At 37.6% G+C, this 60,004-nt stretch overlaps 1 protein-coding gene and 3 non-coding genes across 5 annotated transcripts; 3 read left to right on the top strand and 1 right to left on the bottom strand.

The window, feature by feature from the left end:
• Positions 1 to 7,594: 7,594 nt before the first annotated feature.
• On the top strand, positions 7,595 to 7,701 carry LOC141676161 (small nucleolar RNA R71). Its single transcript, XR_012556766.1, has one exon. It is a non-coding gene; the product is annotated as a small nucleolar RNA R71 (small nucleolar RNA).
• A 22,230-nt stretch (positions 7,702 to 29,931) lies between these two features.
• Positions 29,932 to 30,038, top strand: LOC141676178 (small nucleolar RNA R71). The gene has a single exon (XR_012556782.1). It is a non-coding gene; the product is annotated as a small nucleolar RNA R71 (small nucleolar RNA).
• A 12,096-nt stretch (positions 30,039 to 42,134) lies between these two features.
• Positions 42,135 to 42,241, top strand: LOC141675679 (small nucleolar RNA R71). The gene has a single exon (XR_012556320.1). It is a non-coding gene; the product is annotated as a small nucleolar RNA R71 (small nucleolar RNA).
• Positions 42,242 to 50,288: 8,047 nt separating this feature from the next.
• LOC141672623 (phenylacetaldehyde reductase-like) lies at positions 50,289 to 58,059 on the bottom strand. 2 transcript variants are annotated; one of them, XM_074479273.1, is made up of 6 exons: positions 57,867 to 58,057; positions 54,578 to 54,747; positions 53,906 to 54,097; positions 52,470 to 52,635; positions 51,195 to 51,381; positions 50,289 to 50,677 (listed from the first exon to the last, which is right to left on the bottom strand). In XM_074479273.1, the coding sequence occupies exons 1-6, from the start codon at positions 57,982 to 57,984 to the stop codon at positions 50,533 to 50,535; spliced, it is 978 nt and encodes a 325-aa protein (XP_074335374.1). In that variant the 5' UTR covers positions 57,985 to 58,057; the 3' UTR covers positions 50,289 to 50,532. The 2 variants fall into 2 exon arrangements, with proteins under 2 accessions (XP_074335374.1, XP_074335376.1); XM_074479275.1 differs by having other exon boundaries at positions 50,664 to 50,801; positions 57,867 to 58,059.
• Between the last annotated feature and the right edge of the window lie 1,945 nt (positions 58,060 to 60,004).

The following is a 60,004-nucleotide window of genomic DNA, read 5'->3' as shown; positions in this document are numbered from 1 at the left end:
TGCAACTAAATGAATACAATGATCCCCATAGAATAACTAAACCAATCAACAAGCAACATCTCAACAAATGCAATTATTCGCATAAAGATCAATCAGACCTTATAAATCAACCTACAAACCAGAGACGTACGTGTGTGCAAATGCTTACAGATATACTATCGCAACTAGATCAATAATCGTGACTCACTACTCATCAAGGCAATCGCAAGATTATAAATAAAATAAAAGCTAGACTCAAAATAACTTATAACACTTCAATTCTTATTTTGGAGTTTTATATGGATACACGCTTTTATTCACAACAAAATAATACAAGTATGCTTATTTGACCGTGCAATGAGTGAGGTCCACAAAAGACTTATACAATGGTACCCATGTAGCGAGCATTAGGTTAGCGGATCCAAGACTATAAAAGCCTTAAATCACTAGGCACAAAGTCCTTTAAGAACTTAATAACTCGAGTACTAAAGAGCCCACTCGTGATCAATTATACATAACACCTATTTTTTTTTTCTTTTTCTTTCTTTTTTTCACAAATTTCTGAACGAGTGTGTTTCGCTCCATCTCGTTCAACCCTAGACTACTCATATAAATATAAGCTGGCTACTAGCCATTTGACACCTAGCCACAACAACTAGCAATGAAATCCAATTTTCTCCAATTTTAAAAAAAAACCATGTTATTCTATCATTAAGAGAATATCCTAAATTCTAAATATAAACTAGCGATTAAACCTCGACAAACAAACAAACCATGATCATGATCTAGCACTCAAGCAACCTATAAGACTTAGTGAAATACAACTGTCTCTAGCATGCAAATCAATTTGACAAGTCTTATAACATCACTAAATACGACATCACTAGACTAGCATCAATATCAAAAATTAATCTGAAAAATCATCTAAGGGATCAAGTTATTATGCAAATGCATGAACTATATGAACAAACTATGATAAAAAAAACTACAAAAATAAAATAAATAAAAAACTACATGGCAAAATATACAACTATATGCACTAAACTATCATGAATATGCAAACTATATGCGACTCACACAAAACATATTCCTTAAACTACTACACCCAAACTGAAAATATTCATTATCCTCAATGAAGGTAATAGTAAGGAATCAGGCATACCTACTCGGAATCAGGATCCTCACCCCCAACGGGTGGAGTGTCAGGCGTGTCTGAAGGTGGATACACGAAGTCCTCACCAAATACTTGCCACTGGATGTCAACACTTGTGGCTCTGAATGCAGTCCCTAGTGCCTGGGTGAGATCACGTACAAATTGACTATGGATGTCATGCATCGCATCCATCCTCCTCACTAGACGCCTATACTGCGTCGTGTTCAAACCAACTACAACATTTGCTCCTGCTTCCTCCCGCTCCTACTGCGATGGACTAGCCTCCTTGCCAAACTGAGATTTCCATGCAATCCTGCTCGACTGAGCTACCCCAGCAGCTGGCTTCCCACCAGGCAGATGGTCAAAAGAATAACCAAGTCCCTTCAAATCAGGCTTGCCTCCATCCCCCTCTTGCATCATCGCCAAAGTGGTGTTGTCAATCGGAGCACTCAGAATCTGGAGTTGTTTGTGTGCTGGCCAATGGACACCAACTGCCACACACAGCTTCGTCACAACGGACGCATATGGTAAGAACCCATAGTACTCCCTCGCAAAAATATCAGAATACCCTGGTAGATAACCATCCCAAGGTCCATATAGTCACCCTAAAGAATCCCCCACAGCCGTGCACGCTCCACAGTCATATCATGCACATGAGAAGATGGCATGATATTAGCACAGATAAACGCATTACATGCACGAGCAAACCTGTTCATGCTCGAAGCAGGGAACGTGGAATACTCAGGCGTGCCCCTCTTGAACTTCTAATGAGTCTCGGGCACACAAAGAGTAGCGACTATCAAATCCAAATCAAAATCCTCTGGAGTCTTATCGTTCCAGGTGTCCTGACCGGGCTTCCTCACGGGTTGCTCAATCACCCTCCTTATCGTATCAGCACTGTACTCCACCGTCATCCCCCTAACTAAAGTGAAACCATTCTTTTCTGCCTTTGCATTAACATAGAACTCTCAAACTACACTCATGGGCTAAGCAGCGGGTGCCTCGCAAAAGCAACCCAGCCCATCTCCAAGATCATCTCCAAAAATTTACCATCTTTCCCTGATGGCAGAAAACTTCGCTCATTTGCTATATGCTTCGAGAGAAGCCTCGTATACTCCGCTTCAGCCTCGGTAGTCGAAAATCTCGGCCTCACACCACCTGCGCTCGAAGAATCAGTGGTGATGCTGCTGACTTGAGTTCTTTGTCTCTTGGGTGCCATTAGGATTGAATAAGAGAGAATAAAAGATAAGTGTTTGAGAGAAAATTGTGTTTGAGAATTTGAGAAGTGGGGGAGAAGTTTGTGTATAAGTGTATGTATATATAGGAGGTGAGAAGAGAATTAGATATAGAATAGAAGTGGGAATTGATTATGGGAATAAGGGGAATAATGGGCTTGATTTGGAGAGGGAAATTTGGGATTTGGAAGAGTAAAAATCGGGTGGAAATTGATTTTCTATTAAAAACCCCGATTTTCTCTTCACAAACTGCTGTTTTTTTCTGAATCGGGACCCTAACGCGGGCGCGCTCACCTTCTGCCAAGTCGGCGCGGCCGTGTGCTAGATCAGCGCGGGCGCGCTCAGCTTTTGAAGTTGGCCCTGAAATTTTCTGTTTTTCTGATTTTTTTGTGTTTTTCTCTTTTCTTCTTGCTTCCTCTACCTACTAATGTACAACAAACTTGGGTTGACTCCCAAGAAGCGCTTGCTTTACGTTGTTAGCTTGACGTAGAAATGCGAGATCAAACAGACAACAAAACGGAACTAACCACCTCGCGGGTTGCCGTGTCACCATAGTAATGCTTCAACCTCTGACCATTTACCTTGAATGCTTGGCCCAAATCGTTCTCAAAAATCTCCACCGCTCCATGTGGAAACACAGTTTTAACAACAAATGGCCCTGACCACCTTGACTTCAACTTTCCAGGAAAAGACAGATACGAGAGTTAAACAAAAAAACTTGTTGCCCCGACACAAATAATTTGAGCACTAGACCCCTATCGTGCCACCTCTTGTCTTTCTTCTTATATATTTTGTTGTTTTCATATGCTTGAAGTCGAAACTCGTCGAGTTCATTCAATTGAAGCATCCTCTTCTTTCCAGCTGCATCCAAAGCAAAATTCAACTTCTTCAAAGCCTAATATCCTTTATGCTATAGCTCCACCGGCAAATGACACCCCTTACCATAAACCAATTGAAACGGTGACATTCCAAATGGAGTTTTGTATGTTGTTCTATACGCCCAAACAGCTTCGTTAAGCTTCAAAGGCCAATCTTTTCTCGATGGACACACAACCTTCTCTAAAATGCGCTTGATCTCTCTGTCAGATACCTCAGCTTGACCATTCTTTTGTGGATGATAAGTTGTAGCAATGCGATGATTCATCTTATATCTTTGCATCATAGCAGTGAACTTGCGATTACAAAAATGCGACCCTTCTTCACTGATTATGACTCTTGGAGTTCCAAATCTTGTGAATATCTGATTGTGAAAAAAATTAAGCACTACTTTCGCATCGTTCGTTGGCAACGCCTTAACTTCAATCCATTTCAACACATAAATAACCTCCAACAAGATATACTGATTGTTATAAGAGACAAATGGCCCCATGAAGTTGATTCCCCAAACATCGAAGACTTCAACCTCGAGAAGCACATTAAGAGGCATCTCATCCCTCTTGGACATATTACTCACACGTTGACATCGATCACATTTTAAAATGAACTGATGAGCATCTTTAAACAAAGTCGGCCAAAAGAAACCTGCTTGAAGAATACGAGCTGATGTCTTTTCTCCACCATAATGTCCTCCATAAGCCGTTGAGTGGAAATCTCGCAAGATCCCCCCGTTTCGCTAGAAGGAATACATCTCCTGATGATTTAGTCAGCTCCTTATCGAAAAAGAAACGGCTCATCCCACATATACCACTTCACATCATGCAGAAACTTCTTCCTTTGAGCATATGATAAGTCGGAAGGCATGATATTACTCACAAGGTAGTTTACAATATCTGCAAACCACGGTTCTTCCTCTTGCACTCCAAACAGCTGCTCATCGGGAAAAGACTCATTTATTAATATCTTATCCAGTAAAGTTACAATTGGATCCTCTAAACGCGAGAGATAATCAGCGACTTGATTTTCAGTCCCTTTTCTGTCCTTGATCTCTAATTCAAACTCCTGGAGTAAAAGAACCCATCGAATCAATCTAGGATTTGAGTCCTTCTTCAAGACGAGATATCGAATGGCAGCGTGATTAGTGAAAACTGTCACCTTCGTCCCAAGCAGATAAGATTGAAATTTCTCGAAACCGTAGACAATAGCCAAAAGTTCTTTCTCCGTAGTAGTATAATTAAATTAAGCACTATTTAGGGTCTTATTAGCATAGTTAACCACATGAAATATGTTGTTCTTTCTCTGCCCAAGAACTGCTCCAACTGCGTAGTCACTTGTATCGCACATCATCTCAAAAGGTTCAGTCCAATCGGGTGCAGTTATGACAGGTACCGTGATTAAACTCTTCTTTAAGAACTCAAAAGCAGCCACACACTCATCATCAAACTTAAATGGGACATCCTTCTCTAGAAGATTGCACAAAGGTTTAGAAATTTTTGAGAAGCCCTTGATGAACCGCCTGTAGAAGCCCGCATGACCAAGAAACTGCGAACTCCCTTAACAGAAATTGGTGGGGAAAGATTTTCGATGACCCCCACTTTGGATTTGTCCACCTCAAGATCCTTACTAGAGACCTTGTGCCCAAGAATAATGCCCTGTCGCACCATAAAATGACATTTCTCCCCATTGAGAACCAAATTGGTCTCAACACACCTCTTGAGAACGTCGCCTAGATTCTGCAAGCACTCATCAAATGAATCACCAAATGCAGAGAAATTGTCCATGAACTCCTCCATATTCTGACCAATCATATCAGAGAAGATAGCCATCATGCATCTCTGAAATGTGGCTTGTGCTCCACATAACCCAAAAGAAACTCTTCGAAAGGAAAAAGTACCAAATGGACAACTGAAAGTAGTCTTTTCCTGATCTTCTGAAGCAATGTAAATTTGATTATAACCAGAATAACCATCCCGAAGACAGTAGTACTCATGCCCAGTCAATCTGTCAAGCATCTGATCAATAAACGGTAGAGGGAAGTGATCTTTTCTCGTGGCCTTATCCAACTTCCTGTAATCCATGCAAACTCACCACCCCGAGACTGTTAAAGTTGGAATGAGCTCATTCTTCTCATTAGCAACGACTGTGATACCTCTCTTCTTTGGCACACACTGAACTGGACTCACCCATGAACTGTCAGAAATGGGATAGATGATCCTTGCATCCAGCCACTTAAGAATTTCCTTCTTCGCGACTTCCTTCATGATTGGATTTAGCCTTCTCTGTTGCTCAACAGTAGGCTTGCTACCTTCCTCTAGCAGAATTTTATGCATACAATATGAAGGGCTGATTCTCGTGATATCTGCTATAGTCTAACCAATTGTCGATTTGAATTCTCTAAAAATTCTCAAAAGCTTCTCCTCGTCACTAGCTGAAAGGTCAGATGCAATAATAACAGGCAAATTAGATGCATCACCTAAAAATGCATACCTCAAATGTTCAGGTAAAGGCTTAAGCTCAAGAGTAGGAGCTTCTTCAATAGATGGCTTGAGGCACTTAGGAGCTTTGTTCAACTCCTCCATTCCTAGAGATTCAAAAGGCATATCAATCTTCCCCTTCCAGGGAGAAGCATTCATAAATTGTAACTGCTCATCCCCTATATCATCTTCACTATCGAAATTCACCAACAAGGCCTTTTCTACGGCATCAGACCTTAGAAATTGATTAAGTTTTGAGGTAACCACATAATCAACCAACTCCACTTTTAAGAACTCCTCATTTTCTGTAGGGAAATTAATGGCATTGAACATATTAAAAGTTACATCCTGATCCATCACTCGCATGGTGAGCTCACCTTTCTGCACATCTATCAAGGTTCGGCCAGTAGCCAAGAAAGGTCTTGCAATAATTATGGGAATCTTCTTATCCTCCTCGAAATCAAGAATTACAAAATCATCAGAGAAGATGAGTTTATCCACCTTGACCAAGAAATCCTCGATAATATCTCGCGAATATATAATGGAACGGTCGATCAACTGCAAAGTCATTTAAGTAGGCTTTGGATCAGGCAAGTTCAACTTCTTGAAGATTGACAAGGGTATCATATTGATGCTAGCTCCCAAGTCACATAGACACTTGTCAAATGACACCTTTCCAATGGTGCATGGAATAGTGAAGCTTCCAGGATCTTTAAGCTTCGGAGGCAACTTCTGTTGCAGCACAGCACTGCATCCCTCCGTGAGGGCAATGGTCTCTAAGTCATCAAGCTTCACCTTCCTAGAGAGAATACCTTTCATAAACTTCGTATAACTAGGCATTTGTTCAAGAGCTTCAGTGAAAGATATGTTGATGTGAAGTTTCTTAAACACCTCCAGAAACTTCTCAATTTGCTTGTCCAGCTTTTTCCTCTGCAGTCTCTTAGGAAAAGGAGGTGTAGGATAGATCTGTTTCTCCCCTGTATTACCCCCAGGAGGAGTGTGCTCAACAATAGTCTTCCTTGGTTCCCCTTCTGCTTCCTTCTGCACTTCTTCTTCTTCAGCCTCAACTTCAGCTTCTGGAGTCTTAGCTTTTTCAGGATTCGCAACCTTACCAGACCTCAATGTAATTGCCTTAACATGCTCCTTAGCTTCCTTCTTGCCTGGCACTTCAGTATATCTTGGAAGTGTACCAGGTTGACGATTCATTAATGCATTAGCAATTTTCCCAATCTGATTGTCCAAAGTATTGATAGACACAGCTTGGCTCTTGCACATGAGTCTCAACTCCTCCAATTCAGATTTTTCATTAGCTTGCGGTAGCTGCTGAAGTTGAAGTTGTTTCCTAGGGGCATATTGCTATTGCTGAAAACCAGCAGGGTTATACTGCTTTGATGTGTATGGCTGATAAGATTGTTGCACCGCATTCTGATTATTATTCCAGCTGAAGTTAGGATAATTACGGTTATTTGGATGATAAGTGGCTGGAGCTTGTTGTTGTGATATCTGAAAGTTGATCATAAATTGAGCTGGTTCGTTAGAAATAGCACACTGCTCAGTTTCATATGCCCCCGCACAAAGCTCACAAACACTATTATTTGATTAACTCCAAAATTTGCCAAAGAGTCCACTTTCATCGTCAAAGTTAAAGTTTAGCAGCTATAGCAGTAGTTGTATCCACTTTCAGAATTCCTGCTACCTTGCCTTACAACAGTATTTGCGTAGGATTCTGGTATTCATTAGCTGCCATGAGCTCAATCAACTTATAAGCTTCATTATAGCTTTTGGCCCATAAGGCTCCACCAGATGCTGCATCGAACATAGGTCTAGACTGAGCGCCCAAACCATTGTAGAAATAGTTTAGAATCATCCAATCAGGCATGCCATGGTGTGGGCACTTCATTAGCATCTCCTTATATCGATCCCAAGCCTCACACAGAGATTCTCCAGTTTACTGAGCAAACTGAGTAAGAGCATTCCTGATTGCAGCAGTCTTCGTCATAGGAAAGAATTTAGTGAGAAACTTTTGAGCAAGATCCTCCCATTTAGTGATAGACCCCGGTGGTAGAGAATGTAACCAACACTTTGCTTTATCCCTCAGAGAGAATGGCAAGAGTCGCAGCTTGATAGCATCTTCAGTCACCCCATTGAACTTGAAAGTGTCGCAGATCTCGATAAAATCCCTGATGTACATGTTGGGGTCTTCTGTAGGAGAACCCCCAAACTGAACTGAGGTGTGTATCATCTGAATTGTGCTCGACTTGAGCTCAAAAGTGTTAGTCGAGATGGCTGGTCTGATGATACTCGATTGAATATCATCGATCTTAGGCTGAGAATAGTCCATCAGAGCCTTAGGATTTTCTGCTTGATCTCCCATCACTACTAGAGCTGGTTCCTCGACTTTCTCTTCTTCTTCTACTTTCTCTTCATCCTCAAAAACTTCTATTCGAATCACTACAACTTCTTCCTAGGCTTGATCCAGATTTCTCTTACGAACCCCCGAACGCGTATGCATACACACTCGCTAAATACCTGAAACATGATAAAAAAAGAGTAGGTAAGTAACAATGCCCAAGTCAATGAACTTTAACGATCACTTATGACAAACACATAAACTAAAAGTTAACACCGTATCCCCGGCAGCGGCGCCAAAAACATGTTAGTCGCTAAACACGCGCTAATAATTCACGAAAGTATATGTTAGTCGCTAAACACGCACTAAAATTCGCAAGTAGTATAGAATCTTTTCTAGTTTGTTCCCATAGAGACTGGCTTAGTTAACTAATTAATTCATGCACTTAAGCAATAATGTATGGTTATTATTCAATGCTAAGACGATAACAATTTGAGGTTGATTATAACTAAGAATTAAACTAACAATTATAAATAAGAGAATAAGATTGACTAAATTAATATATATGATAAACATGGGATTCTAACTTCATTAGATACTTCATTCAATAGCTTTATTGTTCTTAACCTTAGCATGCAACGGTGATGACAGTAATCAGATAACACGAAACTGATAAACGCCAACTTTCGTTGCATGAATACCAAACTACCAGACATCCACAAAAGAGATAGAAGCTGAATAGACACCAATTATATTGAGACCCTATATGTCTATAGAATTTATCAACATAACGGTTTAAGCACAAGTTATCTCTCTTGATTACATAGGACAAGTAAGATGGTTAAAATTACCTACGAATCATGCATAAAAAATACATGAACCTATGCTAGCATGGCAAGTTCTAATCTCTATATTCACTTTCGCTTCATTAAGAATTAACACACTGTCTTATAAGTTCACGATGCTCATAAGATGAACACGGACAACCAATACTAGGTTATCATACAATCACCACATACTAAGGCATCGAAACAAATTAACTAAAGAAATCCATAAATAAATCCGCTAGAACCCCACGATAACGATTAACCCATAATCGGACTCATCATCAACGTGGGTTCCGATGAAAGCATGGTATAATAAACATAGTCTTTATAACGAATAAATAAAACCAAGTATGAAACAAGAGTAAGGTTCGCAAATAAGAAAACTAGCATCCAAGTTACAACTTAGAACAAAGATTCACAAGTAAAACAAGATCTTCTTCGTCTTCATTGAATCGTGCTAACACGGTCTTCTTACAGCTCTCCTTGATAAGTCTCTAGATTGATATATTATTAAAAATGACCTAAAGTTATTTATATAGCAGCCCTAAACAGCAGAGAAGTATAGAAAACAGTCTTCTATTCTTGAAACCCGACCTGGCGCGGCCGCGAGCTTGATCAGCGCGGGCGCGCTGGCTCTCTGAAGTTCGGGTGCGGCCCCACGCTTGATCAGCGCGGGCACGCTGGGCTTCTGGCAAAACTTGACTTCTTTCTTTTTCTTACAGATTTGAGCTGGCTTTCCACGAGCTTGTATTCGAACATCACCTTGACACCAAATTAGCACCAAAACAATGCTAATTCACCTGACTACCTAGATAATGCCTGAAATGCAAAAATACTAAAAAACACGTCAAAACACTTAACAACTTGAGTACAAACGCATCAATTCAAAGCTTATTAGAGCATTATAAAGTGTCAAAATTCCACTCAACATACCCCCAAACTTTAATCGATGCTTCTCCTCAAGCATAAACAGACTCAAAGAACAAGAATTAAAATATGCATGAATGTAACTAAATGAATGCAGCGATCCCCTTAGAATAACTAAACCAATCAACAAGCAACACCTCAGCAAATGCAGTTATTCGCATAAAGATCAATCAAATCTCACAAATCAATCTACAAACAAGAGACGTGCGTGTGTGCAACTGCTTACAGATATACTATTGCAACTAGATCAACAATAATGACTCACTACTTATCAAAGCAATTGCAAGCTTATAAATAGAATAAAAGATAAAATCAAAATAACTTATAACACTTCAATTCTTATATCGGAGTTAACATGGATTCATGCTTTTATTCTCAACAAAACAACACAAGTATGCTTATTTGATCGTGCAATGAGTGGGGTCCACAAAAGACTTATACAATAGTACCCATGTAGCGTACGTTAGGTTAGCGGATCCCAGACTATAAAAGCCTTAGGTCACTAGGCACAAAGTCCCCTAAGAACTTAATAACTCGAGTACTAAAGAGCCCACTCGTGATCAATTATACATAACACTTTTTTTTTCTTTCTCTTTTTTTCCCTTTTCTTTTTCTTTTTTTTCAAATTTTTTAACGAGTGTGTTTCACTCCATCTCACTCAACCCTAGACTACTCATATAAATATGAGCCGGTTACTAGCCATTTGACACCTAGCCACAACAACTAGCAATAAAATCCAATTTCCCCAATTTTTAAATATCCATGTCTTTTATTATTAAGAGTAAATATAAACAAGCGATTAAACCTCGATAAACCAACAAACCACGATCATGATCTAGCACTCTAGCAACCTATAAGACTTAGTGAAATACAATTATCTCTAGCATGCAAATCAATTCGATAAGACTTAACATCACTAAACACGACATCACTACACTAACATCAATATCACAAGTTAATCAGGAAAATCATCTAAGGGATCATGTATAATACAAATGCATGAAACTAAATGAACAAAATATCATAAAAACTACAAAAAAAATTACATGGCAAAATATACAAACTATATGTACTAAACTATCATGAATATGCAACTATATGTGACTCACAGAAAACATATTCCTTCAACTACTACCCCCAAATTTAAAATATTCACTGTCCTCAGTGAAGGTAATAGTAAGGAATTCAGGCATACCTACTGCGAATCAGAATCATCACCCTCAACGGGTGGAGTGTCAGGCATGTCAGGAGGCGGATACACGGAGTCCTCACCAAATACTGGCCACTGGATGTCAACACCGGTGGCTCTAAAAGCTTTCCCAAGTGCCTGGGTGAGATCATGCGCAAACCGACTATGAATGTCGTGCATCGCATCCATCATCCTCGCTAGACACCTATACTGCGTCGAACTTAAACCAGCTCCAACCTCTGCTTCTGCTGCCTCCTGCTGCTGCTGCTGCGACGAGCCAGCCTACTCTCTTAACTGTGCTCTCCAAGCTGCTCTACGGGCATACTGAGAACCTCCCGCAGTAGCCTGATCCATGGGTACGCATCCTGGTAGATAATCATATGAATACCCAAGCCCCTTAGGATTGGGCTTCCCTCCATACCACTCCTGCATACTCAACAGTGTAGAACTGTCGATAGGAGCACTGGGAAGCTGCAGCTGCTCATGTGCGGGCCAATAAACACCAACTGCCACACACAACTTCGTCACAACGGACGCATACAGAATAGCACCTGTAGTACCTTCTCTCAAGAATCTCAAAATCTCCTGATAAATCACCATCCCCAAATCAATGTAATCACCCTGAAGAATACCCCATAGCAGACGAGCACGCTCCACGGTAATCTCATGCACATGCGAATATGGCATGATGTTAGCACAAATAAACGAGTTCCAAGCCCGTGCAAACCTGTTCATGCACGACACAGGGAACATGGAGTAATCAGTAGTGCCCCTCTTGAACTTCCAGTGAGTCTCAGGAACACACAAAGTCGCAACGATCAGATCCAAGTTGAAGTCCTCGGGAGTCTTATCATTCCAAGTGTCTAGATCGGGCTTCCTTGCGGGCTACTCAATCACCCTCCTAATCTCATCAGCACTCTACTTTATAGTCATCCCCCTAACCACCGTAAAGCCATTCTTCTCTGCCTTAGCGTTAGCATAGAACTCCCGCACAACACTCATGTGCATAGCAGCAGGAGCCTCACAAAAAGGAACCCATCCCATCTCGAGAATCATCCCCAACAACTTACCATCCTTCCCCGGTGGCAGAAAACCTCGCTCCTTAGCAATAGGCTTCGAGAGAAGCCTCGTGTACTCCTCTTCAGCCTCAGGAGTAAAAAACCTTGGCCTCACACCACCCGCAGATGAAGAATCGGTGGTGCTGGTGCCTACTTGCGTTCTTTGCCTCTTTGGTGCCATTGGGATTGAATAAGAGAAAATAAAAACTAAGTGTTTGAGAGAGATTTGTGTTTGAAAATTTTTGAAGTGGTGGAGAAGTTTATGTATAAGTGTGTGTATTTATAGGTGGAGGGTTGAGAATTAGATATGGAATAGAAGTGGGAATTGATTATGGGAATCGTGGGAATAATGGTTTTGATTGGGAGAGGGAATTATGGGATGTGGAAGAGTAAAAATCGGGTGAGAACTGATTTTGGAGTAAAAGTCCCAATTTTTCTCTTTATTGTGTAGTAAAAATATATTTCGAACAGGACCCGACGTGGCCGCGAACTTGGATAGCGTGGGTGCGCTCACCTTCTGGAAAAACGGTGCGGCCACGATCTAGGTCAGCGTGGGCGCACTTGGCTACTGAAAAACAGTGCGGCCGCGCGCCGTAACAGCGCGGGCGCGCTCAGCTACTGAAGTGGCCCTTAATTTTTTCTTTTTCTGATTTTTTTGTATTTTTCTCCTTTCTTCTTACTTCCTCAACCTACTAATGTACAAAAAACTTGGGTTGCCTCCCAAGAAGCGCTTCTTTTACGTCGCTTATAACGACTCGTGTATTTTTGAATTATTTAATAGGTAATTGTGGAAGTATTAATTAAATAAAATATGTATATTAGTTTTGACCGCTATGTGTTATTTGATTATTATACATATTTGTGATTTATGGTGTACCGGGTTGTCCGCGTGATTAATTATGGAGTCGTACTGAATTATTTTCAATTTCAAAAGTGGATTTAATACAAATTTAATTGCATAAATATTTGGAATGTCTTTAAAATTATTTTTATGTTTCCATAATTACAATATTTATTTTTGGGATTTTATAAAATTTAGAAATCAATATTTCATCAATTATTTAACCCTGTGTGATTTTCTGATTATATTTACTTGCAAAATCTGTATTTAATTTCAGAATTCTTCAAAAATTATGAAACTCATACATATTTAAGTTTGAAATATTTCGAGAATTTTAAAATTATTTTGGAAATTTTCGGGATTAATTTTACCGTCATGTCGATTCGTTTAATTGCTAAAAGCGGGTATAACTGCATTTCAGAAATTATTTTAAAATTACGAAATTTATGTTTTCATGAACGTTGGGATATTTATAATTTTTAAGATTATTTTGGAATCGTTTCGGTTAATAATTATTCGCACCTTATACCGTTAAATAAATTAAAACGGTATGAAACAGGGTTATTCAGATAAGTATTATACGTGTCCTGCAACTAAATGGACACGTATTTATTTTCTTTCCTCCAGTGTTATGTGTGCAAGGCAGGAGAGTTAGATAATTATTTTCCATAAACAAAGTTATCTATCTCTCCTCTCCTCCATATCTCTCGATCTCTCTCGAACTCTCTTCCTGGTCTCTCCCTCTCTAATATGTTTCGCTTGATTCTCTGTAGCCTTCCTTGTTCCTGGTAATTGTCGCCATTTTCCCTCTTTTTCCGGTCATCTGATTCCTCCAATAAGTCGTCGCCTCCGCCTCATTTTCCAGCGGCCGCCTTGATTTCGGCCGCAGCTCTGTTCTGCCTTGATTTGTTATACTTGTGTGTGTGGTATATATTTGGGTGTGTGTGATTATCATATATATACACCTCTGTTATGAGGCTGTTGTTCCATTTCGTTTGGTTGCCGCCGGAAAAAGCACCGGTGAGGTGACCCTTGTTCGTTTTGTTTGGGCAGCGCGTGTGCGTGTGTCACCTTGTGTTGTTTGCCGAATTGTTTATGCGTATTGTTGGAAATAATTAATTAATTTTATTGATATCTACAGGAATTATTGATTACAATTCGTGAAATAAATATTTTTGTGAAAATTTTTATTAATCAATCGGTGAAACTCGTGATGGGCATCCGAATCGGGTACCTCCGAGATTCGTCGCGGTCAGCGATGATACTCGAGGAGCTGACGGTGGACTATGATATTTATTCTGAGTCCTAAAATTTAAAATACTAATTTAATTCGTAAAGTTATTCTCCACAATGAAAAATATTAATCGGGTATATAAAGATTTTATTGAGATTTTGTTGCATAAGTGATGGTGGTTGTTGGTTAATTGATTGGATTGATTGATTGTTGAATTGACGTCGATGATGTTTCGACGGGTAGTCCGATAAACAAAGGGGACGCTGTCCGATTTCCGGGAAATCGAACTATGGAAATGCGAGAGCGTATCCGATAATTATCGGGACGTTGAGTTAATATATATACTTATACGTTATACGAACTTGATTGTATGTTGCGATGAATGTTCTGTCCAAAACTCAGTAACCCTAATTTGTAAAATGATGAGTATACGTATTTTCTGAAAACAAACACTCAACCGATTTCGAGAATGAGAAACCCTAATTGTTGTTTGTGTTATTATAACCTGAATAATTACAAGTTGGAATATGCTATCGTATGGGTAGGTTATAGCGAGGATATGTCAAGCATAACCAGGTGTTTAACATAGAGTATTTCGACCTTGTAGGTTCTAGTCGGGAAACCGAAAGTGGACGATGGACTAAAGATGACCTAGTAGTCAGTCGACGAGCCCAGTAGAGTTTTAACAGAAAAACCTGAGTATCGAAGTTGAATCCAATGTGATCTAATGGTTAGACGTTAAAGCCTGAGCGGCAGAGTCGGCTCGGAGTTGATCAGTAATAGTTGTAAAGCCCTGTAAGTCAAGTATTTCTAAACCTTTTTCAAGATATAATGTAAATGTTTCTAAATTCTCTCGTGAAATATTGTTAAGTATTCAAAATAGCTTTGTTTTATACTGTAAGTACTTTGAATCATACAACCTTGAACTCGAATCACCTCATTTGATTCTTGAGTCATAAGCCTTAAATTTTTCGTAAACCATTCTTTGTTGATTTTCAGATACCAAATCACATAAGTATGACACTACTCCCCAAATGTATAACTATCAAACACCAAATACTGGAACAAAATTGTTTGAAAATGCAGAAACTTTTATACCCCAACCATTCTTTATAACATCAAAGAACTATACCCTGAAAAATCATTACTGGTCCAGTACCTGATCCTTTTACAAACTGAAAACCGTTTCTTATACATACCCTGATATACCCCTGTGATACTCATGAATTGCATTACGCTTTTATACCAATGCTTTATCGTTGTTGATTATGATCTTGCTTATTGAATTACATTGTTTACTACACTAAACTATTTTAGAATTGGATAGTTTTCTTATGTGGACCAGATTCGTGGTCAGACCAGATTCATGGTCGAATTAGGCTAATGCGTGCCTTGGATCCAGTTCGTAGAGCAGAGTTGTGTGCTTCGCTCGGGGTTAGTGCGTGTCTGATCAGCAGCCTAACCTTGGTTTTTAAAACTTAAAATGAATATCCAATTCTAATGATTAGTTAAAAAGAAAATTGATTCCTCTGAATCATCTGATTTGATCATTGTTTAACCTCAATTATCGTTATTATGACTTGCTGAGCTAGTTAGCTCACTCTTGCGAATCTTTTTATATATTTTACAGTTGAAAAAGATATGGATGATAGTGAAGTTCCTCAGTCCAAAGTACGGGCTAAGGTTCCAGTGTGAGTTGGATCGAGCTAGCAGGAGCTTCATTCGGTAAAGAGATAGTAAGATTGTAAGAATAATTTTATTATCAGTTGTAAGTTAAATTAGTTGGGATTTGGTACATTATAATAAAAGTTAAGGTTGTGGCTTGTTTTCATACTTTAACCTGTTGCGATCCGTGGTTATGTAAAGTAGGGTCATTGCAAAGAATATTTCATATACAGGTTTGAGTATTGTGTATGTGTTATGGACCCCAAACTTCTGACTCGGGTTTGGAGGGCGCCACAGGTTGGTATTAGAGCTACAGGTTATAAGTCACTGAAACAAGCCTAGATTGTCGGGATTGGGTAAAGGGTTAGGATTAGGAATAGGAAATAGAAAGATAAGACGTTGTGAGGTTGAGTGCGATTGTATAGTAGGTCTCCGGTATAGCTCGTGTTGCGATTCGGGATTCTTAACTTGCGACGTGATTTCCTGACAATGGCGATTACAGATCCTGATTTCCCTGTATCATCTGATCGTTTGGAGCTTTCTGTTCGAGGATCGTCATCTTCTCTTAAATTTGATTTACACCTTGTTCCTCCATCAGTATTAGCGGTACTATCTTCTGTTATGATAGTTGCACCTCTTTAAGCTATTCTACGCTATTCTACCACCTTTTGATACGAGACTACCTATTTAAGAACCTCCCTCTGTTTAATTTTGTTTTACTGGACATTCGGCTGTGAGTGTATCTCTTTAGTTTACCCTACATCCTGTTCTATACCCTCGGTTTAAAAATTGTCCTATAAAGTAACAGTACCTACGAGGATGGATTTGGGAGTTACAGTAAATGGTGAGTACTTGAGACATAAATAAAGGTGAGAAGAAGTTTAGAGAGAAGATTTAAGTGTTTCAGAGGATAGCTGTTACCAGGTTAAAAAAAAGCCATTAGTGACTAAGCCACCCGTGATTAGTTGTGGGATGAATTAGATGAATTTTGAAAGAGTTAGAAAGAAAAGTATAAATCTGGATTTTTTGTGGAAGTAAATGATGGTGCTATGATAAATGCGATATGTAAAGTAGTGATATGATGTGATACGAGCAAACTTTGTTCTATGAAATAGACTTGTTGACTATTGGATAGTCTGTTCCACTTAACGATTGCAAAGTTGATAACGGGAGTATTACCAATATGGAAGCCTTGATGTAAAGCTACGAATAAAATAGCAATGACAATTGAAGTTTTCGTCGATTAAGGAAGGCAAATGGACACGATAAAGGAGAAAAGGTAGATTGAAGTGAAGGACCTTTATATGATTGTTTCTTTAATTTGGTACCTTGTTATAGGTTGGAAGGACAACAACCAACTCATACAGTAAGGACAACCAGAATTGTGATTTTCAAAATTCTTAAACAAGTTTTCGAAAAAGATTTTTCTCCTTACAAAATTTCTAAAAGCCTTTTTGAATAAAATAAGTTTTAAACACTGGTTGTCAAGTTACTACTTGAGTTTCTTGTTTGTTAAAAGACCCGGATTACCTGGAAGGATATTTATTTTAGACTTGGTATTGTTGATTCAGAGAATAAAGTGATCCGCGATTATGAAGAAGTTGATTATTCCTAACGGTAAGGTGCAGATATTGTTTGACAAGGTTAATAACAGAATCAGCGTACATAGTAACTATTAATCCAATTACTAGGACTATCAGAGTTCGAAGAATTCATTGATTTAACAGATGCCGGGGCATGACCGAAGAAGATTGGAAAGATTTCCAGACCTTTCCAAAAGAAAAAGATTATTAATAAAAGGATCGTTATGTGCAATAATTCATGGTTATTCTAAATTAAAAAGAGAAAACTCGAGGTTATCTGTTAGGGACGCTATTATGATTGAATTGTTAAAGTATTATACGTGTATGTGCGATATTAAAGATGCAAGACGTGATAAGTAAGAATCTACCATAATGCTTAATTTGCGAAGGCATTTCAACGTACTTTCTAAAATTGTTATATGACACAATGGAGATATGATCCAACAAGCTCGAAAAATGAATACAAGTGAAATATGGATGGTGACCAATGGTATCATTCTTGTCTTCAATATTACAGCGTTTATCCTCTTTTTGAATCCTAAATATGTATGAACTTCTTTCCTTGAAATTTTTTTATACTGATAAGAAAAAGGAGGATGTTGCATTCATTTTCAAATTTAATTGTTCCCCTCAAGTTTTGCTCTCTGATTGAGACAAACAGTGTTATGATGAGACGCTTTGTCAGGAATGACAAAGAGTCGGGTGGGACGCCACCTAATTTTTGTGATGAATGCCATATGGTACGAAAGACTGGCCATCTTAAGTACCAATGTGGTTGTCTCATTCATATTCAAATACTTCCTTCTTCTTTCTTTTCAACTCTAATTTTTGTTGAATTCTGAATCCTTTAGGTTGTTTCGTTGTACTGTCATTCTTTACAAGAGTTTTCAAATAGAAATCAACGTATTATGAACCAAGCGGACAAAGTTCCATCTACCTCTCACGCATGGAAAGCAAACAAGGTCATATGGAGAGAATTACAAATCACTAACCCAGTCAGGAATACACTACAGATCAAAGGAATCTACTCCAATAAGGAATGCGTCTTCAAGAACGAGAATATGCGATTTTCCTGTGAAATATGTTATTCAGAATACAGACGTGATAACATGGATGATTATGGTGAATACTTTATGCGTTAAAGTATTGAAAGATGTGGGAGCAACTTAATTATTTATCCCTCAAGATTTTGTGATAAGATGAATTACCCTGTTAAATTGATAAGATTATTACTAAAAGATTAGCAAATTAAGGACGTGTAATTGTTAAATAAATGAGTACCAATGGTGGAATTAAGATTTCTGGCAATAAGTTATGAGGATTAGACATCATTTAAGATACGAGAAATTGACATTATTCTAAGGAATGGATTAATAATTTAAGCATGATGCCCAGACGAATCGTCGTGATGAAAAGATAGTCCTGAAGACGTCAAATGAGAATATGACGAGATATAAAGGAAGAAGGAGGGTAAAGAATTTGTTAATGATGATTACGGTGATCAAGATGTGAGCATTGCGGTGATTATGAGATAAATAAAAGTTAGAAGCAAACAAAATTTGAAGATTTTATAGCAATTAAGGAGTTTTAAGATATGTTTCCAGATGAGTTATTAACATTTCCTCCAGATAGAGAAATGAAGCTCGCGAGTGACGTAGTACCTGAGACGAAGCCAGTGACCGGGGCCTTACACAAAATGGCACTAGTTAGAATGAGGAAGTTAGCAAAGCAGATGCAAGAAATGCTAGAAGAAGAAGCGATTAAACCCAGTGTATCCCATGTGGTGCACCGGTACTATTTGTCAATAAGAAAATGGAAGTATGAGATTATGCATCGACTAAAGAAAGCTCAACAAGTTTACTATTAAGAGTAAGTATCCGTTACCTCGAACTACTGATTTGTTGATCAAACAGAAGAAGCAAAGTATTTTCTAAAATTGATTTAAGATTTGGGCGTTACTAATTGGAGATTGAACCTATGGACGGAATCTTTAAGGAATATCTGGATGAGTTGTAATTGTGTTACTTAAAGTCAACGGAGGACCATGCGAAGCATTTAATGACAATTGGGGAGTCGGAGAAGAAAGAAGTTGTATGTAAAGTTTACAAGGTGAAAGTTTTGATGGTAGAAAGCATAAATAATTAGTGAGAAGGAGACCAAAGGAGATCCAGTAGAAATTAAAGTTACTATGAATAAAGGGAGGCTAAAAGCACCAATAAAAGTAAGAAGTTTTACCCTGAACCTGTTATTATTGAAAATTTGTGCAGGATTTCTTGAAAGTTGAATACCTTTGGCAAAGCTAACCAGGAAAAGCGAGAAGTTTATATGAAATGGAGAAGGGTGAAGAAAGTTTTGCGGAGTTAAATGAAAGAATGGTTACAACACCTGCTTTATCACTTTGAAGGTATCAAGAAGATTTGGTAGTCTATGGTGATGCTTCTCATAAGGAAGTAGGATGTGTGTTGATGCCGCACAATAAAGTTATTGTATAAGCACCCAGACAACCGAAACCTTATGAGTAGAAGTATCCTCCTCATAATTCGGGACTAGCAGTAATAATATTCGCTTTGAAAGATTGGGAAACATTATATGTATGGAGAAAGGTGTAAGATCTATACGGACCATAAGAGGTTGAAGTATGTATTCACGAGGAAAAGCAAATATAGAGGCAAACGATCAGCAAAAAGGAGAAAATGAACGTAGAAACTGTACCAGAAGAATTTTCTATGGAATTTTAGAAATTGGAATTGGGAGTCAGAGTTTATAATCCAAAAAGGAGCAAGGATGGATAGTAAGACCTTTAAGTCAAAGTTGTTAAGGGAAAGATAAGGAGATGTCAAGAGAAGATAATGGATCACGATGTTAGCAGTTAGTAAGAGGAAATTTATGCACCCAGGAGAACGATCACTATATCCCCAGGTTTTCTTCTAGCACTTGGATACTACAAGTAGAAGGATTAAGAAATGAGATCCCACGGAGAATTCACAGTGTAAAGTATTTAATCTTGATGCGAAGATATATGGAAATTTAAAGAAAAATAGTGATAACCAGGTATAAGAAGGGAATTTCAAAATAGATTGGGAAGTGTTGGACATGTCAAAGAATTAAGGCGAAGTATCGGAGGCCTAGTGAATAAAGCAGACCAAGGAATGGTTTTATAAGAAGCGAATCGTAAAATGTATCAGTGATGTTGCTGGAGAAAAGGAATGAAATTATGAGATTATGTACTGATCAGCAGGAGTTTAATAAAACAACGAATAAGAATAAGTGACCCCTATAAAGATTGATTACCTATGAGACCTAATCTAAGAAGTGTGTTATATCTCGAGGATTAACTTAAGATCCGACCTGAGAACATATCAGAGATTACGATTAAAGTGAGTTATGAGAATTGCAAGCTCCGGTGATATTATGTGAAATAACAAGTGTATCAGTTGTCTATAAGGAATTAAGGAACATGTTGTATAAGGAGTACTCAGATAAGTGAATTGTATTTATTGATAACATCTTCAGCTATTCAGGGAACTATACGTTGAGTTTTCAAGTATGAAATTTTGACCAAGGTTAACAAAAGATTCTAAATTAATCCATTAACAACTACCTAAGTAAAACCGTATGGTAATAGATGCCTTATGCCGACAGAAAGGATTGGATGTAATCAAACCCACCGAGGAGTTAATAAACGAATTGGAAAGAGTGGAATATAAAGTTCAAATACCTAAAGGTGATAATAAGTGAATATATGAGATTACTTTTCAGCCTTAACTGATGGAAAAGAGTAAGAAATGTATAAATATTTGGAAACCAAGTTGAAAATGAGCACCGCCTACCATCCTTAAACAAAGAGTCAGAGCGAGGAAGCGATTCAGGAAATATAAGGTATGTTGAGAGATTGAATTTCAAGAAAAACTGAAATGATCATTTATCATCGATGCCAGCTTTGGAATACCACTTTACCAAGTTTCATATGAACGCAAGTGTAGGTCCCCATTTTTTTTAAGATAAAGTGGGAAAAAGAAAGTTGTCAAATTCTAAGTTAATTCGGCACACCAAGAGCGTAGTGATATTGATTGAAGCAGCTCGGAGTAGACAAAGGAAGAAGGAGAAATTGTATCGAGAAAGAATATGAGTATAGAAGTAGGACCGGTAGTGTTAGTACAAGTTTCATCTTGTAAGAGACTGAATAAGTCTGAGTAGAAGGGACAGGTTCTAAAATTAGTAAACCATTCGAGGTATTGATAAATATAGATAGAGTTGTTTATGAGTTGATGTTACCATTACAACAGTATATACCTATAATGCAGTCTGTGTGTAAAGGTCAAGGCGATAAGTATCTGTTTCGAATCAAGTGATTGACTAGGAGCCAATGGGCTCTTGTCCAAATTATTCTGTATATAGTGATCGATCCAAATTTTTGATCGTTAAAGGCGAGTTCTTGGAAATAAGTGTATATCTATAGTGAATATGTTTGAAATCCTCAAGTAGAAGAGTCTACTTGGGAACTAGAGTCAGATATGCTTGACAAATATCCTCACTTGTTTAGTTAAACCAGATTCTGAGGACAGAATCTTTTTAAGGGGGGGAGGATATAACAACTCGTGTATTTTTGAATTATTTAGTATATAATTGTGGAAGTATTAATTAAATAAAATATGTGTATTAGTTTTGACCGCTATGTGTTATTTGATTATTATGTATATATGTGATTTATGGTGTACCGGGTTGTTCGCGTGATTAATTATGGAGTCGTACTGAATTATTTTCAATTTCAAAAGTGGATTTAGTACAAATTTAATTGCATAAATATTTGGAATGTCTTTAAAATTATTTTTATGGTTCCATAATTACAATAGTTATTTTTGGGATTTTATAAAATTTAGAAATCAATATTTCATCAATTATTTAACCCTGTGTGATTTTCTGATTATATTTACTTGTAAAATATGTATTTACTTCCTTAATTCTTCAAAAATTATGAAACTCATACTTATTTAAGTTTGAAATATTTCGAGAATTTTAAAATTATTTTGGAAATTTTCGGGATTAATTTCACCGTCGTGTCGATTCGTTTAATTGCTAAAAGCGGGTATAAACTGCATTTCAGAAATTATTTTAAAATTATGAAATTTATGTTTTCGTGAACTTCGGGATATTTATAATATTTTAAGATTGTTTTGGAATCGTTTCGGTTAATAATTATTCGCACCTTATACCGTTAAATAAATTAAAACGGTATGGAAACAGGGTTATTCAGATTAGTATTATACGTGTCCTGCAACAAAATGGACACGTATTTATTTTCTTTCCTCCAGTGTTATGTGTGCAAGGAAGGAGAGTCAGATAATTATTTTCCATAAACAAAGTTCACTATCTCTCCTCTCCTCCATATCTCTCGATCTCTCTCGAACTCTCTTCCTGGTCTCTCCCTCTCTAATATGTTTCGCTTGATTCTCTGTAGCCTTCCTTGTTCCTGGTAATTATCGCCGTTTTCCCTCTTTTTCCGGCCGTCTGATTCCTACAATAAGTCGTCGCCTCCGCCTCATTTTCCGGCGGCCGCCTTGATTTCGGCCGCAGCTCTATTCTGCCTTGATTTGTTATACTTCCGTGTGTGGTATATGTTTGGGTGTGTGTGATTATCGTATATATACAGCTCTGTTATGAGGCTATTGTTCCATTTCGTTTGGTTGCCGCCGGAAAAAGCTCCGGTGAGGTGACCCTGGTTCATTTTGTTTGGGCAGCGGGTGTGTGTGTGTCACTTTGTACTGTTTGCCGAATTGTTTATGCGTATTGTTGGAAATAATTAATTAATTTTATTGATATCTGCAGGAATTATTGAGTACAATTCGTGAAATAAATATTTTTGTGAAAATTGTTATTAATCAATCGGTGAAACTCGTGATGGGCATCCGAATCGGGTACCTCCGAGATTCGCCGCCGTCAGCGATGATACTCGAGGAGCTGACGGTGGACTGTGATGTTTATTCTGAGTCCTAAAATTTAAAATACTAATTTAATTCGTAAAGTTATTCTCCACAACGAAAAATATTTATCGCGTATATAAAGATTTTATCTAGATTTGGTTGTATAAGTGATGGTGGTTGTTGGTTAATTGATTGGATTGATTGATTGTTAAATTGACGTCGATGATGTTTCGAAGGGTAGTCCGATAAACAAAGGGGACGCTGTCCGATTTCCGGGAAATCAAACTATGGAAATGCGAGAGCGTATCCGATAATTATCGGGACGTTGAGTGAATATATATACTTATACGTTATACGAACTTGATTCTATGTTGCGATGAATGTTCTGTCCAAAACTCAGTAACCCTAATTTCGTAAAATAATGAGTATACGTATTTTCTGAAAACAAACACTCAACCGATTTTGAGAACATGAAACCCTAATTGTTGTTTGTGTTATTATAACCTGAATAATTACAAGTCAGAATATGTTATCGTATGGGTAAGTTATAGCGAGTATATGTCAAGCATAACCAGGTGTTTAACATAGAGTATTTCGACCTTGTAGGTTCTAGTCGGGAAATCGAAAGTGGACGATGGACTAAAGATGACCTAGTAGTTAGTCGACGAGCCCAGTAGAGTTTTAACAGAGAAACCTGAGTATCGAAGTTGAATCCAATGTGATCTAGTGGTTAGACGTTAAAGCCTGAGCGGCAAAGTCGGCTCGGAGTTGATCAATAATAGTTGTAAAGCCCTGTAAGGCAAGTATTTCTAAACCTTTTTCAAGATATAATGCAAATGTTTCTAAATTCTCTTTTGAAATATTGTTAAGTATTCAAAATAGCTTTTTTGTATACTATAAGTACTTTGAATCATACAACCTTGAACCCGAATCACCTCATTTGATTCTTGAGACATAAGCCTTAAATTTTTCGTAAACCATCCTTTGTTGATATTCAGATACCAAATCACACAAGTATGACACTACTCCCCAAATGTATAACTATCAAACACCAAACACTGGAACAAAATTGTTTGAAAATGCAGAAACTTTTATACCCCAACCATTCTTTATAACATCAAAGAACTATACCCTGAAATATTATTACTGGTCTAATACTTGATCCTTTTACAAACTGAAAACCGTTTCTTATACATACCCTGATATACCCCTGTGATACTCATGAATTGCATTACGCTTTTATACCAATGCTTTATCGCTGTTGATTATGATCTTGCTTATTAAATTACATTGTTTATTACACTAAATTGTTTTAGAATTGGATAGTTTTCTTTATGTGGACCAGATTCGTGGTCTGACCAGATTTATGGTCGAATTAGGCCAATGTGTGCCTTGGATCCAGTTCGTAGAGCAGAGTTGTGTGCTTCGCTCGGGGTTAGTGCGTGACTGATCAGCAGCCTAACCTTGGTTTTTAAAACTTAAAATGAATATCCAACTCTAATGATTAGTTAAAAAGAAACTTGATTCCTCTGAATCATCTCATTTGATCATTGTTTAATCTCAGTTATCGTTATTATGACTTGCTGAGCTAGTTAGCTCACTCTTGCGAATCTTTTTATATATTTTACAGTTGAAAAGGATATGGATGATAGTGAAGTTCCTCAGTCCAAAGTGCGGGCTAAGGTTCCAGTGTGAGTTGGATCGAGCTAGCAGGAGCTTCATTCGGTAAAGAGATAGTAAGATTGTAAGAATAATTTTATTATCAGTTGTAAGTTAAATTAGTTGGGATTTGGTACATTGTAATAAAAGTTAAGGTTGTGGCTTGTTTTCATACTTTAACCTGTTGCGATCCGTGGTTATGTAAAGTAGGGTCATTGTAAAGAATATTTCACATACTGGTTTGAGTATTGTGTATGTGTTGTGGACCCCAAACTTCTGACCCGGGTTTGGAGGGCGCCACATTGCTAGCTCGACGTAGAACCTTGAGCTCAAATGGACAATAGAACGGCACTAACCACGTCACGGGTTAGCGTGTCACCATAATAATGCTTCAACATCTGACCATTTACCTTGAATGCTTGGCCCGGATCATTCTCAAAAATTTCCACCGCTTCATGTGGAAACACATTTTTGATTAGGAAGGGCCCTGACCATCTTGACTTCAACTTTCCAGGAAAAAAATGAAGACGAGAGTTGAACACAAGAACTTGTTGCCCCGGCATAAATGATTTGAGCACTAGACCCCGATCATGCCACCTCTTGACTTTCTCCTTGTACATTTTGTTATTCTCATAAGCTTGAAGTCGAAACTCGTCGAGTTCATTCAATTAAAGTATCCTCTTCTTTCCAGCCGCATCCATGTCAAGATTCAGTTTCTTCAAAGCCCAATATGCCTTATGCTCGAGCTCCACAGGAAAATGACACCCCTTACCATAAACCAACTGAAATAGCAACATTCCCAATGGAGTCTTATATGTTGTTCTATATGCCCAAACAGCTTCATCAAGCTTCAAAGATCAATCTTTCCTCGATGGACACACAACTTTCTCTAAAATGCACTTAATCTCTCTGTTAGACACCTAAGATTAACTATTTGTCTGAGGATGATAAGCCATGGCAATGCGATGATTTACATTATACCTTTGCATCATAGGAGTGAACTTGCGATTGCAAAAATGCGACCCCTCATCACTGATTATGACTCTTGGAGTTCCAAACCTTGTGAATATCTGCTTGTGAAGAAAATTAAGCACCACTTTCGCATCTTTCATTGGAAACGCCTTAACTTCAACCCATTTTGACACATAATCAACCGCCAACAGGATATACTGATTGTTACAAGATGAGACAAATGGCCCCATGAAATCAATTCCCCAAACATCGAAGACCTCAACCTCTAGAAGCACATTAAGAGGCATCTCATCCCTCCTAGACATATTACCCACACGTTGACACCGATCACATTTTAAAACGAACTGGTGAGCATCTTTAAACAAGGTCGGACAAAAGAAACCCGCTTGAAGAATACGAGCTGTTGTCTTTTCTCCACCATAATGTCCTCCATAAGCCAATGAGTGGCAATCTCGCAAGATTCCCCCCCCCCCCGTTTCTCTGTAAGTAATACATCTTCTGATGATTTGGTCAGCTCCTTGACGAAAAAGAAATGGCTCATCCCACATATACCACTTTACTTCATGTAGAAACTTCTTCCTTTGAGCATAAGATAAGTCGGGAGGCATGATATTACTCATAAGGTAGTTCACAATGTTTGCGAACAACGGTTCTTCTTCTTGCACCCCAAATAGTTGTTCATCGGGAAAAGACTCATTTATCAATGTCTTATCCAATGAAGTATCATTAGGATTTTCTAAACGCGAGAGATAATCAGTGACTTGATTTTCAGTCCCCTTTCTGTCCTTGATCTCTAGTTCAAATTCTTGAAGCAAAATAACCCATCTAATCAATCTGTGAAAACTGTCACCTTAGTCCCAAGTAGATAAAATTGAAATTTCTCCAAACCATAGTCAATAGCCAAAAGTTATTTCTCCGTAGTAGTATAATTCAGTTGAGCACCATTTAGGGTCTTACTAGCATAGTAGACCACATGAAATATGTTGTTCTTCCTCTTCCCGAGAACTGCTCCAACTGCATAGTCACTTGCATCGCACATCATCTCAAAAGGTTTGTTCCCATCAGGTGCAGTTATGACCCGTACCGAGATTAAACTCTTCTTCAATGTCTCAAAAGCTGCAAGGCACTCGTCATCAAACTTGAAAGGGACATCTTTCTCTAGCAAACTGCACAATGGCTTTGAAATCTTAGAGAAGTCTTTGATGAAATGCCTGTAGAAACCCGCATGACCAAGAAAACTGCAAATTCCCTTGGCCTTGTCCACCTCAAGACCCTTATTAGAAACCTTGTGCCTGAGAATAATGCCCTATCGCACCATAAAGTGACATTTCTCCCTATTGAGAACCATATTGGTCTCAACACACCTCTTGAGAACGTGTCCAAGATTTTGCAAGCATTCATCAAAAGAATCGCCAAATACAGAGAAGTTTTCCATGAACACCTCCACATTCTGGCCAATCATATCGGAAAAGATGGTCATCATGCATCTCTAAAATATGGCTAGTGCACCACACAAACCAAAAGAAACTCGTCGAAAGGTGAAAATACCAAATGGACAAGTGAAGGTAGTTTTCTCCTGATCTTCAAGAGCGATACATATCTGATTGTAACCCGAATAACCATCTAGAAGACAGTAGTACTCATGACCATCCAATTTGTCAAGCATCTGATCAATAAAGGGTAAAGGGAAATGATCATTTCTAGTGGCTTTGTTCAGCTTCCTGTAATCCATGCAAACTCTCCACCCCGTGACTATTCGTGTAGGAATAAGCTCATTCTTCTCATTTTCTACCACAGTAATACCATATTTCTTTTGCACACATTGAACTGGGCTCACCATGAACTGTCATAAATAGGGTAGATGATCCCTGCATCTAGCCACTTAAGAATTTCCTTCTTCACTACTTCCTTCATGATTGGATTAAGTCGTCTTTGTTGCTCGACCGTAGGCTTGCTACCTTCCTCTAGCAGAATTTTATGCATGCAGTAAGAAGGGTTGATTCCCTTGATGTCTACTATAGTTCAGCCAATTATCGATATGAACTCTCTAAGAATCCTCAGAAGCTTTTCCTCGTCACTACCTGAAAGGTCAGATACAATAATAACAGGCAGAGTAGATGCATCACCTAAAAACACATACCTCAAATGCTCAGGTAAAGGCTTAAGCTCAAGAGTGGGAGCTTCCTCAATAGATGGCTTGAGGCGTTTAGGAGATTTGTTCAATTCCTCCATTCCAAGAGATTCAAAAGGCATATCAATCTTCCTCTTCCAGGGAGAAGCATTCAAATATTGCAATTGTTCTTCACCTTCGTCATCTTCAATATCTGAATTTCCCAATAAGGCTTTTTCTAAGGCATCGGACCTTAGCAATTGATCAAGTTCTGAAGTAACCACAAAATCAACTAACTCCACCTTTAGGCACTCCTCATTTTCAATAGGAAATTTCATAGCATTGAACACATTAAAAGTTACATCCTGATCCAACACTCGCATTGTGAGCTCACCCTTCTGCACATCTATCAAGGTTCGGCCAGTCGCCAAGAAGGGTCTTCCCAAGATTATGAGAATCTTCTTATCCTCCTCGAAATCAAGAATTACAAAATCAGCAGGGAAGATGAGTTTATCAACCTTGACCAAGACATCCTCCACAATACCTATGTAATAGAATGATCGGCCAACTGCAAGGTCATATAAGTCAGTTTTGGATCAGGTAAGTCTAACTGCTTGAAGATTGACAAAGACATCAGATTGATGCTAGCTCCCAAGTCACATAAGCATCTGTCAAATGATACTTTTCCAATAGTACACGAAATAGTGAAGCTTCCTGGATCTTTAAGCTTCAGAGGCAACTTCTGTTGCAGCACATCACTGCATTCCTCCGTGAGAGCGACAGTCTCTAAATTATCTAGCTTCACCTTCCGAGAGAAAATACCTTTCATAAACTTTGCATAACTAGGCATCTGCTCAAGAGCCTCAGCGAAAGGTATGTTGATATGAAGTTTCTTGAACACCTCTAGAAACTTCTCAAATTTCTTGTCCAGCTTTTTCTTTTGCAGCCGCTTAGGAAAAGGCGGTAGAGGATAGATCTGTTTCTCCCATGTATTACCCTCAGGAAGAGTGTGCTCAACAGTAGTCATCCTTGGTTCCACTTCTACTTCCTGCTGATCTACTTCTTTCTCAGCCCTAGCTTCGTCAGTCAACACTTGAGTTTGTTCGGGATTTGTAACCTTTCCAGACCTCAAAGTGATTGTTTTACCTGCTCCTTAGCTTCCCTCTTTCCTGGAACTTCAGTGTCGCTAGGTAGTGTACCAGGCTGATGATTTAGCAAGGCATTGGCAATTTGCCCAATTTGATTTTCCAAGGTCTTGATAGAAACAGCTTGACTTTTGCACATAAGCTTCAACTCCTCTAGTTCAGATTTTTCATTAGCTTGTTGAAGCTTGAGTTGTTGTCTTGGTGCATATTGCGGTTGCTGAAAACCAGGGGGTTATACTGCTTAGCTGGATACTGTTGATAAGGCTATTGAACTGCATTCTGAGTATTGCTCCAACTGAAATTAGGATGATTGCGGTTGTTGGGATGATAAGTGGCTGGCACAGGTTGCTGCGAACGCTGAAAAATGCTCACGAACTTAGCGGATTCACTAGAGATTGTGCACTAATCAGTCTCATGGACACCAGCACAAAGCTCACAGACACTAGCAATTTGATTAACTCCATAATTAGCCAAAGTGTCCACCTTCATCGTCAAAGCCTTAAGTTGGGCAGCTATAGCAGTTGCTACATCCAACTCCAGAATTCCTTCTACCTTTCCCTGAGTCGGTCTCTGGGAAGAATTCTAGTACTCATTAGCAGCCATCAGTTCAATAAGTTCATAAGCTTCATCGTAGCTCTTAGCCCACAAGGCTCCTCCTGATTCCGCATCGAGCATGGGTCTAGATGTAGCACCCAATCCATTATAGAAACAGTTGATAATCATCCAATCAGGCATGCCATTGTGTGGGCACTTCCTTAGCATCTCCTTATATCGATCCCAAGCCTCACACAGAGATTCTCCAGTTTGCTGAGCAAACTGAGTAAGAGCATTCCTGATTGCAGCAGTCTTTGCCATAGGGAAGAATTTAGTGAGAAACTTTTGAGCAATATCTTCCCAAGTGGTGATAGACCCTGCTGATAGAGAATGTAACCAGCACTTAGCTTTGTCCCTCAGAGAGAACGGGAAGAGTCGTAGCTTGATAGCATCTTTAGTCACATCATTGAACTTGAAAGTGTCGCAGATCTCGATGAATTCCCGATGTGCATGTTGGGGTCTTTAGTAGGAGAACCCCCAAACTGAACTGAGTTATGTACCATCTGAATCGTGCTTGACTTGATCTCAAAAGTGTTAGCCCTGATGGCTGGCCTGATGATGCTTGACTGAATATCACTGATCTTAGGCTGAGAATAGTCCATCAAATCCTTAGGATTTTCTGCTTGATCACCCATCTCTACTAAAGCTAGTTCCTCGACTTTCTCTTCTTCTACCTTCTTTCCTTCTAAAAAAACTTCCTTTCGAACTACCACAACTTCTTCCTCGGCTTTATCCGGTGTTTTCTTACAAGTATGTGAACACGTATGCATACACCCTCGCTAGAGTACCTGAAATAATGCAAGGAAACGAAAAAGTAACAATGTTTGAGTCAATAAACTTTAACGACCACTGATGGAAAGCACATAAACTATAAATTAACACTGCAGTCCCCAGCAGCGGCGCCAAAAACTTGTTAGTCGTTAAACACGCGCTAATAATACACGCAAGTATACGTGTTCGCAAGTAGCATAGAATCTTTTCTAGTTCGTTCCCATAGAGACTGGCTTGGTTAACTAATTAATTCGCGCACTTAAGCAACAATATATGATTATTATTCAACGCTAAGATGATAACAATTTGAGGTTGATTATAACTAAGAATTAAACTAACAATTATAACTAAGAGAATAAGATTGACTGAATTAATATATATGACAAACATGGGATTCTAACTTCATTAGATACTTCATTCAATAGCCTTATTATTCTTAACCTTAACATGTAATGGTGATGACACTGATCAGATAACACGAAACTGATAAACGCCAACTTTCGTTGCACGAATACCATACTACCAGACATCCATAAAAGAGATAGAAGCTAAATAGACACCAATTACATTGAGACCCTATATGCCTATAGAATTTGACAACATAATGGTTTAAGGACAAGTTATCTATCTTGATTACATAGGGCAAGTAAGATGGTTAAAATTACCTACGAATCGTGCATAACAAATACATGAACCTATGCTAGCATGGCAAGTTCTAAATCTCTATATTCACTTTCGCTTCATTAAGAATTAACACACTATCTTATAAGTTCACGACACTCATAAGACGAATACGCACAACCAATACTAGGTTATCATACAATCACCACATACTAAGGCATCGAAACAAATTAACTAAAGAAATCCATAAATAAATCCGCTAGAACCCCACGATAACGATTAGCCCATAATCGGACTCATCATCAATGTGGGTCCGATGAAAGGATGGTATAATAAATGTAGTCTTTATAACGAATAAATATAACCAAGTACGAAACAAGAGTAAGATTCGCAAATAAGAAAACTAGCATTCAAGTTACAACTTAGAACAAAGATTCACAAGTAAAACAAGATCTTCTTCGTCTTTGTTGAATCGTGCTAACATGGTCTTCTTACAGCTCTCCTTGATAAGTCTCTGGCTTGATATACTATTAAAAATGACCTAAAGTTATTTATATAGCATCCCTAATCAGCAGAGAAGTCCAGAAATCAGTCTTCTATTCAAAACAAGATTCTTGAAACCCGACCTGGCGCGGCCTCGCGCTTGATCAGCACGGGCGTGTTGGCTCTCTGAAATTCGGGCACAGCCGCGTGCTTGATCAGTGCGGGCGTGCTGGGCTTCTACCAAAACTTGGCTTCTTTCTTTTTCTAGCAAATTTGAGTCGGCTTTATATGAGCCTGTATTCCAACATCACCTTGACACCAAATTAGCACCAAAACAATGCTAATTCACCTGACTACCTAGATAATGCCTGAAATGTAGAAACACTAAAAATATGTCAAAACACTTAACAACTTGAGTACAAACGCATCAATTCAAAGCTTATTAGAGCATTAAAAAGTGTCATAAATGTCACTCAACAGTATACGCGTTCGCAAGTAGTATAAGATATAAATCAGAATCCTTCCCACAGGGACTGGTTTAGGTTAACTTGTGATTTATGCACTTATGCAACAATGATATGGCTATTATTCAATGCTAAGACGAATAACAATTTGGGTTTTGATTATACTATGATTAACTATTGAGAATTATACTAGAGAACTTTAACTAAAGAGAGTAAAGAGAGTTTAATAATATATGACACAAACATGGGATTCTAACTTCATTAAGTTCTTCATTCAATAGCCTTTTTGTTCTTAACCTTAGAATATAATGGTGATGACACTAATCAGATAACACGAAACTGATAAACGCCAACTTTCATTGTACGAATACCATACTACCAGACATCCACAAAAGAGTTAGAAGCTGAATAGACACCAATTATATTGAGACCCTATATGCCTATAGAATTTGACAACATAATGGTTTAAGGACAAGTTATCTATCTTGATTACATAGGGCAAGTAAGATGGTTAAAATTACCTACGAATCGTGCATAAAAAATACATGAACCTATGCTAGCATGGCAAGTTCTAAATCTCTATATTCACTTTCGCTTCATTAAGAATTAACACACTATCTTATGCTACATGAACCTATGCTAGCATGTCTATAGAATTTGACAACATAACGGTTTAATGCACATATTATCTATTGCGATTACATAGCGCAACTAAGATGGTTAAAATTACCTACGAATCATGCATAATAATAACACATGAACTTATGCTAGCATGGCAAGTTCTAAATCCTTAAATTCACTTCCACTTCATTAAGAATTAACATGCTATCTTATAAGTTTACGACACTCATAAGACGAATAAGCACAACCAATACTAGGTTATCATACAATCACCACACACTAAGGCATTAATACAAATCCGCTAAAACCCCATGATGACGATTAGCCCATATTCAGACTCATCATCAACGTGGGTTCCGATGAAAACATGGTATAATAAACGTAGTCTTTTGTTAGGGCGAAAACACGCGCTAATAACACACGCAAGTATACGCGTTCGCAAGTAATATAGAATACTTCCTAGTTCGTTCCCACAGAGACTCAAACTAATTATGTTCAATTAAACCCACTCGCCAGTGTATGATTACTTCTCAATGTTAAGACAATAACACTTAGATTTGATTAACTAGTTATTAACTACAATTAACTACGAGAATTAAACACTTAATTAACACTTGAACTAACAATATTAAAACACTCATGAGATCACAACTTCATTACTACTTCCTTCAATAGCTATTGTAATTACCCTTAGCATGCAACATTGATGATATTAATCGAATAACACGAAACTGAGAAAAGCCAATTTTCATTGTACTAATACCATTCTACCAAGCATCCACAATTAAGATAGAAGTTGAATAGGCATCAATTATGTTGAATCCCTATATGTCTACATAAATTGACAACACAACGATTTAAGCACAAGTTATTCCTTTTGATTACACAGAGCAAGTAAAACGGTTAGAGTTACCCACTAATCATGCATACTCTTACATGAACCTATGTTAGCATGGCAAGTTCTAAATCTCAAGATCCACCATCGCTTCGCAAGAGATTAACACCTTATCTTATATGTTCGCGACGCACATAAGACGAATACACACAACCAATACTAGATATCATACAATCATCACACACTAAGGTATTAAACAACTAACTAAAGAATTCCATAGTAAATCCGTTACGACCCCATGATCATGATTAGCCCATGATAGCACTCATCGTCATTATGGGTTCATATGAAAACATGATAATAACACACGAGAATAATAACTAAAACTACTTATATTAAACCAGAGTACGTCACAAGAATAAAATAGGTTCAAAGTAAAGAAACTAGCATCCAACATTACAACGAAATAAAGAATCACAAGAAAATATGCTTCCTCTTCATTACGGTGTGCTAAAACGGTCTTCTTCCTTATCTCCTTGTTCTTCGATTAATACTACGATCCAACCTTTGTGAAACGTCTCTGAAATCTACTTATATAGGAGTCCCATAAAGCCCAGCTAACTCAGAAGTTGGAAGTCAAACAGAAATAGGAGTCTAAAATATTAATTCTGAAAATCCGTCCCTGCGCGGCCGCTCAGCATTCCTGAGCGGGCGCTCAGCTTCCTGAGCGGTCGCTCAGCAGAGCTGAGCGGGCGCTCAGCCCCCTTCTGGAAACTGGTCCATTTTTCTTCCGTTTCTTCGCTGCAATCTGCTCCTATCTTCCCACTTGCAATGCTAAACACATGCCAAGGCTTATTATTGATGAATTCTCTCCCGAAATGCAATTAATACCCTGAAATGCATAAACACTAGAAAAACGCATCAAATACACAAAATACTTGATTTTAAGACACCAATTCAAGCTATTATAAGACGTTCTAAGTGTTATAAAGTGCCACTTATCACACCCCCAAACTTAAATCGATGTTTGTCCTCAAGCGTCACAGACTCAAAAACAAAACGAAAACATGCATGAATGCAATCTATATGAAATGCAGCGATCCCCCTTACTACGACCAAACCAACCAACTTACGACATCTCAACAAATGCAATTAGGCGAATAAAGATCAATCAAATCATGCAAACTAACATACAGCCAGAAATGTGGTGTGTGCAGATGCTTAACAGATATGCTTCGAAACTAGATCAATTAACATAACTCAACTATCCTTAAGGCAATCGCATGATTAAACGAAGAATAAAAATTCTAGGCACAAAGTGACTTATAACACTTCAAGAATCCTGAAGCTTATTACGGAATCATGCTTTTTATTTATAACAACAAATGCTTATTTGACCGTGCAATGAGTGAGGTCCACAAAAGACTTATGCAATGGCATCCATGTAGCGAGCGTTAGGTTAGCGGATCCCAGACTATAAAAGCCTTATGTCACTAGGCACAAAGTCCACTAAGAACTTAATAACTCGAATACCAAAGAGCTCACTCGTGATTAATTATGCATTAACTCTTTATTTTTATTTTTTTTCTTTTCTTCTTTTCTATTTTTTTCTCTTTTTTTTCAAACTTTCTGAGCAAGTGCGTTTCGCTCCATCTTGCTCAATCCTAGACTACTCGCATAAAAATACGAGCCGGCTACTAGCCATTTGACGCCTAGCCACAATTAGCAATTCTTTTCATGCCTTATATCATTAAGAACCTATTATAAAATTCTAAGCATAATCAATAGATTAACCTCGAAAACCATCAAACCATAACAACAATCTAGTCCTTAAGCATTCTCTAAGACTTAGTGAAATTACAAGTGTTTCTAGCATGCATATCAACCTACACATCACTTTAACGCTATCACTACACTCGCATCAACATCACAAATTAATTGGTAAATCAGCGCAAAAGGGATCATGGTATATGCATGAGCTACATGACATGATAAATAAATAAAGCTATAAATAATAAAAAAAACTATATGGCAAAAAATATGCAATTATATGAACTAAACTATCATGAATATGCAACTATATGACACACACACAAAATATTCCTTAACTACCACCCCCAAACTTAAAATCTTCACTGTCCCCAGTGAAGGTAGTAGAAAGGAACACAGGGTATACCTACTCGGAGAGATCATCATCATCATCACCCTCAGAGGGTGGTGTATTAGGAGGCGGATATGCAGAGTCCTCACCAAAAACTGGCCACTGGATGTCAGCTCCAAGGCCTCGAAAAGCAGTCCCAAGTGCAAGGGTGAGCTCCTGAGCAAACCTGCTCTGTGTCTCGTACATAGCGTCCATCCTCCTCGACAGCCTCATATACTGGGCATCAGCCATCCCAGCACCCTCCTGAGCTCTAGAAGAACCAGCCTCATCTCGCCTTGGCCTCGCCATGGTAGCTCCTCGTGCTGGACGCCCTCCTGGAAGACGATAACCCGGCCCATGCTCCTCGGGCTCACCACCGGTCCACTCCTGCATCGCATGCAGAGTCCCGGAGTCAATAGGAGCGGCTGGCAACTGCAACTGCTCATGAGACGGCCACTGAACTCCCACTGCTTGGCAAAGCTTTGTAACCGTGGATGCGTAAGGGATGTTCATGTGCTTAGCTCCCCTCAAAAACTTCAGAATTCCTTGGTAGATGAACTCACTAAGGTCCACATAGTGCTCCTCATTCAAAATTCCCCATAACAACTGTGCTCTCTCAACTGTGACCTCATGTGTATGTGAAGTAGGCAGAATATTAGCACAAATAAAAGCATTCCATGCACGGGCATACCTGTTCATCGCAATCGCCGTAAAATGGGGATACTTGTTAGTCCCAGTCTTAAAGGTCCAAACTGTGCCCAACCTACAGAGAGTAGCATAAATCAAGTCCAAGTCAAAATCCTCAGCAGTCTTCTCATTCCAATTCTCCTCCGTGGGCTTCCTCTGTCGCTGCCCAATCACACGACGAATCGCCACAGGGTGATAATGCACCGTCATCCCCCGAACCACAAAATACCCATTCTTCTCAGCCTTCGCGTTCGCATAGAACTCGCGAACCACGCTTATCAGAACTGCTTCATGAGACTCACAAAAAGCAATCCAACCCTTCTCAGTAATCATAGGCAACAACTCACCATCCCTCCATGATGGTAAGAACCCCCTCTCCTTTAAAATCGGCTTACCTAGAAGCCTAGTATACTCCTTCTCAGCAGCCCTATCATTCAAACGAGGCCTCGCAGCAGTACCCCTCGAAGAATCAGCAGTAGGGACAGTGCTGCTGCTATCGATAGTCCTGGATCTCTTGGGTGCCATCAAAAATGAGTAAAAGTGTTTAAGATTTGTGTTTTTGGATTTGGGAGAGAGTTTAAAATTTGAAAGTGTATGGGGAGTATATGGAATAGGTGTATGTATATATAGGGTAGGGATTAGGGTAAAATTTGACTAGGAGTGGGTTTGAGGGTTAAAAACATGGGATAATAGGGAAATAGGTCGTGGGTAATGGGTTGTATTTTATTTTTTTATTTTTTAAATTTTTTTGGATGTTTATTGGACTTAAAAAAATTTCTCCCAGTCGGCCCCTGAGCGGTCACTCAGCAGAGCTGAGCGGGCGCTCAGGGGTCTTCTGAAATTTTTTTTTCCTTGCCCTGTTTTTCTGATTTTTTTGTGGTTTTGGATAGGTTACTAACTTCTAAGGGTTCCTGTAACAATAAATCATGGGTTGCCTCCCAAGAAGTGCTTCTTTTTCGTCATTAGCTTGACGTAGCATACCTTATTCAAGTTGACAATAAAACGGCACTAACCACTTCCCGGTTTGCCGTGTCCCCATAGTAGTGCTTCAAACGCTGACCATTAACCTTGAATGCTTGGTCCAGATCATTCTCAAAAATCTCCACCGCTCCATGTGGAAACACAGTTTTGACAATAAAAGGTCCAGACCACCTTGATTTTAACTTCCCAGGAAAAAGTCGGAGACGGGAGTTGAATAAAAGAAGTTGATGCCCTGACACAAATAACTTAGGATGAAGCTTCTTGATGTGCCACCTTTTCACTTTTTCCTTGTACATTTTGTTGTTCTCGTATGCTTGTAGTCGAAATTCATCAAGTTCATTAAGCTGAAGCATTCGCTTCTTTCCAGCTGCATCTAGATCCAGGTTCAACTTCTTCAACGCCCAATAGACCTTATGCTCAAGCTCCACGGGTAAATGACATCCCTTACCATACACAAGTTGAAACGGGGACATCCCAAGTGGAATCTTATATGTTGTTCTATTAGCCCAAACAGCTTCATCGAGCTTTAAAGACCAATCCTTCCTTGACGGACAAACAACCTTCTCTAAAATGCGCTTGATTTCTCTGTTAGACACTTTCGCTTGACCATTCGTTTGTGGATGATAGGCAGTAGCAACACGATGATTCACATTGTAGCGCTGCATCATAGAAGTAAACTTACGGTTGCAGAAATGCGACCCTTCATCACTTATGATTACTCGTGGCGTTCCAAACCTTGTGAAAATCTGCTTATGAAGAAAATTCAACACCGCCTTTGCATCATTCGTCGGTAGAGCTTTGACTTCTACCTATTTTGAAACATAATCGACTGCCAGCAAGATGTATTGATTATTACAGGACGAGACAAAAGGCCCCATGAAATCGATTCCCCAATCATCAAAGACCTCGACTTCAAGCATCACATTTAATGACATCTCATCCTTTCTCATAAGATTTCCCACTCTTTGGCAACGATCACACCTTAAAACGAACTGATGAGCATCCTTAAACAAAGTAGGCTAGAAAAAACCTGCTTGCAGAATACGAGCTGCCGTCTTCTCACCACCATAATGTGCACCACAAACTGTGGAGTGGCAGTCTCATAATATCCCCTCCGTCTCACAGAATGGGATACATCTCCTGATGATCTGGTCAGCTCCCTTCCTAAACAAATACGGTTCATCCCACATATACCACTTCACCTCATACAGAAACTTCTTCTTTTGAGCTGTGGTCAAATTAGGAGGCATTATATTGCTGACAAGATAATTCACAATATCTGCGAACCCTGGCTCTTCCTCCTGAACTGTGAACAACTGCTCATCCGGAAAAGATTCGTTGATCAATGTTTTATCATGTGAAGTAGACTCGGGATTCTCCAATCTAGAGAGATGGCCAGCTACTTGTTTCTCAGTACCTTTCCGATCCTTGATCTCTAACTCAAATTCCTATAGCAAGAGCACCCAACGAATGAGTCTCGGCTTCGAATCCTTCTTGGAAACCAAATAGCGAATGGCCGCATGATCAGTGAACACTGTCACCTTTGTCCCAAGCAAATAAGATCGAAATTTTTCAAAACCAAAGACTATAGCCAAGAGCTCCTTCTCAGTAGTGGTGTAGTTCATTTGGGCCCCATATAAGGTCTTGCTGGCATAGTAGACCACATGAAAGAGATTATTCTTGTGCTGCCCAAGAACTGCACCCATCGTATAATCACTTGCATCACACATCATGTCAAAAGGCTTTGTCCAATCAGGTGCTGTAATAACCGGTGCGGTTATCAAACTCTTCTTGAGAGTCTCGAATGCCGTCAAACAGTCATCATCAAATTTAAAAGGCACATCCTTCTCAAGAAAATTGCACAACGGCTTAGATATCTTCGAAAAGTCCTTGATGAAACGCCGATAAAAACCCGCATGACCAAGAAAACTACGGATTCCTTTCACAGAAATAGGTGGTGGAAGATTTTCAATGACTCCCACCTTGGCTTTGTCCACCTCAAGACCCTTGCTAGAGACCTTATGCCCAAGAATAATGCCTTCACGCACCATGAAATGACATTTTTCCCAATTGAGCACCAAATTAGTTTCCACACACCTTTTGAGCACCGCCCGAAGATTATTCAAACATTCATCACATGAATGTCCAAAGACGGAGAAGTCGTCCATGAACACCTCGACATTATTCCCAATCATGTCAGAGAATATAGCCATCATACATCTCTGAAAAGTGGCCGGTGTGCCACATAAGCCAAATGAAACTCTGTGAAAAGCAAACGTGCCAAATGGACAAGTGAAGGTAGTCTTTTCTTGATCCTTTGGTGCAATACAAATCTGATTATACCCTGAATAGCCATCCAGAAGACAATAATACTCATGATCGGCCAACATGTCAAGCATCTGATCAATAAATGGAAGAGGGAAGTGATCCTCCTCGTGGCCTTGTTCAGCTTTCTGTAGTCCATGCATACTCTCCATCCTGTGACTGTTCGAGTGGGGATGAGCTCGTTCTTCTCATTTGCTACTACAGTGATACCTCATTTCTTAGGTACACATTGCACGGGGCTCACCCAAGAACTGTCAGAAATAGGGTAAATGAGTCCTACATCCAGCCACTTCAGAATTTCATTCTTCACCACTTCTTTCATGATAGGATTAAGTCTGCGTTGTTGCTCAACAATCGGCTTACTACCCTCTTCTAGCAGAATCTTATGCATGCAGTATGAAGGGCTGATCCCTTTGATGTCTGCTATAGTCCATCCGATAGCCGATTTGAATTCTCTCAAGATCCTTAAGAGCTTGTCCTCCTCACTACCTGAAAGGTCAGATGCAATAATAACAGGTAAAGTAGATGCATCACCTAAAAAAGCATACCTCAAGTGTTCAGGCAATGGTTTAAGCTCCAAGTTAGGCGCTTCCTCAATAGATGGTTTGAGCTTTCCTTCAGCATTTTTGAGGTCAGAAGTACCAAGAGATTCAAATGGCATGTCTAGCTTTCGCCTCCAGGGAGAAGCATTTAGATATTGTAGTTGCTTATTGCCATCCTCATCATCACTTTCAAAATCCCCCACTAAATCTTTCTCTAATGCATCAGATATTAGCATATGATCAAGTTATGACGTAACCGCAGAATCAATCAAATCCACTTTTAAGCACTCCTCATCTTCTGTAGGGAATTTCATTGCCTTGAATACATTGAATGTCACATCCTGATCCTGCACCCTCATAGTAAGTTCACCTTTCGGCACATCTATCCAGGTACGGCCTGTAGCCCAAGAAGGGTCTCCCCAAGATTATGGGAATCTTCTTATCTTCCTCAAAATCCAGAATAACAAAGTCTGCAGGAAAGAAGAGCTTATCCACCTTTACTAGCACATCCTCCACTATGCCTCGTGGGTATGTAATAGAACGATCGGCCAATTATAGAGACATGTAGGTGGGCTTTGGATCAGGCAAATTCAACTTTTTAAAGATCGACAACGGCATCAGATTGATGCTTGCTCCCAAATCGCACAGGCACTTGTCAAAAGACAACTTGCCAATGGTGCAAGGAATGATGAAGCTACCTGGATCTTTAAGCTTTGGAGGTAACTTTTGTTGCAGCACAACACTGCATTCTTCCGTTAGAGCAACGGTCTCAAGGTCATCCAGTTTTACCTTTCTTGAAAGAATACTCTTCATAAATTTCGCATAACTAGGCATTGGCTCCAGAGCCTCACGAAAGGTATATTGATGTGAAGTTTCTTGAACACCTCCAGAAACTTACCGAACTGCTTATCTAGATTTTGTTGTTACAATCTCTTATGGAAAGGTGGTGGAGGATAGAGCTATTTCTCCCCTGTATTACCCTCAGGCAGAGTGTGTTCAACAGTAGTTTTCCTTGGTTCCGCCGCTTTCTCCTTTTGCTTAGCTTCTTCATCACCAGCTTCAGCTTCTCCTTCTTTTAATTTTTCAGTATCAACAACTTTTCCAGACCTTAAGGTAATAGCCTTGACTTTCTCTTTAGCTTCCTTCCTGCCTGGCACTTCAGTATCATTGGGAAGTGTGCCAGGTTGATGATTGAGCACTGCATTGGCTATTTGACCGATTTGATTTTCCAAGGTCTTGATAAAAACCGCCTGGCTTTTGCACAACAGCTTAAGTTCCTCAAAATCAGCACTAGAGGGTGGAGATGCACCTCCTTGTTGAGGATATGATTGCCTTTGAGCATAATGTTGTGGTTGCTGGAATCCAGGTGGATTGAACTGTTTACTTACGCCTTGCTGATATGGTTGCTGAATAGCATTCTGATTATTACTCCAGCTAAAATTTGGATGATTTCTGTTGTTAGGATGATAAGTAGCTGGCACAGGCTGCTGTTATCACTGATAATTATTGACATACTGAATAGATTCGTTAACAAGAGAACACTGATCCGTAGCATGAGAACCTGCACAAAGCTCACAGACCATAGCTATCTGATTGACCCCATAGGTGGCTAGAGAGTTGACCTTCATAGACAGCGCTTGGAGCTGTGCTACAATAGCTGTAGCTGCATCAACTTCCAGAATACCTGCTACCTTCCCAGGCATCATCCTTTGAGTTGGGTTTTGATGCTCATTTACAGCCATAGTCTCAATAAGATTATAAGCCGCAATATAGCTTTTGGCCCACAAGGCGCCTCCAGCTGCTGCATCGAGCATGGGCCGAGATTGGGCCCCCAAACCATTATAGAAACCAGTGATCACCATCCAATCAGGCATTCCATGATGTGGACACTTTCTCAACATCTCCTTGTAGCGCTCCCAAGCTTCGCACATAGATTCTGTAGGTTGGTGCGCAAACTAAGTAAGAGCACTCCTCATAGCCGCAGTCTTCGCCATTGGATAAAACTTAACCAGAAACTTTTGCGCAAGATCTTGCCAAGTAGTGATAGACCCAGCTGGTTCAGAATGTAACCAGTCCTTAGCTTTATCCCTCAGAGAGAATGGGAAAAGCCTCAGCTTGATAGCCTCTTCAGGAACACCATTATATTTGAAAGTACTGCAGATCTCGACAAAATTCCTTATGTGCATGTTGGGGTCTTCAGTCGCAGCACCTCCAAAAGAAAGAGAATTCTGCACCATCTGAATAGTGCCCGGCTTGATTTCAAAGTTATTGGCCTCAATAGCCGGATGCATGATGCTAGACTAAATGTCATCAATTTTGGGCCGAGAAAAGTCCATAAGAGCTGGATCTGCCGGAACTAAACGATCACCCATGGTTACTGGCTCTTTCTGCTCACTTCCTGAATTGGAATCTTCAAAATCTATCTTCTCCGGAATATCAAGAACTTCGTCTATCTCCTCAGCCATATCTAAAGTCCTCTTACGAGTACGAGAACGAGTTTGCATAAACGTTCACTAAAGTACCTGAAACACAACCGGAAACAATAAGTAACACGTCTTAATCACTGAGTCCTAATGACCAATGATGGTAAGTACATAAACTAAACAAATACGCCGAGTCCCCGATACCAGCGCCAAAAACTTGTTAGGGCGAAAACACGCGCTAATAACACACGCAAGTATACGCGTTCGCAAGTAATATAGAATACTTTCTAGTTCGTTCCCACAGAGACTCAGACTAATTCTGTTCAATTAAACTCACTCACCAGTGTATGATTACTTCTCAATGTTAAGACAATAACACTTAGATTTGATTAACTAGTTATTAACTACAATTAACTACGAGAATTAAACACTTAATTAACACTTGAATTAACAATATTAAAACACTCATGAGATCACAACTTCATTACTACTTCTTTCAATAGCTATTGTTATTACCCTTAGCATACAACAGTGATGATATTAATCGAATAACACGAAACTGATAAAAGCCAATTTTCATTATACTAATACCATTCTACTAAGCATCCACAATTAAGATAGAAGTTGAATAGGCATCAATTATGTTGAGTCCCTATATGTCTACAGAAATTGACAACATAACGATTTAAGCACAAGTTATTCCTTTTGATTACATAGAGCAAGTAAAACGGTTAGAGTTACCCACTAATCATGCATACTCTTACATGAACCTATGCTAGCATGGCAAATTCTAAATCTCAAGATCCACCGTCGCTTCACAAAAGATTAACACCCTATCTTATATGTTCGCGACGCACATAAGACGAATACGCACAACCAATGCTAGATATCATACAATCATCACACACTAAGGTATTAAACAACTAACTAAAGAATTTCATAGTAAATCCGTTACGACCCCATGATCACGATTAGCCCATGATAGCACTCATCGTCATTATGGGTTCATATGAAAACATGATAATAACACACAAGAATAATAACTAAAACTACTTATATTAAACCAGAGTACGTCACAAGAGTAAAATAGGTTTAAAGGAAAGAAAACTAGCGTCCAACGTTACAACAAAATAAACAATCACAAGAAAATATGCTTCCTCTTCGTTGCGGTGTGCTAAAACGGTCTTCTTCCTTATCTCCTTGCTCTTCGATTAATACTACGATCCAACCTTTGTGAAACGTCTCTGAAATCTACTTATATAGGAGTCCCATAAAGCCCAGCTAACTCAGAAGTTGGAAGTCAAACAGAAATAGGAGTCTAAAATATTAATTCTGAAAATCCGTCCCTGCGCGGCCGCTCAGCATTCCTGAGCGGGCGCTCAGCTTCCTGAGCGGTCGCTCAGCAGAGCTGAGCGGGCGCTCAGCCCCCTTTTGGAAACTGATCCATTTTTCTTCCGTTTCTTCGCTGCAATCTGCTCCTATCTTCCTACTTGCAATGCTAAACACATGCCAAGGCTTATTATTGATGAATTCTCTCCCGAAATGCAATTAATACCCTGAAATGCACAAACACTAGAAAAACGCATCAAATACACAAAATACTTGATTTCAAGACACCAATTCAAGCTATTATAAGACGTTCTAAGTGGTATAAAGTGCCACTTATCATCTTTATAAACAAATAATAAACAAACTACGTAATCCGGAGTATTAGGTTCAACAAAACAAGAAACGAGCATCTAAGATTATAACTTAGAACAAAGATTCACAAGAATAAACTAGATCTTCTTCGCCTTCGTTGAATTGTGCTAGAGGTCTTCTTGTCTTCTCTTCAAGCTCCGTTACGTTTCTCTCTCTGAAAAATATCTTTTATTTAGGTATATATAGCAGCCCATGCAAAGTAGAAGTCCTCCAATTAGAAGCCGAGTAGAATCAGGATTTTAACATCCCGACCCGGCACGGCTGCGTGCTTGATCAGCGCGGGCGTGCTGTGTCTCTGAAGTTTGGGCGCGGGCGCGCGCTATGACAGCGCGGGCGCGCTGGCCTCATGGATAAAATTCTGCTTTCTTTTTTTTCTTGCTGCAATGAGTTGGTTTCCCGAGCTTTATTCCTTGGACACCATCCTAAAACCATATTAGCATCAAATCAATGTTATTCTCCTGAATCCCAGATTAATGCCTGAAATGCAAAAACACTAGAAAATACATTAAAACACCAATAACTTGAGTACAAATACACCAATTTAAAGCTTAATAGAGCGTTATAAAGTGTCATAAATGTCACTCAACACATGCTCACATACAATGAAAATGTTGAAAAATAGAAAGAGAAGATTGTGAACGATGAAGAACAAGATGGTAATGTAGATGCATGGCTGTCTGAGAACTTTGTATTGGAGATGGATCAAGTCTTGGTTAGGTTTAGGGATGAATATGTCACTATTCTTGGAAGCAATGCCTAGGTCTTGACTCCACAGGATGTCTATGATGCAGTAACTGAGGTCTACAAATCTCAACTCAGGGCCTTTTATCTATTTGGTAAAGCTCTAGAACTCAAGTTGACTGGTCATGAAGACAAGATAAGGAAGCTGGTGAAGGAGAAAATGGATGAGATCATACCATCTCAAGTACAGATCACCTCCAATTCAAGCATTTTGCTGATCAAATGACTAGGATGGATCTGAATAATATTGAAAAAGAAGTCAAAAATCTTAAACAATCCTTCATTGCCCTTCATGAAGTTGTTCAAAAGCAAACCACCAAAATAAATGACTCAAAGGTCAAACTGGAACAGCTTTACCAGAGCAGATTTGAGCCCTCTGCCTTGCTTATGGATGGCATCAAACAAGCTGTAGAAGCAACCTTTGGCTCCACAAGCTCTTATCAGCCTGGCTCAACCTCTACAAATCTGCAAATCCAATCTCTTCAAAAACAAGTCTCAGACTTGAAGACCTCTAATGCTTCTCTCAGTACACAAGTCCAAGCCTTGACTTCTCTGGTCAAGAGTCAACAATCAGACATCCAGACCCTGGTGAAATCTCACAAGCATCTTTAAATGCAGAATTATGTTGCTTTGGGGGCCATCATGGGGAAGCTCAACATATCACTGTTCTCTTTACCTGAACAAGTAAGGCCAGAAATTTCAACTCCCCTCCTCATGCATGTCACCAAGACTAAGGGGGAGATTGAGGTTAGGATTCAGCAATCTAGGGATGTTAATGGCAAAACCTGAATAGCCTACTCAGGTTGGTCACAACTCAAGTGCTCAAATAGATGTCGGAAAGGAAAGACTTCAAAGGCCTTCCGAAAGACCCAATCAAGATCAGGAATTTAATGACCTTCTTGCAGCACTGAGAGTGTCTCTTCAAAACAACTATATGGCCTTCAAGAAAGCTTTGAGCAAAAAAATAAATTTTATAAGGGCAATGGTGGTAAAAGTTGATATTTTTCTAGAGAAAAGGATTGTCATGAACATCAATGATGGTGGTGTGGACAGGTGTCTCCAAGTGACTCTTCCATATCTTCAAACTTTAAGAGCATCTGAACTGGATGTAATGATTGACAGAGTGAATCCAGTTATTCAAGAAGACACTCAGCTTCTCCAAGAGCTCAAAAAGGCACATATAGCAGCTTATCCAAAAGCCTATCTATATCCACACAAAGGAGTAGTTTATGTCTGTCCAACAACCAGTCAAGCAAGACATCTCATTGTTCCAAAACATTGTGTCAAATCAAACATGAGGCTGATCATGACCTTGTAGTCTGATCTAAATCACAAAAGGAACAAGAAGCGGTAGGATGTGGAGATGTTAAAAATCTTGGACAGATATCTTGTAAATCCTGATACCATGTTGCCAAATATTCAATACAATTTAAGGAAAGATGAGAATGATGATGAGCAGAAGGATGACAAACAAAAGCCTTCTGGCTCAAATCCAAGTCAAGCCTCTAAAACAACTGGTAGCAAGGACAAGAGTCAATGAGAGAAGAAGGAGGATGAAAAGAAGGATGATGAGAAGAAGAGAGGAAGTGAGAGAAGAAGCAAGAAGAGACATGATGGCTCAGAACCACAACAAACCCTAAAAATCCAAACAAAACTAGCTCAACCTTTAGCTCAACATTCAAAGTCACCAATCTCAAACATCAAACCACCTCAAACCTCTAAGCCCAAATTTCTATACAGACAAACTGCTAACTCTTTTCTAAAAATTCCAATCACCACAAGCCAAACATCTCTCAAGAAAATCACAGACCTACCTTCTGTCAAACCATCACACAGAACTCATTTCAAGTCTGTTGGGAGAAAACCTAAGAAAGCTAAGCCTACTAAAAAAGTTGAAGTTACTGAAAGGGCCATCTGGAATTGTTTCAAGCAGAATGATTTTCTACCCTTGAACTGGTGTTGTTCAGATGAAGACTATTTTCAACAACTGGCTGAGGAAATAGTTAGAGTCTGGGTTGTCACTCTAAAGGAAGTGAGAATCTACTTTCAAGATGGGACATTCACTTTTCTTGGCAGTAATTTGATGGACACTCTCTCTCCAACAGAAATCAAAAGAGTGATAAGTTAATTGAAGGACAAGGATATTGCAACAAGAGCATGGAGATCTGTTCTAGCTGAATGATTGATTGCAAGGGAGGAAAGAAGAGCAAGGAGTAAAGCAGAATATGAGGAGAAAAAGAGGAGATATGATGAGGAGATTGACATGTATATCAAAAGATCAGAAGAACTCAAAGCAAGAGGGATGAGCATAATCTCCAAAGATGGAAGATTTCTAAATGTAAAAGCTGGCTCATTTTCAAGATTCAGAATTGAAATGTTAGATGGTTATCCAAAGCAAGACAGACTCAATTTGATCGAAGCTCTAACAGGGACTCCAATCATAGAGGAACTTAAAATTCTTGTATATTTAAAAAACCTCATGAGAAAAGAATCAGAAGTTCCAATCTTTGTCTGATGCTTGTAAATATTCAAACTCATAATCATCTAATATACAATTGTTGTAATTGTGTCATTTTTATATTAGTCTTATTTTCCATTATAACTTGGGGTTAGTCTTGTTAACTGGCATGAATTTGTGTTAAGCAATCTTCTCACAAATTGGGGGAGATTGTTGTGCAAGACATGCATGTAGTTTAACTAGACTAAGTCAAATTGACAAACCTAAGTAAGTTGTATTGTAATCTTAGTTTGCATTTTGTATTGTAACATTTAAAATCTATAAAAATGATCAAGAGCAGACTGGAGTCTTTTTCTGTAAACAGTATCAAGCCCACGAATTCTATCTGGAAGAAGATCAAGAAGATCATGCCTCGGAAGAATTATGAAGAAGATTGGTTGAATAAATCTGTTTTGAGAAAAATGTTCTAAGTCAAGATCTCTACAATTCACAGATTTAGTGTTATAGAGAAGTCATTTGAGAACTCCAGAATGACTTATAGAGAACTCAAGAAAGCTACTAGAGAACTCAGAGATATCGACAAGCTAAATTGAAGACATGAAGATTGGAGATATCGACAAGTCATTTCTTCACTAGATAACTCAGAGTTATCGATAAGTCAAAATTCATTAAGAGAACTCTGAGTTATCGATAAGTCAAATTTCAATAGAGAACTCAGAGATATCGACAAGCCAAAATTCACTAGAGAACTATGAGTTATCAACAAGTCAAATTTGACTAGAGAACTCTGAGTTATCGACAAGTCAATAAGTCACTAGAGAACTCAGAGATATCGATTAGCCAAAGTGAAGACATGAAGTGGAGAGATCTCGACAAGCCAAATTCTCTTATAGAGAACTCAGAGACCTCTACAAGTCAAATCAACAATAGAGTGATTAGAGATCTCAATAAGCCAATATACTTATCGAGATGTCAAGTTCTCTATATGATTAGCTGGAGATCTCGAGGTAAAATCTCAAAGTACAAATTGCAGACTAGTTCAATATCAGAGATTAACAATCAAGAAACAATCCAACCAGTTGGATTGACAAGTCTACAAAAAGAAGTTTGAAGAATGCGCAAGATCAAGGGTAATATTTAACTGACAAAGGAATATCAAAGTTAACACAGTATGCAAAGATATGTTAAGCCAGAAATGGAAGATATACTTTTCCTAAAATGGAAATGATAAGTGAGAGTTTACTAAAGTGAATAGCATCTCTTATTATATACTGTGTAACGAGTAGTTAACTATGATATAAAGTTAACACTGGTCCTTTGTTAGTTGTAACAATTTAGATAAGAAAATCTTGTATTCTTTCAAGAAAGCAGCTAAGCTCTTTAGCCTGAAAATTTTATAGCAAAACATTCTTAATTTTTATATAAAATTAAGTTAGTTTTGAAAGATCTGTGTTCACTTTTATTGCTTGTTTAATTTTAGTACTAACACATTTCATGCAAGATTTAATTACTTTGTTCAAAATCATAAATACTTCAAGAAAAACATAAAAACACAAAAACACATTCACCCCTATGTGTGTAATTCATTACCTAACACATGTGTGGTTGATTGCTATAATATTTTTGAGTCTCCTCCGAGTATTTTGTTAGAGACGTTGTACTCTGACTATTTAATTTAATAATATCATCTCTTGTTTTTCAAAAAAAAATAATTTTGATACATGAATATAAAATTAGAAAAAGAAAATTAAAAACAAGAATAATTAACTCGGGATATAACTACATAATATACTATATATCCCGGCTAAAATAAAATTATACTATTAATTCGTCTAAAAAGACAAAACTACGTATAATTAATTGAGTTTAATTTCGTCGGTATAATGGTCTCGGGTTGAACAACCAAAAAAATTATACGATCGGAACGAGTTAAAAAAAATAAAATAAAAAAATAATAACAAAGTTAAAAATTTAAATAAACTAATTTCATATGTTAAGAACTTCATCAAATTTAATTGAGAAAATTATATAATATTAAAAATTTTAGAATGGAAGGCAGGGAGACAAAAAATGAAATGAGAAAGTAGAAAATACCTCCTCACTAACATTCAATTTATGTCATATAACTATAAGTAATAGATATGGCCGTTCCATAACTATTGCCAAACAGATCGACTAACTCTGGATTCTCTTTTAAGTGGAATATAGACCAGTTTAAATTATTGCCAAACGGGTCGACTAATTCCCGATTCTCTTTTAAACCAAATGTAGACATGAAAACAAACCAAACATGCACATACTCTTAACACTCATATTATTTGCTCATGGTCGGGAGTGAAACCAAACACAGAGCATGCAGTGGCTACTGTTCTTAAGAAGAAATCTGTGTGATGCAGAAGCATTTAAAACAGTGATGCTGGAGCTGGTAGCCCTCCCACGGAATGAATACAATCTTGCGGGGTTCTTTTATCTCTGCATTCTAGAGTTTAGTTCTTCGTGATTCGATTTTGTGGAATATATGTTGCTTTAAGTGGTGTTTCTAGTGGATCAGGGCTTAACATTTCTCAGCAGTGAGGTAGCCATAACCATTGCCTGATTCAATAAACCATGCTTCTGAGATGGGACTTGCTTCTTTCTGAATCCTGTCTGCTACTAAGTAACGATCTACAAGTTTTGACGGTCAGTGTTCTCTACCCAGAAAAAAAATAATAATAACACATACTATTACCACCATAGAATTCAGTCAACAATATTGCCACCTCTGCTCTTTCCGTGTCTTAGAAAGAGTAAACAAAATTAGATAATGTGCTACAAATCTTTATAAAACAACACAATCTAATGTCACAGTAATCCTCCAGGACGGTTCAAATTTGCTAATTTGTGCGACCTAATTATGTTTACAGCATAAAGATCATTTATTTTTCTACTAGTTTGTAACATTTTAAGTTTAAAAGATAAGAAAGTTCTTTTCCTTCAAGCTTTCCACCATATCCTTGAGACTCACTTCAAGAGGTAGAAAATCAATGCCTAAACTTTTAGCTCTTTCCTTGGAGACATGGTAGGGTGGCTCAACAGGCTTTTCTTTTTTGCACCTAAAACTCGGAAGCAATATTATAGAATAAATGAGATACTCCACTGAATTATCCGATCAGTTACAGCAAGTATCATATGCATTTAGCAAAGAGTAGGTATCTTGTTGACCACATATAACTCCATCTGAAAAATTGAAAGTTATACTTATCTGAATGCTATCTGTAATTTGTAAACTAAATACCAAGTTTCAAGCAGCTTTGTTATATTTTTGTGATTTGCATATTAAGACTAATATTCTGAACACTTTTGTCAAAGATGCACCAACCCTTCTTTTGCTTAAAATAATTTATTCATCATCTAACAGTAATAGTGACTAACTTTCGATGATTAATCACTCAGATTATAAACAGAAAAAGGATAAAAATCTGAGCTACAATGAAGAGAAAAAAATTTGAATGATATAAAATGTGCAACCTATTGGCTTTTATTAATGTCAGTACGCACCAGAATTATGTCTAGAAAGGGGATGGTCATTCTAATATGTAAGTGCAATGAAAAGTAAACTACTAAACTTACGTTTCAGGAATACTTATAGCGGGATAAAGCTTGTGTAATATCTCAAAAGCCTCTGAAGAGTATGTCACCTTCCCAACCAAGCAATATCTTCCACAAGCGGAAGGATTCTCAAATGCTTGTATATGACCAAAGGCAACATCTCTGACATCAACAAATCTATAAATTCCGTCAGGGAACATTTCTCGTCCTGTGACATACAAAACATTTCAACCATCAGCATGATTTGTAAATATGGGAAAATTAATTAAAACTTCCATACTTCTTATAACTTAATGCTGCAAATAAGATGAAAGTCATTTTGTTTGTGATGCATACATTGTAAATTATACATCTCTCATCTAGATGGATGAACTGACAAAAGCAAACATAACATATATACATATATAGCATATGCATGTATTACTTGAAGCCAACAGAGTGACCAGAAACAATAAAAATACTTTAAATTGGCTGAAATAGCAAGAGGCCGAGCTTTTAAGGTTTCTAGGTGCTTTCTCCTCTATTTAGTTCTAGCCTTACTGCAGGATTTTAAGTCTTAAAACTAGTGCTTAACACTTCATTTTCTTATGCCACATATCCATCTAACCATGTTAAAAATAAAGCAATTGATAAGGTTTATGATAACCTAAATTGACTAAATTTCACACATGACTCTTAAACATTTGAAATACTTCGCTGAAAATTGACAGGGACTGACGAGTTGGACACATGTACTTTGACAAGTCTGCTTTGCAATGTTTTCACAATATCCACAATGCATAACTTTATACATAAATCCTTTTCCTTTGTCAAAGTGACTAAACGTCAGACTCAAGCAGTTTGGTACGAAGTGAAAATTTCATGTACCAGAGCCTTACGGTCGGAACTTGACAATAGAAGTTGAATAACTTTGCAACAAAGTGCATACTATTAACAACACAGTGGTTTTTTTAGAACTCAAAAAGGTAGAATTTCTATTTGCTCTGTGTGTCTGTTAGGGGGGGGGGGGTTGAGAACTGACTTGCAGGGGAGTATATGAGAAGATTACAATAGTTCGGCATCAAGGAAACTTTTATACAAATTTTCACCTCGGATACATGTATATTATGACACTAATTTGACCCTGATTTTCTCTTCTCAGTCGTATGTAGCACGCATGAATCAATAAATAGCAGACACTTGGACCTATATTGTCAGTAAATGCGCTTCCTTACATACCTAGTTTCTAGACAAGTCTAGGTCGAACAGTTAAAAGTTAATTAGAGCTTTAGTAATATTGCAGAAGGTTTATCTTACCTTTTTTAATGAAGTTTAGCATCCCTGCTGAGGTAATATTTAAAACTGGCTGTAAGAGAGGACCTAAGACGAACCCTGGATGCAGCGTCACCAACTCAATTTCATGCTCTTCTGCAAACTTCAAAGCTGCTTCCTCAGCCAATGTTTTCGAAAGGTGATAATAAAGCTGAGAAAGAACAAAACTTCCATCAATATCTTACTGTTTAGAAGCTTAAAGCTACTCTTTCCACATTATATATTCTAAGAAAATGAAATGAAACTACTCCAAACATGATCTTGAGAGAGAACCTCAAGGTGCAGACATTCTCATTTTTGAATAATTAAACTCCAGGTCTCATTAATGACAAAATAATGTTTCAAATGATTCATACCAAGTCTATGGTCTTAATTCAGTTCCTAGGATTATAGGAAACAATGCTTAAGATGAAAAGAAATGTAAAAATTAGAATAAACTCGCTTCCAGTTAAACAGGAGCTTCATTATGTGACTAGAAAAACACAATTCAGACCAGAAAGAAGAATTCAAATGGTTCATGCTCAACGCTAATCTTGTATAAAATGAAATATCACCAAGCGCAATCCTATATTGAGAAAATTATAGATGTACCATGTAAGGTTGTACTGTAATGGACCGAGAAAGTAGAGTAGACACACCACTGGGATTGCAAAGGAAGATACAATCATAGAAGCATTAGTGCAGCCAACTCTCTTTTCTTTTTTTTAAAAGGAACCAAGTATAATCAATTTTCGAAGACAGGCAAAACTGCTTTTGAACGAAAAGTGGTTGATGAATGCTTAAATGCAAATACAATAAACAAAATTATTAAATAAATGCTATCTGGAACACAAATAGTTTTGGTCTGTTATATAATACTCGTAAAAATGCATAAGATTGACAATTATTAGTCTAATTATAGATTCAGGGTAACATAGTACATCCAAAATCATGTTACCTTTGCTTCAAAATACTGGAACCTTTTATTGTAAATATATGTACGTCTTCCCTTGTGACATGTAATTTGCATTTTAATAATAATTGCCATTATCAACTTTTTACAGTACTAATAGTTAAGTTTATGATTTCACAAGCGCAGTGCATGCTAATATATTGTTCCTTACATAATTCAATTATGCGGTAACATAACCTTAATCCTAAATCCTCACTATAAAAAAAGAGTAGGCATAACAAGCTAGTACAACTGTACAGGTTTAGATATCTTTTCAAGTACGATATTTTTATACTGACTCCTCCATATCTAATAGTCATGACTTCAACTGGAGGATAACAAGGTTAACCATGGATCCGAGCCTATTGGTTACAGACTAAGAAAAAAAATTATGCATAACAGAGTTCAATATAAGCTATAGTCAATGTAAAGACCAAGGAAATGAAACATATTTAACAGTAAAAAATTTCATTAAATAATATACACTTGCCTTTTGTTCCTCACAAAGTGCAGGAGAAGAAAACCATGTTTCATCCATTACAACATCAGGTTTTAAAGGCTTTCCAGTGACCATAACTGAAGCCATGGAAGATGTTATTACCACCCTTTTAATAGATGGAATTTTTGTGCATGACTGAAGAACATTAAGTGTTCCCTTCACAGCAGGCTCGATCAGGTCTGCCTGAATATAAGTAAAAGGAATAAGAATATTTATTTTACAGAGAAAATATGGAGGCCAAATGTACATTTGTAATTACTTCACATTGGTACATTTATGAGCTAACACATTCCATTTCAGAACATCTATTAGAAAAAAAAGAATCATAACTGTAGGTGATGCTCACAAGTTGGTAGTAATCATTCACATTGACAAAGAACAAGAAAATTACACTGCAATAGATCTATTGAACATGTAAATGAGAATGATGGAGGAAAATAGGACCACAACTTCTTATGACCGTGAAAATTCACTCTTTCTGTTAGAAACACCAACAGATCTATTTTGGTCCAAGAATTTGGTATTAATTTTTGAAGCTATGCTGTACTGCAATATATACTATTCTAGTCTTACTGCCATCATCTTCAATGTGACTATGTGGGTAATCTGTCCAGACCAGTTGTTCTTACAAGTACGAGGAAACGCAAAGGATAGAAGCAGAACCTGTGGATTCGAGGATGAAAGGGTAACAGGTGATGCTGTATGAAAGACACAACAACATCCGTTTACCGCAGGATTAAAAGATCTCTCTTCGAGTAAATTTGCTTCAAACAAGTGAAGTCTTTCCTTTGCTCCATCAAGTGCAAGTAGGTGTTCTGTCTTCTGTGGATCATCTGAAATAAAAATTCATCAATTCAGTGTATATATATAGTTTACTTTGCCATGAAAAGGCTGCAAAGCCCCTTTCCTCACAAAGTCAGGTGCAAAATTTAGTCTGTAATGCAAAAATGAGCTGCAAATGCTACTTGCAACTTACAATTCATGAGTGTGATACATGGCGTTCTATATCACTTTATTCTTTTCATTCGGGCATATAAACGTATGAGTAAAAATTCTTGAAGTCTTAAAACTAATATCTATATGATGTCTTTGACTTTGAAGTCTACACAAGCTAACTGTCAAACTGTTCAACAGAACTTCAATTTGTAATTATTTGAAAATTTGTGACAAAATCAGCAAGTCGGTGGTGTCAGAAGCTTTAGAAATGTGAGAAAGACCGGAAAGAATGCTGACTCTATACAAAGAATTGAAATGAGCATAAGCTGACTTGGACAACAAGATTTTAAGATAACCCGGAAAAGTAACTTATTGTCCAATTCTAAGAAGGTGATCATCCTTTTGCGACAGGTTAACCAAAGAAGGATGATCACCTTCTTAGAAAGATGATCATATTGATGATTACCTTCTTAAAATTGTACAATAATTACTTTTCTTTACAATACGTTTCTATAGCCATTTCTAAGGGACACTTTAGCATTTCTTCGGCAACCTCTTGCCGGAGAATTTGCTGCGCGGAAATGATTACTAGTTGGTAAGTGCATAGTGCATCCTGAACAAGTAAAACTTTAAGGTTAAAGTTTAAGGTTAAAGTTACTTTTAGCATTTCTCACAAGGTGTGAAGCTGATTTCGGCAATAACTACAGATTTTACTGTTTCCTTAAAGCATCTTTTCTGGCTTATGAAAAAGGCAGCTTTCCTGGGCAAGGAGATTTTATTGCTCAGGTAAACAATGCCAAAAGTAGAACCTCTTTAATTGATACTCCCCAAATTGATAAAAAGTCTTGTCCAAATCTGGACAGACATTAAAATTCAATAAAGTGATATTTGTTTTAATTAAATGTACATTTTTTAATATATATTACGAATATATATCATGTTCTTAATTGGTCAGTATGATCTGTTATTTGTATTTAATGCAAAGTGCTCATAAAATTAAATTTCTTGATTGATTTTAAAAGGTAATTTCTTGGCGTGAAAGTGTTTATGTACATAAATGTAAATAGATTATATAAAATTCCAAAAAACTATGTATATTGTGTACATTACCGGCTAGAAATCCTTATTAAAAATTTGAAGTTATTAAAAATAATAAAGACCTTTTTAAATATTTGAAGTAAAGAAGTAATAAACCTTGATATCCTCTCTAAACTCGTCATTTTCTCTTGGTTCCATGAATTGGTCATGCCTTGACAATGTACGTTTCTAGTTTTTGAATATGTTGGTGATTTTCTAGGGTTTGTAGGGTAGATAACAGTGAACAAGTAAGAATACAAAGAAATAGAGGCTAGAATAGCATATATTAGCACAGAAAAAAGCAGAGAATGATAGATTTTTAGAGAGAGAATTAGTTATGGAAAGAGAAAGAATAACAGAATTCTAGACAGAGTAAGAAATTTGATGGAAAAGAAATTCCATTTTTTGAATATTTGATCATTCATGCCCAAATTACACAGCTGCTGGTCTATTTATACTAAAAACTACTAAGACTTAGTCAAAAAGACTATTATACCCTGCCATACTACTTGGTAAAACTACTTGCTACTAGTAATACTACTGTGATACTAATAGTATTGGATTTCTCCCGGACATGAAAAAATTAAGAGGTTATTACACAAGAGAATTTTAGATTTTTTCGATTGAATATAATTTAAAATTAAATTGTAACCAATCAAATAAACCATATCATAGTTTGCATGAATTTCTATTACTAGCATTTACATATGTTAAAAAATAATACATTTGATAACTTTATATATTTTACGACCATTTTTACAATTACAACATATTAGAGTAGCCAACGACCATATTAGAACATGAAGAACAATGCAACACAAATTGTTAGACATGAATATCCAGCATATATAGGTAACATAATATTTATAAAAATGTGTGTTTATCCGAAAATATCACCTTTATGCCAAAGTTGGGACCAGGATTTTAACAGTACATATATCTTTAAAAAAAAAAAATTATCACGATTGATTGAGGGGTTATTAAATTTTAATATTGGTCGGAAGGGATTTTTAATACAAATCTTCTGCTGAAAGTCAAATCTTTATATCCTTTACTACTTATTACTCTTGCTGTTGCTTAAACAATCCCAATATAACATAAGATAGGAAAGGATCACAAATGGATGAAAAAAAAAGTGAATTCTCTATAGTAAATGGCTTAAGTAAATCAAAAGGCCAAAACCTGACTAGAGAAAAAAAGGCCAAAACCTGCTTAGCAAAAAAGGGAAAAAAGGGGCAAAAAACTGGTGGAAATTGAAAATTTAGATAGGTAGAAACACAACACAATAGAAGACTTTATCTCTAAAGACTTTATCTCTAATAGAATAACAGTCAGTAATTTCGGATCTGATTTCAGAAAGCTTGGTTAATTAAAGCAGAACATGTTTTCCTCATACTAGCAATCACATTCACAACTAGCCGATGTACTTGACAAAACCGTGCTAGACACCAAACAAGAACAATTTCTAAATAAGAGCCCACGAGCAAACACAAACTACAGTTAAACCTCGATAATTAATATGCTCAGAACCGGAAAATTTTATTCATTTAACAGACATTATTCATTTATTGAGGTTAAAAATATATTGTGTCTGTTAGGTTGGGATCAGAAAAAAAAATTGATTTGACAAGATTATTCGTTTATTGAATATTCATTTATCGAGTTTCTACTTATTATAAATCCCAGTTAAACAATGATCACACAAAGTTGCACAACATGGGAAATCACTAACTATCATCACAAATCGTTGAACAATTTACAACAAGTTTTTTTACTTTAAATGCCTACACATATCAGTAACTGGGTATCTAAATTCGAACTTGAACTTAAGAAAACACGGTAAATTAAGTAAAATAAAACACCCATTGTGTGTAAGTCAACATATCAAGAAACACAAGAAATAGAAATATATAAAGAAAAAGGGAGCAAGAATACAAACTGAGAGATCGAACAGTGGCGTTGACAGTGTAATCACGTTCAAGTAACATCTTGACGAGCCATGAAGCTATGTATCCAGATGCTCCTGTTACGCATACTACCTTTCCTCTTCCACTCATCCTTTATTCTATCGCACTTGCCTCTTTTTTTCCTGTTCGAAAACATAAACTAAGCAAGTGACATGTAATTGCACAACCCCGTTTAAAACCAAAATTCTCACACTTTTTGTAAGGATCTATTTTTAATTCGGTTCGGTTTCCGGATAAAATTGAAATCATAATTATATATTTTCGATTTCTAAACTCAAAAAAAGCAATTATTGATTCGAATTCGGTTTTGATTAAAAAAAAATCTCGATTTAATTATAATCGATTCAATTTCGGTTACAAAATCGATTAAATAAAAAAATAAAAATCAATCTATAAACAAATAAATTGATGTGCGCTCCATAAATAATAATAATAAAATAATAACTACTGCTAGGGGAGAGAGGGCCGGTTCGGCTCAGTTTTTTATAAAATCGGAGCCGCAATCATATATCACCGGTTTCTAAAATCGAAAATCGCAACCGCCAGTGTTCAGATTCTGTTTAGGTTTAAAAAGTTCTGATTCGGTTATAATGGATTCGGTTATAATTGGTTCGGTTTCAATTATATAACTGACAAATAAAAAATAAAAAACAATATAAAAACGGGAAAAATTGATGCGCGCAATTCTTAGATAACAATTAAAATTTTAATACAACAGTGGAGTTAAATACAAATAACAGAAGTACATTTTTTATTTCAACTTCTAACAGAGGGATCAAAGTTTATCTTTCCGGACATAATAAAAATATTCTACAAAAAAACTAGTTGTGCAAATTCACTACATAATGATAAATTGGCAGCCGGATCAGGAAGCAATAGTCCAACTGGTCCTTTGCCCAAAATCATCAAATTTTACACCAGCCTGTTTAGCAAAGAAAATATCAAAATCAGTGGACACTCTAATTTGAACTTGCAAATTATTCAAAGGAAACCATAACTTTCAAAAGAAACTATATCTAAATTTGTAATACTCTGTCTCTCACTCTATAACTCGTTTAGTTAGTTGTGAAAATATAATTTATGAGTCGTGTCTGTTAGAATGTGACCTAATCGGCTAATCGGGATTATTGAATTGGATATGAGAGTTTGGGCTCATACCTAGTATTTTGCTCAGACCTAGTTAGTTAACGAATTCGAGCTCGAACATGATTTTATGTTCGATAAAAAAGCTCGGCTCGGATCGGCTCGATTCGTCTAGATAAAAAATAAAGCTCGGCTCGATTTGGTCAAAACTCGGCTCGGCTCGATTCGGTTCGTGAACAGCCTACTTAGAATCAAGTATGCATTTATACATTTTTGCATGGATGGAACCCCTTTGGAATTGAAGTTTTTAGCATTTAGTTTTAAATTATTAAAATGACATCACTTATAAAATTGCATTGGATTTGCTCGTATATAATAAATTTTTGTATTAAATCCAACAATTTTCATTATTTGATCTGAAATATCTAACGACTCTGGATTGACTGACCAGAGGAACGACAAACAAACTTTCAATATTTTATCTTTAATATAATAGTATAGATTTTATCAATTTTTAATATTAAAAAACTCAATTATTACTTCAATTAAAATTTTAAAACTAATATATAATGAGCTGATTAATTTTTGTTCCTCATATTTGAGAATCATATCCTATATTATAATTTCTGATTTTACCACATATCAATTAATTAATCAGGAAATTATGTATTATTTTAGGACCAATAAAAGTTCATCTCTATAACAGCACGCACTTCCGAAATATTAATTCTAAATCGAAAACTAATAGAAAATATAATTTACTAATCCAAAATTCTATTACAAAGATTATTATTACAAAAGCGCAGCTAACGGAAGTACAACAGTCAATCTATTCCAAATCTAAGTCCTCGAACTCCAATGCTATCCAAGTTCAACTCTTACACGAAACCCGAAATCGAAAGGGGTGATTAAAAAGCTCAGCAAGAAACCCATCGATCCAACTTGTAGGGCAAGTAACATATACACATATAACAAAATACGATAAGCTATACAATATACGAAACACACACTTTCGATACAAATTCTT

The sequence above is a fragment of the Apium graveolens genome, chromosome 7, assembly GCF_009905375.1.
Source record: "Apium graveolens cultivar Ventura chromosome 7, ASM990537v1, whole genome shotgun sequence".
Taxonomy (NCBI): domain Eukaryota; kingdom Viridiplantae; phylum Streptophyta; class Magnoliopsida; order Apiales; family Apiaceae; genus Apium; species Apium graveolens.
This window is presented reverse-complemented; position numbering and strand designations above follow the sequence as displayed.

What these genes read in the sequence shown, in the direction of transcription:
- LOC141672623 (XM_074479273.1), bottom strand. Translation starts at nt 57,984, where the DNA reads ATGAGTGGAAGAGGAAAGGTAGTATGCGTAACAGGAGCATCTGGATAC. An exon ending in CGCCACTGTTCGATCTCTCA is followed by an intron (nt 54,748 to 57,866) that starts GTTTGTATTCTT and finishes TTTTTATTTCAG; the next exon opens with ATGATCCACAGAAGACAGAA. An exon ending in GCTAAACTTCATTAAAAAAG is followed by an intron (nt 51,382 to 52,469) that starts GTAAGATAAACC and finishes TGTATGTCACAG; the next exon opens with GACGAGAAATGTTCCCTGAC.